Source organism: Mytilus trossulus, chromosome 7, assembly GCF_036588685.1.
Source record: "Mytilus trossulus isolate FHL-02 chromosome 7, PNRI_Mtr1.1.1.hap1, whole genome shotgun sequence".
Classification (NCBI taxonomy): Eukaryota; Metazoa; Mollusca; class Bivalvia; order Mytilida; family Mytilidae; genus Mytilus; species Mytilus trossulus.
Genome location: NC_086379.1, coordinates 62,401,362 through 62,473,243, shown reverse-complemented (window position 1 = coordinate 62,473,243; position 71,882 = coordinate 62,401,362). Strand labels below are relative to the sequence as shown.

Genomic DNA, 71,882 nt, shown 5'->3' with positions numbered 1-71,882 from the left:
AATAGTACAGGTAGGCAGTAGGCAGTAATCATAAAATTTACTGATGTGATGTCATATGACGAGTCAAATGATGGCGTTCCTTAAATGTTTCTTGACAAATATTACATTTAAGTTTATCGTCTCTTTTCTTAATAACGGTTGGACTTTCTTTTGAATGATGAGACCGCATGTGATAAACTAGGTCACTGGTCATTCGGAATGACGTATTACACTTAGCGCACCAGTTTGTAGATTGTGTCAAAGCCGGAAGTGGTTTATGCAGCATTGCCATATTACTTGTTTGTAGGATCTTTTCAACCATAGGATTTGCACTTTTGGAAAATGGTATTGAAGCAGTAAGAGTACTATTCATATTCATTAAATACTGTTTTCTAGAATTCGGAGATAAACTTTCCATGTTTCCCATGATAGAATTTTGCACAGAAAATGGATATGCGAGTCCTATACCATATGTGTCCATCACTTTAGAATGTATATCTGTTTTAATACTAGTGTTCATCATACCCATACTACGTGGCATCATAAGTGTAGACAACATATCCGGTGGAACAAAACACTCCTTACTCGAAACGGGTAGAGACACATATGGAGGAACATAGAGTCGCTCATTTTCATATTTCATGTCTGTTTTGTCTTTATGAGAAATATGAGCTTTATTTTCATCTTTTGGACTAGAAATGACTTCTTTTTCAACTTTTCTGAACGCACTCGAGCCGAGATCGGACTTTTCATGAGTATGATTTGGTACATTAGAGTTTACATCTCTATAGTCTTTAGAAAACATTATTTTATCAATACCATGGACATTGTCTTTAAGAAACTTTTTATTTGCGATGTCTTCTGAATGTTCTAGACTTCTTTTCCGGCAATAATTACTCTCCGGTTCAGGTGATATAGATAATCTTTGCTTATTGAAACGCATTTTATGTGATCCAACTTCACATTTAAACTTCATGTGTGCTTTAAGTGAGAATATGTATTCGAATGTTTCTCCACATCTTGAACAGATATATTTTTCATTTTCTACAAAAAAGAAATTGTGCAATTTGTTTAATCAACTCTTGATCTATCAATTATGATATATCTTTAATAAAACACTATAAAAGCCTTTTTAAAAGTTAATGATCTGTTGTGTAATTTTTCGGTACCATATGTCATGAAAATAAAAGTTGGATTCATTATTTTCATTTTGACAGGGCATTTGCTTTGTTATTATAGCGTGCATTCAGATAAGCGAGAGACAAAGTCAAACTGTGTTATGCCAACAAAACATTAAATGTTTAAAAGGTTTATTTCGTATGCACTATTTAATTACATAACGCTATTTTTGTTAGTTTACGCTGCATTTTTACTGGAATATGAATAGCAGTTGAAATGTATTTTCAAACTGTAAAAGTGTTTAACATTGGTGTACAGCAAATGTGACATGTAAAGCCTTTACAGATATTTTGGCTGGAGTGTTTGTTTCAAGTTAAACATTATGAGTATTGACAGATTCCATGATGAATTATTATTATAGGTATAAAAAAAAAGCAAAGTCACAGGCAACTTCAGACATAGATTCGTATTTTAAGTGTTCTTTTTTTTTTCTCGGTTTTTCTAATGTTTCGTTCTTAACTTAACTGTTTGCATATAGGTATATCTCCCTGATAAGAAAGACATCACCATGATCACCCATGAAATATTTGCCACTGGACATTAAACAACCAGAAATTAATAATTCTATCATTAATCCCGATAATATATCTGTTTAACTTTAAGAACATGCCGAACATTTAATACCAAAAAAAGTAAGTCTCAACTGTTGCTCATTCATAGTATTCATTCATATGACAGGTTATAATTTACGTGTATTACCTGAAAGGGGTATTCTTTTAACTTCCGGTACATCAATCAACTGACAGAAGTCTTTACTGTACCACACTAAGAGTTCTTCACTCGATTTTATTATACGTAACGCCCTATAAAACACTTCTTTATTCTTCACGTACGCCTCCATATTTTGTTCATCTTCATTTCTGGCTGGGTTGATGTAAGCCAGCCATTCCATTCCACGTGCCAACCCATTATTTATTGAAGGGTCAATCTGTAAACGACAAATGTTGACAATGATTTAAACTATTTAAATGGCTATTAGATAGATTACATTGAGATTTTAATTTCTAAAGGGCGGAGACGACGCCATCTTTAATGGCTGAAGCGGTCGGATTGGAAATTTAATGTCACTATTGACAGATGCATTCTGTCTATATGATGAATGACTTGTGACCAACGAGCGACGGCAAAACTTGAGATATTGTAAAGAATACTCAAGGTTTACAACATACTTCTTACTGTTTTGAGGAAGACAACTCTTCATGCTGAGACAACTTGTTCCTTTATTTCATATTGTTTATAAGCAAGCAGTCCTCTGGGTAAACCTTCACTAATAAATCAAAAATGCTAAGACCAAAATATTTACAAATGGTTTTAAAGATTTTTGGCAAATGGTATAATTCATAAGAATAAGAAGAGAATAGTCAAATATCGTACCTATCAACTATTCTTTAGAGATTTGGAATCTTGGGTTTTGAAAAACGACAAAATTTGTCAACTAAAAATTTAAAAACAAGGTAATTAAAATCAATTATAACGATACGACTGCTCTTTGAGGTGTTTTTTTTAACAATTATGGCAGCTCATAGCAGTGCACAAATAGGTTTTGAGTCTACGGTAGTTAATCAAAGTCAAATATACAAAATGGGCTCAGGTCTGAATTTATCTTCATTAGAATGCTCTGAACAATTATTTTTGAACAAAACCATCCAACATGAAGAAAAAAACAAACATTTAGGAAAATAAAAAAAATAAAAACTAACGCGGACTATGCGGTATGGGTTTTTCTCATTGTTGAAAGCATACGTGCATAAGGTGACCTTAAGTTGTTTATTTCTGTGTCATTTGGTCTTTTGTGAAGAGTTGTATCATTTGCAATCATAACACATTTTTTTTTTTATAATAACGACACTATTCTTATGATTCAAGTGCGTGTATATAGTTGATAAGGATGTCGGACTTATTTATCATCATTAAGTTAGTGTGTAATTACCTCACAATTTTCATAAAATAATATTGTTGACTATCTCTTATACCGGTACTTGGCAGAAACCAATCCCTCCCCTTGAAATGGAAGCCTTTTTTATATATCATATCCGTCCCTCTCCGTTAATTAAAAGCAGTAATTTGTTTCTGCTATATATATATCTTATAAACTTCAGAATTTCAATTTCTCGGAAAGAAATTGTTTCAAAAACAAAAAGAGAAGAAATGTCGGAATAGGATTTTATTATGATATCAGAAAAATTGGATAATAGTCAAAATAATTAAAGAAAAATCTGAATGCACAGACACACTCATATCACAATGTTACCCTGAAATATTTGCGGCTGACATAATTCAACTTGTATAAATACCTCTAACATTGGTCCCTGGTGTTGAGTGTCTTGCGTCAGCATTCCAATAGCATATGTTGGATCCATAGCCGTGCTTGAAATAGGAAAAGGACCGAAAATATGTCCGTAATCAATGTCTACTACTGTTATCACACCCATTTTGAATTTGTCTGAAACAAAAATATAAATTAACTACACATTTTTTTTCTAAAAAGTTAGGAAATGAAATAATAAAGGTGTGTAATTTTGTGATTATATCAACAGAAAAAAGTAAACTTTAGCACTGAAAAGATAATAAAAGCCAGATTTTAAAATGCAATTATTTCGTTAATTCAATTCTTCTGCGTTTAATTAATTATAGATAAATTAAAGCAATTCAATTCCCTAAAGTTCAATCATTTCGGAATTTGTCCAGACTGAGGCCTCTATTGTCTAAAACAAATGATCAATAAGTCATTCCCCCTAAGTCCAATAATTTCGGAAGCTATTTTTTAATTACAGCAATGTTCACGTTTTGTTTTCCTGTTTTCATTTGATAATAAACAGATTTTGCAACAAAAAGAAATTGAAAAAAAAATATTCAAATTGTAATAAACATATTTAATCATTTTGCCGTGAACAATAATTTCGGTAATAAAAAAGCGCTATGTTAATTTAAATTGGCCGATAGGATTGAATCTGCTTGTAATCATTGTCAGTGAATAAAATGATATCAAACGAGTTATTTAGGATCAGGTGGTCAACCTTCTAACTGAATATTGTTTTATTCACGAGAGATTAACTAGGCTTCAATAACTGCCTTAAACGATGAGAAATTAATATGATTTTACGGGATCCAAACACTCAGATCGTCACACCATATGCTGCTATGTTGAAGTAGGATTCTGGTGTGATTGTCAATGCACTATCAAGTGAACAGAATAACAGAACAGCGATTTATTTCAAATAATCATTTTGAACGAGCTTTGAAATTTCTTAGAAATCGCTGAGCACAAATACATTAGCTTCATATGTTTCATTAAAAAAAATAAAAATTTATAATAAAAAAAAATCCGACCAACAGTGAAAATAATATACCGATATATCAGCAGTTATATACGCTTGTACTCCTATTGACACCAGTGGAAAAGACATTTTCCTGATTAGTTTTAAAATGCACTTTGTATGTGCTCGTAACATAAATTATATTCTAAATGCTAGCTTAAAATCATTGAATGATTTTTCGTTAAATTCTGCTCGTTTTTTTTTTCATATAAAAAAACGACATGCACTTTAAGTAATTTGTCCAAAATATAGTCAATAGATGTAGGAAGATGTGGTATGAGTGCCAATGAGATAACTCTCCATCCAAGTCACAATTTATAAAAGTAAACCATTATAGGTCAAGGTACGGCCTTCAACACAGAGCCTAGGCTTACGACGAACCGCAAGCTACAAAGGGCCTCAACACTTTTTAGAAAGAAGAAAAACACGACTGTCACTCAAAACAGAAGCAACCTTTTCAAAGTAGACTTAATTTTCATACAAAAAAAGACAGTCATTCGATTTTCCAAACAAAATTATTTAAGAATGCATCTCAAATGATTTATTATTTTTCGATATAGTTTTAACTTGATTTTACCTAGTTTTATCGAATAGATTGTAAAGTGACTGAAGCATATTTTCTAAGGCAATTCATTTTGTTGTACAAAGAATTTAATAACATGAAGATGTTCAATGTTGAGTTTATTGTGAAAGCCTTCAATGAAAACCTGTAAAATAGAAATAAACGAGGGTTTAAAGTCGTATTAAAGAATTGCAAGATTGACAGTTATGATAGAAGAGAATAAAAGAGATTCACTTTCCAAATATAGCTATGTCACATTCTAGTTAAAGCTTGATGATCATCGTGGATAAAACATAAAGAAGAATGTCTCTTCATACGACATTTAATCTCATTGTAAACTTTTAATATTTTTATTTCATGTATGGTAACAAATACTTTCACAGTGTGAAACATTACACATACAAAACAATCAGAACGATATTTTTTAAATTGTAAGTTTATTGTGATGTCATTTTTCGAACAGACTTTCTGTGAATATGAAACTGTATAATTAAACAAATCTAAAACTGGGTAACCTTGGTGTCAAGACTGTTATAAACATACATTATAGTCAATATTTTATAACATATACATATTAGACAGCCTAAGCTTTCAGACTTAAACGATTAAAACCTGTTATTTGAAAAATAAAATCCAATTTTGACTATAGCAATTTTCTTTGGATAAGTTGGCAGAAAACAAAAATCGGATTGATTGGGAGGAAGATACAAATGTATTCTTAATCATACAAAAATCATCATTCTGACAGGAAAGGTCTGCTTCAAAGACAGATGTTATGAAATTGGATTCGAAAGAGAAGTTTCTAATTAAAACAATTTGATTGGATTTGACCGAAGAGCCGATGTTTATTTTGGTTATAATATGCTTTTAATCTATTTTCAATTACATTTTTATAGTGACTCTAGTACTGTATACTTTTTGAATTTAATAAGGATTAAAAAACTAAACCTTGTATTTTTTGTGTAGATACAAGCACCATTTATTTTTTTCCCCTATATTTATTACATACAATATGAGAATAATGTGTAAACCATGACCATGACTACCATCTTATTTAACAAATGATAAGATTTTAAATATGTTAAAAAATAAATACCAACTACATGTACAATAGCAATAATAAGTACTACATGTAGTGTGGTAAAACCAAATTTAAATATATTTTATGATCGTATACAAGGTTTTGGGATCAAATTTGAAGGATAATGAAACTGTTAAAATTGTACATATTTTTTACCATAAACTTGGTGTATGCAATAATATCTGCATCTCATTAAGGGCCACATATTACCGTACATTGATTTTCAAATTATAAATTTAACACATGAGACGACGTAAAAATATTGACTTTGGTCTTTTCTATCTGTGCAATGTTTTCCTACTAAGTGAACTTCTGATATTAAATAATGGTACATTTACACCAAATTAAACTTGTATAGACTTTCAGAACATAACAGATATTTATAATTAAGTACAAATAAGTTTACTTTTAACGACAATTATTACTTATAAAAATGTCTACACAATTTCTAAAACGTTTTGATTACTCTTGTTAGACTGTATTGTAAAAAGTGTCAAGTCAATTCCATTTAACATCTTAACCCTAGTGCATTTGTATAAGGTCTGAATGTTTCTATTTAAATCTCTAGTATAATGCTTCTTGTAGAACTGTTCCTTATTGATTCTGTACTCCGTTCACATTTTATTGAACAAATCTGAACACTCCGTGGTTATTATATTTTCCTTATATTCTTCGGATTTTTATGCGTATAGCAATTTTGTAATATCATGTACATGTAGTTTTTACATGTATGAGAACGTCACATATAAACAGTATTTTTAATGGTTATATCATGTCTAATAGATTTGATGCTCTGATCGTCATTTCAAAATTCTGAACCTTTCTTTATACAGAAAATAGTACAAATATAAAAAAAATCAGTTATACTTTTCTACCGAACAAATTCGAAATATGTAAGTTATAACATAATTTTAAACGATTCACTGCGTCAGAAAATAAACCACACAAGACTCACTACGAAACTTTCATAAATAAGACTGATTTATATATTTTTTTCAAGTTTCCTCTATTGTATATTTGCAATTTGTGCACTTTTGAAAAACAAAATATTTTTTTCCACGAACTTCTTTATAAAAAAAGATAGAGTGATAAGAACAAAAAATAATGAATTATGTATACTAGACAATAAGAATATAAAGCTTACATGCATACCAAGCGTGTAATTGTGCATATACATTTTGTAATCCAGTTAGATATGCATTAGACCTCTATATTCAAAGGATAGAGATCATCACACGATTTGACTAGGCTAACAAAAACATCAAGGACTAACCAAAATTGAAACTTCGTAAAACCTTCTTCCGAAATGTTCGTCAAAGGTATTTTTGAATGATAACTTTCTTATAAAAATATATATTGATAAAGAAAAAAAGAAAGTAATAAGTTAACTAGTATTTTCAGCTTGAGCACCTAAGATATCTCTCGTTTGGTTTGAGTTGCTCAGTCTTAAGCTTTCTATGTTGTGTTTTATATAGTGCAGCTTGCCTTATAATTGTTTTTCATTGTCTCTCTTTAAGATGAAAACAAAACTAACGCATGAATGTAGAAAGGAGATTATTTTGGGAAGATAAAAACATATGCATTGATAAAAAAATGTATAAAGAGATCATTCGGTTTGTTTCAATTTTTTTTATGAAACCTACTTTAACGTTTTGGAGTTGACTTATTCGTTGATATAATTTATATGGAAACTTCATCTTCATTTATCCTAAAATACTTTAGTTCACGTTACTTTGAAAAAGTCTAAAACTTTCAAAGTAAGTAAGTATTGAATATCAAAATTTGTATTAAACACTAAAAATATATCATATTTAAACCATAGTATAAAACTGACTTACCTGTGCAGAAGAAGCTGGAGATAAAGTCTTAATCTGTTACATACGGTGTAAACATAGTGAATATGTCATAGGCTTAAAAGGAAACATCTTTTGTATGGTTAGTGCATCCTTTACACATGCGCATTGTAATTGGTCATAATCATAATGACTGTTTTCCTTTTCTTCAGCTATTCATTGGAATTATTTATACACCTCTATTGATTTTTTAGAGACCAATAAAGAGACAACTATGTTCAAGTATTATTACAATTTTATGCATTAGCCTTCACTTTATCTACAACTATAGTGCTAAGGTAATTTCACATCCCTCAGCATTTAATTAAACGTTTAAAATTTCAATTAAATGCAGATTTTCACCTGTTCAGAATTTTTTACTTCAATGTTACAAGACTTTTTACTACCATTTTAACTAACGAGTAGTTTTTTAAAGAGCATATGTCTCGAACAATTGACTTTTAGATCATAGTGATCGCGGACAGATCGTCTTTCTTTAAAAATCATAAAACTGGGATTTAAACACAAAAGGTGCATTGTCAAGCCAGGGAGAATAACTTTGTAAATTTGAATAGCCTGTGTTTAGCAGTCGTCGTCGCCATCTGCTGTTACAATAATATCAAACAGTGGGACGGTGTCTACTCTTAAACACTCTAATAGTTTCGATAGCTCCTTATCTATAGGCAGGCGCAGCCACCGCAAAATCAAGCACCCGCAAAAGCTAATGAAATCATTCGTAAAATGCATCCACGATGCGATTTGCGTTGTTTAATATTTAATTAGGATACTTTGGACACCCCTAGATGTCTTCACTCGAAGGTTCAAGTGGCCAGAGGGTCGTAATATGAAAATGAAAATATAAAGACTACTAAATGTGCATATGTAATGAAGAAGACTGAAGTCTGAACTTAGTTGCCTTTTCTGATTTTAGTTAGATATTAACGATTTTTTTAATCGTTTTTATAACTCAACTTGAATCAATATTTTTCTAGTGTTAAGTAAAAAATAACGTACACTTAAAAAAATGCACAGTAGTAAAAGTAAAAGGTAAGTAAAAAGTACCCACTCAGATTTATTTATGTAGTTTATCAAACTTGAAAGGGCATTCTGAAACCGCAACTTTATATCGAAAATGTCTTGAGATTGAATTAAGAAAATCATTTATTAAAATAAGAAATTCATCTCCCTCATGCATAGCTCTGATTTTTAATTTTTATGTTTTTTTTAATGTTTAAATCATTTAAATGTGTGTAACATTTTTATTACATTAAAAATAAGATTTTGAATGCATGATGACGTCTCAACATTACTATTTGTTTGGCTTATCCGACTTTTGTCCCTCTCAAATTGATAAGCACACCTACGATAACCACATATATCATATCCTCTGCATGCCGGTCGGCATTATTGACCGTCACATTTCGTACACGAATTGTTAATTTACAAAAAAAGAAAGGAAAAAAAGAACGATCGAATTCCCTCATCGCTATCAATTTTGCATCAATTAATTTAAAAACCCATTGTCAACTAGACACTAATTATTATATTATTTAAAGCAGAATTACAGAAGGTTTCAACAAAGGATTAAGGTTACCAGTTTACCTAATTTTTGAATCGGTGAAGATTTTTTGTAAAATTCTAAAAATCTATGATGTTAGTTATTGAACATTTTTGGCAATATCTACGTTTATTTGAGTAAAGTTGAATACTAGTAGATAATGTGTATACGATCTATTTCTTCAATAGCCAGATGATGTTTCTTATATTTAAGGTACGCACGCTGTATTTCTCAAAAATCCAATAAACTGTTCAATTAGATTCTAGTTACTTAAATTAAATACAGTTAATTTAAAAGACAAAATGTTACTGTTTAACGCCTTGATTGTTACTGTATGCACTCAAGCAACAAATATTCGGAAAAAGAGAAAACGATTTAAATAATCCTGAATAATAGAAATCATACAATTGTATTTAAAACGCCTTTTTAATGATTGCGTTTTTTGTTTACCAGATATTTGAGACTAACAGGATCGCTAGTATAAGTTTCACGTTTCTTCCCGACGGGCATCACGAGCCAAGAAGACAGCACTTTCATGTTGACATAAAATATCATTGATGTAATATTTTGTAAATTAACTGTTTATAAATGTGGATATATTTGAATAACTAAGGTTGTTATACCCAGCCATGTTGATTGATTTAGCCGAACGTGAGTTCGTGGTCTAGTGTTTAAGACCGATTGCTACAGTGCTGAAGGTCCCGAGTTCGATTCTCACTCGGGATGCTAAAAATATCAGTACATTAGAAGGGTACTTTTCACCCTCTCACACACATCTCTGGTACCCAGACCGGATTTTAAACTACAATGGGTACGTTGGGGGCCTCGGTTGGTCAAAGTTGTCCCCTACTTTGACCTGGAGATCAATCTTCTGATATCTCTCTGGTTTGTCTGTTTCCACCGAGTGGCCCGGTGGTTCTCTCCGAGTACTTCGGCTTCCTCCACCATAATAACAGACTTCCCGGTGTCCTAGCACTCCCTCTGTGTTGGGTGGGGATTGATTGTCCTTGTAAAAATAATTGTCGTATAAATATACGTTAGTGAAACATCTCCATTAATCCTGCCAGGGAGTGTACATGGATGCCACTGTACCCTCGCAGTTTTCGAGAGGTTCTTCGGATATCGGAGGCGTTTACAAGTTCATACATACATACGTATCTGTCATAACTTTTCGTAATTTTCAATTTTATGCTCTTCATCTTAATATAAGATTAAAAAAAATATTCAATCGGCACTTATGAGTCTTATATAGACGAAACGCGTGTCCTGTGTACACAACTGTAAGGTAAGGAAATAATTGTGTTGATCGCTTTTGTATTCAGTTATCCGAAACATTCATAGTTTCAGCATGATATCTACATGTTTTATAAACGAATTATACAATCTATAATACTAAAATTACGAGGTCCAATTTGTCAGCCGTCATCACGTAAAAACGACAAATTCAAGAATTCAACTTTATATATAACTAATATCGGACAATAGTATTGATTAAAAATTACACCACTCCAGACCCTTTTGTTTTCCACATAATTAATATTGCCAATAATTATCAAGTTCCGGGTCGAATCCGATACCGATACCAATATTATAATATATATTCACCTGTTGCCTATTACCTTATCTGTACGTTCTGCATCTGACAGGCGCACCACCAAACGTAATATTTAGGATGCTACATATATAAGACGGATCATAATCACAGGGTTAACACTACTAAATTCAATCATTGTAAATTTGTTCCCTTTTGTAGTATTTTAATTAGTAAGACTTTCTAAGATGACCATACGAATACTAAAAATCTGTAAGGCGTAGTTTTCAATATGTTAGCGGGCATGACGTAAAACAGCGAATCAAAAAGTTCAACTGTATTAATTTTATAACTTATGTAGGACAATGCTGTTGAATAAAAAAATACTCCGTTGAAGGACCTTTTGATTTCCAAATAATTAATATTACCAATAATTGATAAGTTCCAGGTCGACAGGTTCAAGCAGAAAGATTTTGAAAGCAGATAAGACTGTGCACTTCGGTACTGGCACTAAAATACGGATTTTTTGTGTTATTTAAATTTACTGTTACGAAATATTAGAAATTATTATAAATTAAGGAACTTATCTCCCTCATGCAAAGCTCTGATTCCTTTCACAGATTTGGCTATACTTTTTGGACCTTTTGGATTATAGCTCTACATCATTTATATAAGTTTTGGGTTTCAAATATTTTGGCCACGAGCATCACTGTAGAGACATGTATTGTCGAAATGCGCATCTGGTGCAAGAAAATTGGTACCGTTAATTTGATTATAATCGGCATGACTTTATCTGATGACAATACCAATACTACAATAAGACTTACGCATGGTTATATATATTTTAATTCAGTCACGGACCCGCGATTTGACGGGTGTGTTCTAGTATATATAATTTTTTAAACTCCTTAAATGCAAATAAAATCAATCATTTAGGTAGATGTCTTCTGACATCTTGGACTGTTACAGAGACGGAAACAATCTTTAATGAAATATGCAAATTTGAGAGCGGCAAACTATTGAAAAATTTCTTTCGATTTAAATTAAGACCCCTCAACTACCTTTATGAGACATACTGAATTATGTTATTAACGGATTGTACTGACATGAGCAACATGACGGGTGCCACATTGTGGAGAGGGATCTGCTTACCCTCCCAGATTTCAGACATACAGATAACTGTAAAACTATCTACAAAAGAGGGACGAAAGATACCAGAGGGACAGTCAACGATGTTACAATCTATACCATCTTTTCTTGAAATTGACACCAGCTTGATAGCCTATCATTGTTATTGAATATGTACTTAATAAACAACGTATTTTTTCACTGAAATTGTTAACAAATAATACATGGTACCCTTGAAGTATAAATTCTAGGTACTGACTTTGTTTTTCATGGTAATATCCCGTTGAACTGTTCCTTTATGTGTCTTTGTAAATCATTCACCTTTATTTTTTTTTGGTAATATCATTTTGGGCGTGGCTCGGTTCACCCCGCAATTGAGTTATTGTGCTATTATCCTTTTTTTGATTCTTGTCTTCCGTTTTTTCTTATGTACTTTGTCAACATGCCATTTTGTTTTTCTTTGTTGACAATGTTTGTTCGTTTTTTAGATTATAGGTTTATAGATTATAACACAATGTTGACTTCTGTTTCCAAATTTTGAACAATTTTACCTATTATTTCTCTTTGTTTTGTTCACACATTGTTGTCAATATAATAGAACTTTATGCGAGTCAACTGAGAGGTATTGCTAGCTATAAAACCACTTTCTACCCAAGGAAAAGCTTGGACCCGGTCAAAAATATGGCGGCTGTTTTCCATACGTTTGATGTGTTTCAGCGTTTGATTTTGGAATTCCATTGTTTCCGATTTGAATTTTTCCTCGAGTCCGTTATGTTTTGTTTTCATACTTTTTTAGAAATTGTTAGAGCATAATTATAGGATGCACTTTGTAAATACAGCTGTTTCTGAAAACACGCCTCTTTTGGGGAGAAATTGAATATTTCACGTAATGAACATGGGAAGCATTCAGTGGTTATATTTCCCTACTGTAGAATATGTTTTAAAAGTTATATTTTAGATATCTCAGATGCATACAGAAAGTGGGATAACATGAAATGAGTATTTTCGCATAAACAATCACTTCAAAAAATTAACTCAATTTCATCTGGAACTGCTGGAAAAAAAACTTTACACTACAAGCTATTAAACATTTTGTGAAGTCTTAATTGGCAAAAGAGGGAAGAAAGACACAAGAGGGACAACCAAACTCATAGATTGAAAATAAACTGACAACGCAAGGGCTAAAAATAAAAAGACGAATAGACAAATAAAAGTACAGAAGACACAACATAGAAAACTTAAAACTAAGCAACACGAACCTCACCAAAACTTTGGATGATCTCAGATGCTCCGGAAGAGTAATCAGAATCTGCCCCACCTTAACATTCATCCCCATGATTATTATTGCCTGCTTTGCTTTTTCTCTTCCATCGATTAACAACTGCCATCCTAACATTCAATTTGCGTTATCAGCATACCAGATAAAACTCCAAAGGAGGCACACATTATTACAAAATGATCTATACATAATTCCTTTAAAAAAAAGAGAAGAGGCATAATACGTGAGAAAGACTTTATTCAATGAAGAATGAATCATAAATTTTTACTTTCAACTTTCTTTTATACCTATGAGAAGATTGAAAACTAACATGTCGATGTCAAAATTGCATTATCCTAAGAAAATTAATTATTAACGCATGAAACAGCTACTAGAAGCTAGTATATCACAAACAATTTCAGTCAGAGTCTTCTTCGTCTAGATTCCCACTGATATGCTCACCTAATTCTGATTGTTATGTGTATGTTTTAGTTTATGGTTGACTCCCAGATACACCAATAGGATTTTTCCGTATAAGATTTAATTACATTTGCAGTATTGAATTACTTTACTTAATTCTTTTCGTTCCTTGTGGAGCATGGGGCTGCCAAAGTCGCATTCCAAATTACTCTATTTTGGGCTATTCATTTTACTTCGCTCTAGGTATATTCAATTTCCTCTGGCTCTTTGTGTCTTGATCTTCTCCAGCTGTGAAAATGTCTTCCCGGTCTCCGATGTTCTTGGGGTTCCATTCTTATGTCTGTCTAGTAATGGTACCTACTGGTTTCCTCAAAGTGTGCCCAATCCATTGCCAAGTTCTCCTGTTTAGCGGTTTAGTTGCTGGTTCCTGATTGGTTCTTTTCCTCCCATAAGCACTTGTTACTAATGGTTCCTGGCCACCAAAATTTACAAATTTGGCGCAGGCACTTGTTTATAAAAACCTGAATTTGATGTTGTACCCCTACTGTAAGTCTTCAGGTCTCTGCACGATAACAAAAGGACTGCTTTTACATTTGTGTGTAGGTGTTTTTTTCTAAACTGGCTTCAGCATAGCTAAAGCTTGTCGAGCTTTAATTATTCTTGTCCTGATGTCTGCATCTGTCCCATTAGTTCTATCTATGATGCTTCCTAAATAAGTAAATTGGTCTACTTCTTGAATAAATTCTCCTTCAAATGAGGTACGAAAGATACCAGAGGGTCAGTCAAACTTATAAATCGAAAATGAACTGACAACGTCATGGCTAAAAATGAAAAGGACAAACAGACAAACAATAGTACACAACATATAAAAATTAAAAATAAACAGCACAAACTCCATCAAGAACAAGGGGTGATCTCAAGTGCTCCGGAAGGGTAAGCAGATCCTGCTCCACATGTGGCACCCGTCGTGTTGTTTATGAGATAACAAATCCGGTAAATAGTTTAATACGATAGGTCACATTCATGAAATGGAAGGGGGAGTAGAGTTAACGGATATTGCTTACTTCTTATCTTTCTTCCTAAGAAGTTCCTGTTTGAAGTCCGCCTCATAAAATAAAGAAACAAGTTGGCAAGAAGAGGGGCGCAATTCGTTCCCATTGGAATGTCGATAGTCTGTTGAAAATCACGTCCTCCGAACGTAACAAATATGTTGCCAATCAATAAATCAGGCATCTTAATAATGTCAGTTTCTGAGTGATCCTTTACAAAGTAGGATTAATCCCTTCCGAAGACAAGATACTTGTATCTTCGTTGGCCATACTTTTTTATGAAACAAAGTAATACCAACTCTTTATTATGGTTTTTAGTTTGGAATGTTGAATTCTTGTATAAAGTGTAGAAAATTCAAATGTATTAATACTATTACAAGATGAAAGAGAGTTAGATTGTATGTACTCTAAAAGATCTTTGGAATTTTTAACTATCTACATCTGATTCACACCACCTCTAGAATATGCAGTTTTATAATAAATTTGAAGCCCGTCAATTGACACTGTTCCTTATTTTCTGATCTTTACTTCCATAATATTTGAAAATTTGCAGTATTAAACTGAGACAAGTATCTCTTTAAAATAATCGTATCGTCTGTTTTGTTGCAATAAAAAGAGTTGTATGCAATATACAGTATTCCTTTGTAGTACATCCATTGAATATTTGTCCTAAATTTTCCTACCTCTACTTATAATCAATTGAAATACTTCCTTTAAAACACTGAATTCAGTTCTACATTGCCGGGAAATTAAAAATCTTTTCAAAATCATTTCCAAATTCTAAAAGAAAATTGATTAGCAACCATTCTTCTCGTTTAAGAAACTCATTTTCAGTAAATAAGTGCTAAAAGTGCAAAAGAAAGACTTCGTCAATGTTCACTTGAAGCTTATTTTGATCAGTCATTTTTCTTTTGATTTCTTTTCCCTAGTTTGTAGTATTCATGAAAATGATTCGGGGCGTCAGGAAAAACACAGAGAGTGCTTTCTAATACAAGTAAGGTTTGAAACATCCACATACTAAAATTATAGGCAACAGTAGTATACTGCTGTTCAATATTAATAAACCAATTATGCAAAAACAAATCATGGTCACAAACTAAAAGTGAGGGAAACACATCCACTCCTAGAGGGGAACAACATATCACTGTACTGTCATGCAAGTAATAAGTAGCCATAAAACCAAATTTAATCTACTATTTTCTACATAGGAAAATGCCAGTATCAAGTCATGAAAATTACAGTTGTATCTATGGGTTTGATCTTATGATTTTCTATTTGATTGGGGACTGCCATTTGATTGGGACTTTCCATTTTGAATTTTTACTCTAATCTCTGTATTTTTGCTTTTTTTGCTTTCCGTTGCAAAAACACTTATATACATAGAAACGGACCATTTGATAACAACTGCAGTATTCCTTACTTGGTACAGGACATTTCAATAATAAATGGTGGTTTGAACCTGGTGTAATGGATAGCCAATCCTCCCGCTTATACGATAATGTCACAACTATTATTAAATGACAACATTTTTTGACAGGAATACAGTACAACTAAACGCAAGAACACTCAATAATGAGAAATACATACATTTACATGGATAATATTATAGTGCATTACATCATTTAAACCACAGAATAGCAATACAATTATGAACTGTGCGTCACACGAATGTATCAACAAAAAGTGACGTCACAGGATATTCTTGAATATAAAATTGGGATTGAGTTTGTAATAACTTTATTTTGTGTATTGTCCAACAATTTTAAGAATATTAATAAAATTAACGGTACCAATTTTCTTGCACCAGATGCGCATTTCGATTTCAATATAGAATTGTGTTATTAATGGTGGTATTACATGTATTTTCAGACCATGTCAATTTTTCTTCTAAATCGAAACAGTAAAAACAAATAAATCGTTTGCATATAGTTGCTTTAAACTAAATATCTTATAAATTAATTAGCTGATTAGCTATATCTTATCTTTTACATACATATGGAAAAAAATTGAATTGAAACCACAAACGATAAGACCTAACTCAATATAAAACAGCCTTACAAAAGAAACATCATAACTAAATACATGAATGTTGGGTGTATAAATACCGAGACACGCCTGGAAATGTATTCACAAATTAACTGCATAACTGTCCTTGATTGTTGACTATTGACGTTGTTATAAATTCCCCCTCTGTAGTCAATATAACACTGTAGAAACAAAATTAAAGCAAAATTATTTTCTAAGTAACCAATTAAAGGCAACTCTTCTTTTACAAAGTCAGCTAAAGATTTTTTTTAGACTCTTGAAAGTTCTATAACGACGTTAAAAACTATATAAAGGTCATAAAAAAGAATAAAACAGACTTTATACTCATATACAAAAATTAAGAAGAAAAAAAATATAGACTTATTCAGTATGACACAAGACCTCTCAATACAAATTCAAGCCAGACAACAATTATTCAAATGATCGCAGGCTATTACATTCCCAAATTTTTTTCAATAACTACATGTAAAAACAAAATACTACAATATAATTAAAAGCCAAGAATAGACCTTCAAACCATTGAAATACATGTATATGCAGTTAAACTAAACAATTAATCCGGTGAACTAAGAAGTCCAGCAAAACATGCATATTTTTTAACAAAATACTCAAACTGATACATTATTATTGATCTACGAGTTTGAATGTTCCTCTGGTATCTTTCACTCCTCTTGCATTTGAAATAAATATATAAACAGCACAAAAAACACAAAAACGCAAAACACTCGTATAACGATTATAAGTCTATATCAAAATGTTAACAAATGAGTGTTATTATAAAACTGACTTATGCAATAATTTATTCATAAATTAAATACCTAATAAAAAAGTGTTTGTCTATTTCATATAGCAGGTTAGTTAAAAAAAAATGAAGTTTAGATATTGTTCTATACACAAAATAGTTTTGCAACGAAACAAAAAACAAGCAATATTATAGTGTACGTTTAACAACTATGCGATATATTTTCGCATTATTGTTAATCCCAGGCAACAATTCTGGCTAGTGAGAGACTTGTGGCATCGCCGTCTTTATTGTGTCGAAGGCCCTTTGCCACTGGACCATAAATATTAAAATATAAGTATAGAAAAATGAAAAGGACATTCTAATGAAACATCAAAAATAAAAAATAATTCATCGCTGTTCAATTGGGTGGGTTAAATATGATTTTTGACGATTCAATTCCCGGCAATATGATATATGATTATTTTGGTCCGCCTTTTATGTACAGATTTCATTCGACTAAACACACCATAAAGTTTTGTGTTCAAAATAAAGTTTCAACTTTTTCTATGGTTTATGTAAATTATGGTATCATTTAGTTAATCAGTTCGTAGGAATGCAAATGATTTATTTTATTAACTGAGGCATTTTATGTATAATCACTAAAACTAATATTCAGTGTAAATCTTTTTCATTACGTCCAAAATATTTACATAGCAATAAAAACGATGTAATTCATTGCTGAACTTTATTGAATGCAACCATTTGGATGATATGTGTAGATTCCGTTATTGAAACTGACACCCAGTCTGCCAAATTTGAAAGAAGTCAGATGCAGAAACCAATAACCATGAAATTCTGGCCATTTAAACGCACAATAATCACACAGACATTAGCATTGGAGAAACATTTAAAATATTTGCTAAATTTCTCAGGGATGAAGCTTATCAAATTACGTCTCCAGCCTATTCAGTGTTTTTTTATAAACATCATGCATTAGTTGGCATCCCATGATAGAGTCGGACATTGTACGTCGAATTTCATTTCATTCGCTATTCATATTTAAAACACTTTTAATCTCCAAAGTGCAAATTACGTTTGCGAATGACTACTCTTATAAGAAACATAGGGGGATGACGGTATAGAATATGGGTAAGGTCAAGACCTTATGTTTACTTAATTTACTTTGGAAATATTGGCTGTAACAAACATTGATTGTTGTCAGTATTAGGTTAATAAAATAGGAATTACGACAATACGAATGCACTTTTGTATAACTTGTAATCGAATATGCTACTTACGTTTATATATTCAATAAAAACAAATCCATTTTTTTTATTTTATTTTATTATAAATAATGCTTAGTTAATTCAATCTTTTAACAAAACAAAAATACTTTGTTTCAAATCATAAATATAATAGAATCGTACGTTATAAAGAAACTATCATTGTTGATTGTGACTTCTGAATGAAATTGCATAAATTCAGATTATTTCAATTGATTGGTTGTTGCTTGCTCACTCAACGTCCATTGACAAATATTTCATGCAAATTAGAACAAACCTGATAATGCGTTGCAGTATATATGAAACTATCTTGCGTTTATGATTCTGTTAATCCGATATATTCCTTGTTTAATTTGTTAGTATGGTCTTAGTTGCGTTGCGACAATCATTCCTAACCCAATACGTTAAAAGGTTTCAAAGGTATTGATTTAATAAAACTAAGTTTATTTCGTTTATTACGTTAAAATTAATACATTTGCATTTCATTTTTGTTATCTTAAAAATATGATAGATATATGCAAATGTAAAATGGAAAAATATGATACAAGAATGAGACTCTTACAAAATTCGAATGCGCTTGTGAATGTACCTTTTAGCTTGAAACGACACTTAATGAGAAAATCCGCATTTCAGTGAATATTAATATGATCATTATCCTGTTTGTACTTGTTTAGCTTCATAACTATTTCGATAGGAACGTCACTGATAAGTCTTCTGGCGTACTTAATTATGATCCTGGTACTTTTGATAACTATTTATATGAGAGAGAATTTTTTTCCATCATTAGTCCTTTCTTTTAAACAAAATAAATGGAATTAACGTTAAAAAAGGTGTGCTTTCAGGGTTATCATTGAAACGTACTAAACATTTGTTTCAACATATTATTTCGAACTGACAATAAATGAAAACTTATATATATATATAAGCAAACATGAACATGTACCAGTACTACGTGCATAACCCTTTTTGATAGATTCTACAAAGGTGACGAGTTAAAAATTTGCGTGCAATTGTATATATTGAACGAAATGTGTTTACCATTTGTCTGAAGTATTGTTTTCTTTTTCGTGGATACCTTTTACAAGTTGATCAAAATATAGATATTAAAAGTACTTCAAGTATACCTAGTATTTTGTGCGCGCGACCCGCTCCTTCTACATTGTACGTTAAAATCTGAGTATAAACTTTAATAAAAGGAAATTGCAGCACCTCCTTCTCTGAGTGCCATTGCAATGAAAGTATCAAAAGATAAGTGCTAGGATATTTCTTTGGATTGTATTTAGGTAACCAAAGGACGTGTCTGAGACATATCTTGAGCGCGAAACAAAAATATCTTAGGAACATTCTATAAAACTGTTTTAACACATTTATTTTATTAATAAAAATATGAAGGGAATCAAATAAAAATATTTTTTATGTATTATGTAACGGGGACTAGGTCGCATTTTGATAGAGGGGCAGCAAAAAGTTTTAATGTAATACAATTAAATACATAATCATACACTATATCATAAAAAAAACAATTGATTTCATACACTAAGTAAATTTTTAGCTATAATCAAAATATATATATAATATATATAATATATAATATAATGTAATTAGATAATTTATTTTTAGATGTTATAAATGGAAAATATAATACGCAATACTTTGAATTAAATTTTGTGGGTGAATGGAGAAATAATAAAATAAATTTCAAAATATCTGTTTTAAACAGTTTGATATGAGTTTTATGTATGGTACACTTATTTGTTTGTTGATATACATTCTGCATGTGGATATCGAGGTATCTCGATACATTTTTTGGTCGTTTATTGACCTTTTAATTTTCGTTTGGGTCGTTCATTGACCGCTCCTTTTATAAAATTGTCATTATTTTCTCTGTCCTAAGTGTGACTGCATTTATTTGATGTCTTGTATTCATGTCAAGTAATGTTGTCGTTTAAGCAGTATTTTTAACATTGCCATATAAGCGGGAGGTTTGGCTAGCCAAAAAAACAGTTTCAACCCACCAGTTTTTCTTTAAAATGTCTAGTGCAAAGGCAGGAATATGGCACTTGTTATCAAATAGTTCGTTTCTATGTACTAGTATGTAGCATTGGCGTTTGTTTTGTTTCACTTCAGTGTTTCTGCTGTACGTTATTTTCCTCTTGCGTTTTCCTCGGTTTAAGTTTGTAACCAGAATGTATTATCCAAACGATTTATGACTTTTGAACAGCTGTATACTTATTTTGCCTTTATTTATTCAGTATACATCTGTGATTCTTTTATTATTATATTATAAGTACTAGTAAATAATTGAATCGTTAGAAAGACAACAATAAATATATAATGTCCTCCTTTTTTTTTATTGAAAACCTACATCAGGATGACTGAATTTGATCATCAATCGAATGCAAACAATTGTATTTCCCTATTTGTGCCAAGACACTATATGGAATGTAGTTACAATGACACTTTTGATTCCAAAATATATTGGTAGTTTTACATGTAAAAGAAAATCTGTTGTCGTTTAAAATGTAGTATACGATAGACACCTATGCGTAAAATATATAGGGTTTTGACTCCTTTCAAAATCTAGGAAAATTCAGAGTTACACCTATGTAGATATAGGAAGATGTGGTGTGAGTGCCAATGAGACAACTCTCCATCCAAGTAACAATTTAAAAAAAGTATGTGTTCGTTATTTTATTTTTTGTTTGTTCTGTTTGATGTGAGCCCGATTTGCGGTTAGCTGTTTCCAAGTAATTGATCATGGTAATAAATTACTCTTATTTATCGAATTGACATTTTCATCTGAATATTAATAAATTAATCATATTTTTCTTTAATATCTTGAAATGTTCTCGTTAAGAAATATAACGATTAATGCGAAACATCTTTGACCCTTCTTCATATAATAAATGAACATACTTGTCTTTTCACTATGCAAGAGCTAAGCATCATCCAGTTCCTTCATCAATAGCGCACTAAAGAAAACTCCTAGCTCTACATAAAGGTTACATGTAATAATGTTTCTAGCAGATTTTGATTAATGATAACCATATGAATGTTTCAAAGCAATTACACATTCATTTAATTTGATTGTATAATAGTCAAAACTCCCATCAGCATTTTGAAAGATTCTCCATAGAAATCTGGGGATGATAAATATTGAATTGGCTGTATCCGCTCTATTTTACCGCATGCTAGACCATAAGGTCGGAATTGAATCATTCAATTTGCTTGTCGGTCATCTTCATTAGCACGCTTAGAATACCCAAACATGAAGTTTATAGATAACGCCGGGGAAATTTTTCCTTATTTTGTAATGAACTGTATTGATTTAGAAAATGTTCGTTAAGTAAAGACGTATGCAATATGAATTTAATTTGTAAAGATGACAAATGTTTTAGTTAATCCAGCTTGCATCTATCAAACAGACGCGATGAATGATTGCTCTAGAATGCACCTTTCTACATTTAAACCATTATTTACGGTAGCCAATACTAATCATAATGTAGAAAGAACGGTACGATGATCAATAGACGAAATGTGTTCAATGTGCCGTGTATCTGATGTATGATTACTGGCAAATTTGTGGGCTATAATTCCATCTGTAAAACATTTTCTGGTAAAGCAAGCAAACCCGTCAAATTGAACACAACATTGGCGTTTAATCTAGCATTTACTTCATCAGTAAATTGAATCTACCTTTTGCTTTATAAACAAGATGGCACAGTAATTCCATTAAATAAAAACTTTGTGGATAATATAGACCGTTTCATTAAATAATGCTACAGGCATTAAAACTATCACGATGACTAATAAGTCGGAAAATACAACATATTTAGAGCTAAAAGCAAAATTAGAGTGAATTGGAATACCCATCAAAGTATAAAACATCGTAAATATGGTTAGATACAAAAAAGACACCATAACAGAAAGGATTTCTACTCGTATTGACAAACCACTCTCAACTTAACTGTCTGTTTATCATTCGTCTTATTACTATAACAAATTTATGCTCGAAAACATCATTTCTATATCAGTTTGCCCTATAATAAATTTTAAATAGATATAATTATAGGAAAATTTAATAATATCAGTTTGAAAAATACACTAAAAAGAAAAATTGTAACGGTTATTTGAATTGTTTCCAGATAAGTAAAAGTCTTAACCATTATGATACATAAGTTGATAAAAGTCTGGGAAAATAGAAGAAGTTGTTATGCAAAAATATTTTGATTATCAATAAAAGTTTCTGCATTTCATAAAGCACCAGCATCTTTGAAATATGAATCTAGTTTTTGGTATTATACAGTCTTGAGAATAAATTCGTAATGAGAGGAATGACGACGTCTATTTCTGTTTTGTGCGATGGATAAATACTCAGTCACGTTCGTTTCGATATGAGTATTAAAGTCAAAATATCAAATATAGGTTTTATTTCAATGTAATCGGCTTATAACATACACCAAATCAAAACAATTTGAAAAAATGTTACAATGGATAAAATCAAAGCCTACATTATAGAATCTTTTAACATAGATAGATATACAATGAAATGAGATTTGGAGCCATTGGTAGGACTTTTTAACCGTCTCGAGTGTTAGAATTATCGTTCGATTTTGCGTTTACAGTATAAAAAATTATTGAAATATGTTTTTCTCAACATGCAGGTTAAAAGACTTAAGCTATGTGTCTTGTTTTTAAAAAATGGCAAATTTTTAGATAGATATATTAAGAAGATGTAATATGAGTGCCAATAACACAACTCTCCATCCATATGACAATGTGTAAAAGTGAACCATTATAGCATGAAATAATTTTCAAAAAATCTGTATTCATATCTGAACTACCAAAGTACATTAAATGATATTAGGAATATAACTTATTAACACAACTTTGTGTTAGAATCTGAGACATTATGTTTTTGTGGCACTGTAAGAGTCACCATATGATATCGATTACACACACCAGCAATAAAATGGGGATGATGAGGGAAATCTAATTATATGAGATTCAGAAAGCATAGTTTGATCATTGTTGAAGGCCATAAAGTGGCCAATGGTTGTTGATGTTATGTCATTTTGGTCACATCTGGAGAGTTGTAGTTGTCATATTGCCAATCATGCCACATCTTATTTTTATAGTGCAAATTTTCTTTGTATTCTTTAGCAACATGTATATATTTTATTTAGCTTATTATATTGATGAATCGTATCACGCTTTTAAAACTCTAACAGGTTGATTCTATTTATCCTGCCATTGCGTGTCCTACTATATAGATACAGCCCTACATATATCGCTATGCTGTATCTGTATACTATACAGATATCGCTATGCTGTATCTGTATACTATACAGATATCGCTTAAAAGCTCCACCCACTGCCGGACTGAGTAATGGTTGAACCTGTGTGACCTCAGAATGTATATTCCAGTTACATTCCAATTACAAAGAAAATTGTCGATTTCAAATGATTGTGTTACAAAATCAACCATGTCAATTTCAGCATGCATGTTCAGTGAATGTCAAGTCTGAAGCGTAGGACAACTCGTACACTCAGTCTGTTTCAAATTTGACAATGTTTTGTTATTTGTTTTTACTGTCGAAATTAGTTGTTATGTTTAAAAAAGATAATTATTCACCTTGAGCAATGTACTATTGCTGACCATTCGAAATTTTTTTTTTGCGAACCCGTCTTCAGCGTAATGTGTGATTTTTATATTACTACGCGGGCCTCAAGGGATTACAAATCGAAAACAAATGCTAAATATGTTAGTTTTTGTGTCTTTTAAAACACAAACAATGTACAGAATTAATTGCAGGATAAAGACAATAACTGTTTAGTGTCTTTAAATATCAGCTGTATTTGTACTCGGCTCGAAACAGGTGTTGTAGCTCGCTAAAAGCTCGCATACACTTTGTTTCCTAGCCTCGTACAAATACAGCTGATATTTAAAGACACTTAACAGTTATTGTCTATGTGTAGACGCAATGACAACGAAAGTTCAGTCTTCATTTGTTATAACTGGTTTGCGTTTATAATTAAATGCATTTTATGTGAACGAGTTTTTAAACATACATGATCAAGCAGCCATAGTGAATGGGATGCAGATCACACACTTTTTGAAAAATAAATATTAAATCAAAGTGTAAGCATTGAGTAATAGTTTTTAAATGTTGCTAGAGGAATTGTAAAAGGTATAAATATCTAATATTTTGGCTGTAAAGTCGGAGTTGTATGTGATACTAGTAACATTTAGAACGACAATAGTTATTGTTATCCACCGATTGATGTTGTACAACTAACTTTTGCTCTCAAGAAAGAGTTGTTTTTTATACAAGTTTAATCCCAGGAAAAGGGAAAAGAATGATAAATAGGTTCCCAGACTTGTGTCACTTGATCCTGTCAAAGAGCTAATTAAGACGATGTAAAAATATGTCCTTCTATTGAGTATTTCACTGGCTTTAATCTGACACTGCACTCGCAGATGAGATATGTCATACGAAATAAAGATTAAATGTAGCGCCATACAAAAGACAAACTTGATGAAGTAATTTCTCTTCCGTAAAGAAATGACATTTATTTTTACAAGTATAAGTAAGTTGTCTAGTTTCTTAAAAGGGGTCATGTATCTTCGTTAATTCATCACCAAACATTGACATTTAAGCATAGAATATCTAAACTAATATGTTTTTTTGCTAATACAACGCTTTACCAAATTTGCATCACAATAATTTATATCTGTGATGGCGATCTCCACCACGTATTTGCAGACGTGGCTAAGCGTTATTTATACAAATTTGTGGACGATATCTTTCGATTTTTTATGTCAATCACATTACGAATTTGTCATTAGGACATAGTACAATATATTATAGGTTAGATTTGATGTTTCTGTAACTAGCCCTTTGTTTGCTATAAGCATCAATCTAGGTACCAATAGATTATGCAATTGTGTGACAGAGCAAACTCATTTATGTTTGTTCTCAGTTACATTGGAACATTCTGCAATCAGAATAATTAATGATGTTTATAGATAAATGTACAATATTATTAAGTGTTCTGCAACATATATTTTCTTTATCTACAATGCGCATGCCGTTGGTAAAGTAAGAGTCACCATCTGATATCGATTACAAACACCAGCAATCAAATACAACAGTGGTCAAGTATTGGTTTAAACCAAATGTGTATGCGGCATTAACTATAAACAAATTAAAAGTTTCATATTTGTATTTTTTACTAGTTTTTATTTTTTTCAGTTGTTTGCCAAGTTTTGTCAATGTGTTTATGTTTGAAAAAAAAAGAAACAGTTTCAATACATTTTTTTTTTATCTTTAAAGATCAATTTTTATCTCTGAAATTTTACAATAAAGATATAACAACATATTCAGTTTCTTTATGAGTTCTCTTTTTACCATGTACAGATAAAAAAATGATTCTACAAGGATTTAAAGAGTCTACAAAATGCACATTTAAGAAGTTAACTCGGCTATTATCTTTTAAAGACTTGATACAGAGAAGCACAAAAGCTGAAACATTTAAGGTTTCCATTTGACAACTTTGAAAATTCACTGCAATCTTTATAACACGTTGGGGAAAATCAACAAAAATAATTTTTAAACATGAGTTTGATTTTTAACTAATGACTTTTAGAAAATTTAACTTCGACAAAATTAATGAGCTCCTACGGACCATCCCTGAGTACTTGCAAGAGGGATAGTGTTCCCTTCAAAACTTATCGAAGAAGGTTTTGTACAGAACCGGTTTTGTTACAACAACTCAATTTTCGGTATTGTGTCATTAATGACAGCTGTACCCATATTTTTAGTATTTTATTTATTATGTTTGTTTTGTTCACGCATCGTTGTAAATATAACAGAATTTAATGAGACTATTGTAAAAGTGAGAGGTTTAGTGCTATAAAACCAGGTTCATTCCACCTTTTTCTACATTTGAAAATGCCTCTACCAAGTCAGGAATATGACAGTTGTTGTCAATTCGTTTGATGTGTTTTGTCATTTGATTTTGCTATGTGGTTAGGGATTTTCCGATTGAATTTTCCTCGGAGTTCAGTATTTTTGTGATTTTACTTTTTTTCATATTTTTCTTTTTCTGTGTCACAGCAATCAGCAAAAAATGTTACCAGATATGGATTCATTAAAAATATTTAGCTTATTAAAATACCAAGATGTTCAAGAGGAATATTGTAGAAGGTACTTGCACGTAGGCAGGCAATTGAAAAACATGATATTAGGATAATTTTCGTTCATTTGCTCTCTTTTTACGGTTTATATGCCACAGTTCATTCGGCTTTCCTGTGTCTATAGTGATATGGGTACATCAGGGAACATTATAAATATGTGACTGATTAATAAAAGTCGTAAAATTGGGTACAGCATTAGGTTGTTTATTGTCTTGTATTTTGTTTGTGATAAGTACCGATCATTTGGGTCAATCTAGATTTTTTGGGGTGATTCTTTTTGTGTTGTGTTAATACTAGGCACTTGCAAAGATTAGGAGGACGACCGATCGCTAACAAATACATTGGATGTGCCTGTCCCATGCCTTTAGTATGTTATTCAGTGACTTTTGTCGTTTGATATCTGTCATATTAGTTTTTCGTTTGTTGTTGTTATTTGAACTGTTAAGTTTGCTCTATTGAATTGTTTAACATTTTGTCGACCCGGCGTCTAACATACATATGCTGAAATATTACAGGCTTTTTTTTCCGTGCATGCATTATGTGGAATATAAAAGTTCACAAACAATACCAACAGACCAACAACAGTCCATTAACACAGTCGGATTTCATCACCAAATTTGTGTAATCAGCCGAAATTGATTTAACTCATTATATCGGCATGAAGAATATAAACTTTCATAGATGGAACAATATAATAAATATAATGGTTATCATGTCAACAAAACATTTGGAGCTATAGTACCAATACCAGTTCAAGAACGAAGTCCGGTTGCTTATTACTAATTGCTAGAAACAGGAAACAGGATAATATCTATATCGACTGTTCCCATTTGTAATTCCCAAGTGTTCCTTTCTTTCTTTGTGTGATGAACAAATGGGACTTGGCACCAGCAAATGCAAAAAGTAGAAACTTCTACCAGTTGATCAATTGTATTCTTTTTTTTTATGTTAATTGGCTGCTAAGTGTGATTTCCGTAAATTGTCTTGTAGAGTGGATTGGGTTTTTTTTTATATGATGTGTCTGCCCGTCTTTTGTCGATCATGGTTTTCGATTGCTCCTTGATTTTAACCTGAATTGTTGACACGTCACACGTTTTTGCTTTTGGTGTGTGTAAGCTTTCATCTTTGGAGTTCTGCTTGTTTTTTTAATTCTTTTATCAGTTTTATGATATTTCGGAGGCTGCAATAAGCTATATCTCTTTGACTGAGTCGTACTAGCTTAAATGCAAACTTAATGTATACCAACTCCTCCCTAAATGTCTCATTATCACAACAAATAACGGCGAAAATAAAACAATCGCTATTGCATGAAGTGCAATGCCAGTTTCATTTTGATTAAAAGAAAAGATAATAAATTTGTCCCTAGTTAATTCATTCAAAAACATCATGCTTTACAAGAAGCTAGTAGCGACGAATATTTATCTTACCGCAAATTGTCAGTTTGTGTTACTGGAATGTTTCAAAATACAATATTGAATTACGAAATAAAAAATTTAATGTTGCCTTTCAATAAACAAGTTTATAAATTCATTGCTACGAAAACAATTGATTTAATTCAAGAAGTAACTACATATTGAGCAAGATTATTCCGACAGCTGACCGTTCACATTCCTCAATTGTGTCTCAAAAGACAGTCAGATGTCACTGCATATTGCTTGTTGATTTGTATCAGAGCAAATAATAGAATAAATTTCAATAAATGTCTACAATGTTTGGTGGCGATGTTTCCAGTCAGGTATATTAAGATATACTGACCAGCAAATTAGTGTCACAAAGTCTTGTTTTGTAAGATATCGTGGAAAATGTTGCCGGTGATTGACATTAATCTTAATACTGACCGTTCAATAGCAACGATCACATATATGTTCAGGAATAAAAGCTGGGAATGATAATTAAATATGGAACTGAATTTGTATCAATAAGGAGTGTTGTCCTTGTACGTAATTAAAATTATAGTGCTTCCATAAGCAACTCGGTATACCCGTTTATTAATAGCTTACAATAGCTAGCGTTTATGAGCATATCTATAATTATGCTGCGATCGAATCTGCACATGACACACTGCTAAAATCTTTATATCTAACTGCTTTTGACAATTCAACGAATAAAATACTCAACTGTAAGAACATGTCTGTCAATCATATTTTATCATTCATACAGCAAGTCCAAATTACCGATATGGATATCAAATAACTTATATGGTTTTAAGCAATATTACGAAAGGTTTACCTATAATTTATATAAGACTTAGTGTTCATCTTATAAATGATTATAAAAAGTCACGTCTACGAGTTTTTACAGTTATTTATAGGTTTTTTTTTCAATTTTAAACTGGAATACACTTGAATATATAAATAATTATCAAAATAACTTTTAAACGACTTTTATATGAAATACTAATTTGCATAAAACCACTAATTAAACATCAATGTGATTATTTATGTTTAATATGGATATAATGGAAAGGTATCTTGTTACAAATTGTTTGATGAATTGGTCTTTTGTTATTTGTGGTTCTCCCCAACAGTCTGTTATTGAAGGGCTTCGTACAATCATATGTGAGGACAGATGGTGTTAAATAGATAGCGTGTACACATCACCGATTCACTGCCTTTTAATCTTCCGCTCAAACAACATTTATGAAAATTGTTAGCAATGTCTTAACCTTAATCAGCATAACAAGTCGACAATGTTTGTTCATTTGTTGACGACGTGCTTTCGTTTTAGATCTCGAGCTAATAACCATATTCTTATTTTAGATAAATAAACAAGACGTTTTGATAGAAGTCGTGTGGACGTTGAAGCACTAATGAAATAGGACAATTCATTTTGAAAACCTCTACAGATGGATGACAGCAATAAACTATATTAATTATGGCAGTGATATAATAGTTGATTGAGCTTTACAAAAATATCAATGACATAGTTATTATGGACAGACTCCATGGATTATGATAAATTATTAATTCATTGAAAATGTTACTTGAAATAATCAAAAGGTACCATTATCTTTAATTTCGTAAATTGTTTTACATGTTTTTTTCAGTCGGTTTCAAATGTCGTGAAGTGAAGTAATCCAAATTGAAATTAGCTCGACTTTAGCATCTAGACTTTGTGCATTAAATAAATTAAATATTTTTCTTTAAAATGGAATGTATTAACGCTAAAAGGATAAAAGTAACAAGACATTTTTTTTTCTATATTTAACTTTCAGAATTTAGTGAATTAGGTAGTATGGTATCTTGAAATTTAATTAAAAATTAATGATTGATGAATTATGATTTATTTTTAATAAAAAAAATTATATTACCTGCCATTTTGTTAATTTTTCTATACGAAAAAAAGAGGCAGTGAATATACATATGGAATTTAGTATCTTGAGGAATAATGATATACAGTCAAACCTGTTTTAAGAGATCACTTAAGGGGAGCAAGTTTTGTTTAATGCAGTTCTTAAGCAGGTTTGACTGTAAATATAAAAAAAACTATATAAAAGGAGTATTGAAAATAAATCAACGGGTACGTCGAAGGGGTAAGCGTCGTCAATTGATATGCATGTATATTATTCCATATTAACAATGTTTGGTTACAAAAAGAATATATTTATTAATTAATGATTGTATTACACAGTTGTGATCATTTCACAGTCTGAACCTTCAATTTCCTCATCTGTACTGGCTTCGATTTTTGGTTTCCGTTTACGCACTTTCTCAGTCGACTTATGTGGACTACGTTTTGTCAGTTTGATCTTGTCGAGAGGTTCCTGAAATAAAACAAAATTGTTTTTCATGAAAATAGTTATAGGAAAATCACTCTTTGAAAATAAGAGAAATTCATGAGACATTTACGCTTTGTTAAATTAATACTTTCACATTCTCTTCTCGTAAACTATAAATAGCTCTTGTTTACAAACTTCTTGATTTATGTTTAAAGACAATTTCTTCAAATGACGAACAGTGAACTGCTTGGACACTGTATACCAACACTTTGATATACAGACATGGAACATTCTTCATAAATTATATGCATTTACAAGTGAATTTGATTACTAGTATATACCTTTAAGGGCATACGATACAGTTACAGGGGAGGTGATGACGTTGCTAACGTAAATTGTTATTTTAGCGACATCAAACTATGACTTATCGGGAAAAGATTCATTTTTTGACTGATTTTAATCATTCAAACTTATATAACTTAAAAACGAGTTCGTGGACCCCTCTTTTTTTAAATGTCATTTGGTTTGATTACGCGAGAAGATTATGTGTGCCAATTTTCATAAAAACGTAAAAACTGGATTTTGTTTTAATTTGAGAAATATACAGCAAAAAATTATGTTTTTTTTCTACCTTCATGAACATTTGATAAATATGGGTTATTTCTGAATGAAAAATGTATACATTTTTAGAATACTTATAAAAAACAGAAATTACAAATTATTTAACAAAAAACAATTTGTGTTTATCTTTTAAAATAAAAAAGTGATGTCTTTCTTTCGAAAGAGAAAATACAGTCACAAATTCGAATTTTCAGCAAATATACAAATTTCGATCTCATTTTACTCAAAAATTAGCACATGAAGGTATATTGTTTATTACATATTTGATTTAATCAGGTAAAAATAGTACATATGGAAATTTTTATCAAAATGTATATATTGGATCAAAACTGTATCGTATACCCTTACGATGTTAAACCGTTATTTCTGAACAAACACTATAGAATTTTGATTGTTTCTGTTAACCGACTTTAAAAGGTGAAATCTAATAATTATTTGTCGTTATTTCGAAATATTATGATTGTTTTGACTCGTCCAACTGCAAATAGAAAACTTATTAAAACAGCTACATAAAGAATTTAACAACCATTCAAAAAAGAACAAAATATCTTTAAATATATATAAATTAAATGAAATTGCAGTGAAAATGAATGTTAATTTGCGATTCCTATTATACTATGTACCTTTTCAATAACATTAAACGATGTTCCTGATCCCATGGATCTGTCATCTGTATCCGGACCCTGTACCAGCAACGTCTTTGTTTTCTTCGTTGATTTTAATATGATGCTGATCTATTTTAAAAACGTTATAGTTTCAAACGTTATAAAAAAGAATAAGCAACTGAAATGCATGACTGCAATATCGTGATTTTGTTGCATTTTGAATATAACTGTTATACTTATCATAGGTTTTTACATAGCCCCACTCATTATATATAGAAATTCACTGCAAATTACAATGCGCTTTTTCAAATTCATTTGAACTTAAGCGCATGAAAGTAATGTAGTATAAAGAAGTCACTATTGTACCTATTGTTTTGTTTTAATCAAAGTAAATCAATAGTTCTCGCTGATTTCGGTGCGCATTTATGTACTAACATTCGACTGATGAGTTTGAGCTTTTTGATTTTGATAAAGAGTTTTTATTCCCTGAGAATACCACCAGCCTGTAGTCATCACTTTTGTGTTGACATAAATAATCATTGATATGGTCTTAATTATAAATTAACTGTAAACAAAACTTTGATGTTTTAATAGTACTTAGGCTTTTCTTCCTCAGGAATAGATTTCTTTAGCTGTAGTTGAGTTCAGTTTTTAAACTATTTTACTTTTTTCCCCAACTGAACAATTAGAATGTAATCAGAAGGTCAGCGATGAAAAAACACCTCAACACATGATAAAATGAGTTGAGCTCATATACTGTTTAATATGGTATGTGATGACATTATACAATTACTCACCTCTTCGTGGAGAAACAGGTAAAATACTATAAAAAATGAACCCTGAAATTATGATAAACAATATAACCCAGAACAATTGAAATAGAAAAATAGGTTCTAATATACTGAATTTATATAAACAGTGAAAGATTGTGTTTAGTGTATATGGATAAAATAAACCTTTGTGAAATAAACACATATCTTGTTGAATGAATAACCCTTTGCAATGTGTTATGTATGTTTTTTTCATGCCAAAAACTAATTTGAGATATGGACCATGAAGTCAGCAGCTCAAAACAGCAACAAAAAAGACAGCTGTATATTTTTATTTGTATTTTTTCTTTATATTAGGTTTTATAATTAAAGATATTGTTTTAAATGTATATCCAGAATTAAATACAGACCTGAAGACAATTCATCAAGGCATACAGATACTTCAAAATGGCATCATGCATCTTGAGTGAAATAAATGCAAAGGACCATACAACCGTTACTAATATCAACTGTGTCCAGAGTCCTCTCATGTGGATTCTTCAAAATACAAGAAAATGGTTTAACAATATTTATTTCTGTATTCTTACATACTTTTTTTTATATTAGAGAAACATTCAGGGACAAGATTCATACGTTGGTGTCCTGTATCTTAAAATTCAAAATGGTTAATTGCTTAGTTCACATTTTTGATTTTTTTTAAGGATATTTTACTTTTTTCATAACAAAATTAACAACAGAACAACTACCTCAGCTATTTGCTTAAAAATTGAATTCGTTATACTTTTTATTTCAAAATTACAAACCCCAAATCAAAAGAATAAAAAGAAGTTATCTTGGTAGTATATTGTTTAATCATACAACATGTGCCCATCCACTACGTGCAATTTACAATGCTCCTTTTTGTTGTGATTGTAATGGCTTTATACATGGGTCTTTATGATACATGCTAGTACTCTTCGCCGTTATCATGTAGAATTTAAATCATTTTAAAATTAAATTCGAATACTACATTGTATCACAGCCAGTTCGTGTCCATATTATAAAACTATTTACTTAACCTGACCAATAACCCTTTCCATCAAATAAGAAAAATGTTTCGAATGCTTGAAATAATTTTACCTCAATTTAGTTGATCAATGATGTGTTATTATCGAGTGAAGTTTCTATTACCGTTTCGTGACAATTTAAAAGTATGTTGCTGGTATCAGTACAATAGTTATCAAAGGTATCAGGCTTATAATTTAATACGCCAGACTCGCGTTTCGTCTTCATAAGTCTCATCAGTTACGCTAAGATTAAAATACTGTAAACCAACTTATTTTCGCGACTTTCGCAAGTAGAAAATTAACGCGAATATAAATCGTCGCGAATATGTAAAACTTGAATCTTTCCTTATTAAACTATATCCAGAAATTAGAAAATCGCGAAATTAAATAGCCGCGAAATAGTTTACAAAGGTTGAAACGCGAAATAAAAATATCCGCAAAAATAAGTTGGTTTACAGTATTTATAAAGCCAAACAAGTGCATAGTTTAATAGCACTGAGTACCCAAATTGCAAAACAGCATGTCTCTAAAACATATCTTATAACTAGACTTCAGAAGTAGCATCAGCAGTTGCTAAATATTATACTTACGTGATGATTTTGTTCGTTTTCTCACTCTTTGTGTAAGAATTTTCATTCTGTTCTTTTGCTGTGAATATCATGACCATTATGTTTACCTAAATTATGTAGTTTCCAAATTTTAGAATCGTTAAAAAAAGAACTTACGGTTTAACATTCACAGATATAGTATGAAATTAAACAGCACCCGTATTTTTTGGTCAGCAAGATATAGTTAAGCTGAGCGTCAAAAGTATTGTTTTCTTTTTGACAAGAAGACCAAGGTTTAATATGACGTAGTTATTCAATCATACAGTGCATAAATCAAGCAAGTCGGACAATATCCCTAATGCGATTCGAAATGAAGAAATCACTAGTCACGTGCATACAAAACATCTCTGTGATATTGGACATGTTTCTATTTTTAAAAAATGACTGACCTTAACTATTTATGGTGGTTTGGAAAGTACAGGAACATAAAATAAATGTGTAAAAACTATGGAGCTATCAAATGTGTTCAAAGTATTAAATTTTGAAAGAACTTATTGTGTGAAAAAAGTGATTTTTTACAACTATGAGCCGCATCACGAAAGAATACACTAATTTACGTGAAAAATTATCTCACTTCGTACCGCGAAAATTTAATGGATATAGGAAGATGTAATATAACTGCCAATGAGACAACTCTCCATCCAAATAACAATTTACAGAAGTAAACCATTAACCACATTTGGAAAATGTCACAGCTTCAAAACGAGCTAGCATACATATCCAAGTTTACTGTGTGTGTTACATTTTAATGTTGTGTCGTTGTTCTTCTCTTGTATTGAATGCGTTTCCCTCAGTATTAGTTTACTACCCCGATTTTGTTTTTTGTCCATAGATTTACGAGTTTTGAACAGCGGTAAACTACTGTTTCCTTTATTTAAGATATCGACTGAGCTACAGGAAAAGATAACGTTACCATTACCGCCTATGTAAAAAAAAAATACAGATAAGTGCTGTAACTGTTATTTGAAAGAAAAAAATTAAAATGCCAGGATGTTTGATATATTTATTGATGTACTGTTTATATTGTTCCGCTGGTAACTTATTCTATCTACAACAGTAGTTAACTCACCGCAATGATTCCTACAGCTGGTCCACAGAAAAGCCATAGATTATCCCAGTCAACCCAGCACCTAAGTAAAAATAGGTACTTTCAAATAAGTCAATATACACCAATGCAACACCATTTTATAATAACAGACATAACATAGATATATAGTTTGAAGCATCAAATGGAGTAATGTGTTTCAAATGTTACATGTTATATTATAAAAGCTAAATCAAAGTTAACAATGAATGTGTCTATAGGTCACTACTACAATTCGACATTTTCTTTGATTTAAAAAGTTATTTTCAATAACGAACAAATGGATCCATTACAAAGCCTTGGCGAATAAATTAGACACCGAAAACATATATGTGTAAGTAAAAAAGTGCGTTTTCTTTTATAAACGCAACAAAAAACAATCTTGTGAAAAATATATGCCGAGTATACTCCATTGTTTTATTTTATATAAAATCATTCATATGCTGTCGTATTTTGTCACGTCTTGTTTTGTTATAATTCACTATTTAAAATGTTATCAAAGCCAGATTCTTATTATAGTTATATTGTAAAAAAAATATCTTAACTTAAAACAAATCGTGTAACTAGGTTGTCATATTGCACTCTTATTGTGTTTGTTAAAAACTACAGGACATCAGAGTATCACCAAAACGATTTTGACATATGTAATTAACAATACAGAACACTTTATTTGTATGAAAAACGTATTTCATATCAAATTTGCAGTTCATCTTATAGTTCAATGTAATAAATGAAACGTCCATCATATTTTATTTCCTGGCAATGGTGAAGCAAATCGTGTGTCGCATTGTGACATGCCATGAGTGACCTGATGTCTGGTCTTGATAAACGATATTTTCTTCTAAAGATACATTCGATGGAATCATAAAGACAGCAAAAGAAAAGACTTGACTAATCCTTAAAAGTCGTTTATGAAAATCATTTATAAGAGGTGGAAAGTATCAAGGAGGCATAAAAAAGTCGAATAAAAAATGGATCAATTCGAAAAATATCCATATGAGTTATATGAACCCTACCGAAACAGGGGTAAAACTATTCTCCAAAAAATGTCAACATTTCCTGCTCCATCTGTGATACCAGCCGTTTTATTCTTTAGACGTTGATGAATCATACCCAGTGATTAAGTAGAACATAAAAACGGATAAGTAAATGTATCTGCCATTATCCGAAGATATTTTAATCATTTATCATGGGAATTTCCTAAAGGTTGACTAATGGAAAAAGTTTGAAATGTAGACACGAGTTAAATGATAATGTATACTAAAAAAATAGACTATTGTAAGCAGAAGAAAAAATAATAAAAAAAAAATAAAAGCACGCACCACCCTTTGAAAACAAAACCCGATATTCACCAAGGTGCTCGGACAGGGCAGGTAATATTTTTTAGTAAGTCGTGATCGGTGATAGTCGGTAAAAGAGGGACGAAAGATACCAAAGGGACAGTCAAACTCGTAAATCTAAATCAAACTGACAACGCCATGGCTAAAAATGAAAAAGACAAACCGAAAAACAATAGTACACATGACACAACATAGAAAACTAAAGAATAAACAAAACGAACCCCACCAAAAACTAGGGGTGATCTCAGGTGCTCCGGAAGGGTAAGCAGATCCTGCTCCACATGCGGCACCCGTCGTGTTGCTTATGTGATTACAAATCCGGTAAATAGTCTAATTCGGTAGGTCAAATTCATGAAAGGGAAGGGGTAACAGTAACAGTATCAGTAAAGACGACATTGTGGCTACGGAAAGTCAACCATATCTGTGAAAGGTTATTCCATAACGATGAATAAAATCATTAGGGTGTCCTTAAATGTGGAAGGAATAACTTTTATCTTTGGTACTGACATTATTTAACAATCTTTACTAAAATTGACGGTTTATAATTTTGATATTATTAAGAAACTAAGGTTTCAACTCCCTCATGCAAAGTTGGCTTTAGATGGATTTGGCTATTTATTTTTGGTATTTTTTTTAACAAATAGCTCTTCAATGGTTTCGGTACTTGAACATCTTCAAATGTTTGGCTTTGAGCGATCCTGATGAAGGTAAATCCAGAAAAGCGCTTAGGACGCAAGAAATTATTAAATGTATTGTTTTCAATTTTTTATCATTTGGAATGTAGGTTTGTTAGCCTCATTGTAAGCAACAAGTATCTAACAAGAAAAAGTAAAATCACAAAAATACTTAACTCCGAGGAAAATCAAATCGGAAAGTCCAAATTCACATGACTAAATCAAATGACAAAACATATCAAATACGAATGGACAACAACTGTCATATTCCTGACTTGGTACAGGCATTATCAAATGTAAAAAATGGTGGATTAAACCTGGTTGTATAGCGCTAAACCTCTCACTCTGTTGAAAATCTCATCAAATTTCGTTATATTTACAATGATGCGTGAACTAAACAGAAATAATAGATAAACTATGGACACAGCAGTCGTCATTGTGTAACAATTTTAAAAAGAACAATTTAACAGAACACAAAAACATCTATCTATAAACACATTCTTTGATTCGCGTATTTGACGTCAGAAAATTTTCTACGTCACATATTTTTGTCGTTCAATTTTTATACAAACAATTTTGAAATAAAACATGGGTAACGTTAGCATACAGGGTTAAAAATCAAAAGTATGTAAGAATTAGAAAACATGTTATGAAATGTAAGCTCTCAAATATCTTCATCGGCTGGGAATTAAATAGTTATCAACCAATCCTTTACTTAATTACTTAATGTAAAGTCATCAAAGAAAGCAGGCTTATTGTTGTTTTGAAAGTTCGTTAATCGAATCTCAATTATCAGTTAGCCATTGTTATAATATTGTTCGTTTCTGTGTGTGTGTTGCATTTTAACGTTGAGTCGTTTCTGTTTTCTCTTATTTTTGAGATAAGACGTGGCACGGTACTTGTCTATCCCATATTCATGTATTTGGTTTTGATGTTATATTTGTTATTCTCGTGGTGTATTGTCTGTTGCTTGGTCCGTGTCTGTGTGCTGTTGCGTTTCGGTGTTGTGTCGTTGTTCTCCTCTTATATTTAATGCGTTTCCCTCGGTTTTGGTTTGTTGCCCCGATTTTGTTTTTTGTCCATGGATTTATGAGTTTTGAACAGCGGTATACTACTGTTGCCTTTATTTACCATACTAATACTTCACAAAGTCAGACGAGATGAGTGTATTTTTAAATCCACTTGGTCGATGTCACTGTTGCTGGAAGTTTGCTTCCCGGGCATATCATAAGCCCTGTAGTGCCATGAATTATCAATAATAAAATAACGGTTTACATATCTTTGAATTTAAGAAGCTTTTAATCCTTGATGGATAGATTTATATTAACCAGTAGCTATCAAATCAACTGCTAGTATGCCAAATTAATGTTAATGAATTATCTCATTGGCACTCATAACACATCTTATTTGTATTGCGGGACCAAAAATTTCAAAATGTTGAAAAAATCTTTTACATGTTTTCATGGAGGAAGAAACAGTTTTTTTTTATATTTGTGCATCCTATATTGAACTGAAGATGCAGTTTATTACCTATTTACTACTAGGAAAATTACCCTACTAATTTCAGCACGGAATTACTGCATATTGGGCCATTGATAGTTACCATAGGGGACGAATGTCGCCAGCGTGGAGTTGACCCAATAGTTGTTAAATGTCATCAAAGATACCAGGCTTAACATTTTAAGCGCCTGATTTGTGTTTCATCTACCTAAGACTCAACAGCAGTGTATTTCAATTAATCAGCCGGACTTAACTGCATGTCTAGTATTATTTGTGCTAAATTTGTTTTGTTGTTTTAGTGATCAACGAGACAATGTTAACAGTTGTACCCCAATGTTTCTACATTATGGCGTTCTGTGCGACTGGCTTACGTGTGGGAACTTTAGCTAGTTATAAAATCATATTTAGTCTACCATTTTTGACAAAAGGAATACCTGTACCAAGTAAGGAATATGAACATTTCTTTAAAGTGTTTGAGCTTTTGATTTTACCATTTGATCAAAGACTTCCTGTTTTAAATTTTCTTTGAAGTTCGATATTTTTGTCGATTCAAGAGTTTGTTTCAAATTGAATTGGATATATACTATCAACATATCCATCAATCTCTACATTAACCAATGAAGGGGCATTGTATTGAAAGCAGAACATAATAGAGGCGTCTGCAGGGTAAAATATATGAACTAATTGTTACAGCAGTTAAAAAGTAAAAAAAAGTACTTCAATATAAATGTATATGCAATATTCATTTGATAAATCCTTGGCAAAAGTAATATTCTAACATGTCTTCCTTCAAACGCTTTGAAAACACGTCCGTGGTAAAATTTGAATATACTGGTTGGGCTGTTCCGATCGTACTCTGATTTCATATGCTTTTTAATGAATGAGTTTACCTTCGCCAAAGAACCAAGACGTCAGAATATATCAGCAATTTACAGGAAAGTACACGCTTGTGAGACCAAATATCATCACAACAAGAAAACGTAAACAAACGATGCTTAAATGTGTTTTATAAGCCATTGTGTGTATACATATAACACAAATAAATAAAGTTATCATTTACAATCACTCAAACCTGTCTAAATACGTTAATGTTAATAGTTTAAGCATGACACTTATTCAGTTTGCTCCGTTCTTTTACGTCAATTTATGAGTGCGTTTATTAATGGGAACGGCAAATAATGCCTTCACCTAGAGCGCTTCGATCCGAAAGAATTGCCGTATTTGTCCTTCAGTTGTTATCCATTCGTTTTATGTGTTTGGACTTTTGATTTTGCCTTTTCTTTTTTAATTTTCCTCGGAGTTCAGTATTTTTTGTGTTTTTACTTCCGTTTTTTTCAAGAATACAAAGGGCCAACCCGTGGAAAAAATCATGATATATGCAAGCCCCATGATTTTTTTCTTAAACATTAAGTATGACATTAAACTTAAATATTAAACATGAAAAAGGCAAATAGAAAGCAACAAGATGAGTAAAAAACTTTAAATTTACAATGACAATCATGATAATGGTCTACATGTCATTCCATCTAGTAGTCTGTGATTGCCGGGTCACAAAACAAAACCCATCTCAATAGGAAACTATCTAAAGTTATTGACTTAATAATAGATTCATACAATTTGGCTAGTTCATGCAATTGAAGATATTTATAACAAAGTTCAGTGCTGTCAAATCAGCTTTTAAAACCAGTATTTTCCATATTATGCCGAGTTATTGTGGTTAATGCTTACAATATATTTTTAATATCACCAGTAAAAAAAAATATCATTTTGACACTTACATATCCTTAGCATAATAGCCATCTCCTTGGGAACCGATAAAGGCTCCCACTAAAATGCCAGGAATTACTGAAATATAATTATACAAAAAGTTATGTCAGTGCCTTTCATTTCTAATGGTCACAAACGTTTAACTGTTTTTTTAAAAGATTTGCCACTGATTATTTCAAATAAAAGTAACAGAGCGGTTGGAAATTAGGAGTAAACACGAAAGTAGTATACCGAAGATTGTTTAATGAATCTGTATTTTACAAACAAACATTAACCTTTGATATAATTCAACACAAAGACTAACAATAAAAGAAAGATAACTCTAAGTATATAGAAGGTACTTACCCCATCCTAGAAAATAATATCTAACCTGTCCACCAGATTCATTCAGCTCGCCGTGGGAATGTGCTGAGTAGGTAATTACTATGTACAAATTAAATGCTTCATTCATCAACCAGGAATATGTCGACAGAAAGAAATAATGAAGTAATACTGAGCTGATTTGGCAAACTATCTGTAAAAGAGACGATAATCAAATACAGTTGTGGACAAGTTCATTTATATACATATTATCTATTTGATAGTATTCCCAATTTTGTACTTAGTTTATATCTGTTATATCTATGTTACCCTATATTATAATGATCTTACTATATTGAACATATTTTGTATTATATGGTTCAATGAATCCAAAATACTCTATTTAGGCTCTTTGATATTTACTCACCACTGGCTATTGGACAAACTACCTTACTCAATAGTTGTTTTATCTGGTTCTATCTAGTTAAACAGTTCACCTTTTGACTATATATATTGTACTTTTTAACTATATTGTCAATGCAGAATAAGAAACACCAGAAACAACATTAAGAGCCGTAGCCAGCATTATAAGGTATTTACATTTAAGGGTTTTTCAAATTAGTTTATGGTTAAATGTTTTTGACTTCAATATTTTATTTAGTTTCATTTACTTTTCTAATTGTATTTCAAACTTTATATATTCTTTTTACCTGTAATTAACTTTCAATGTTATATGTCTCGGTTATTGTATAGAAAGGTATATACTATGAAATTTATTTTTATAGTATATACCTTTCTATACAATATCCAATTTAGCACATATTTACAACTTGAGTAATCCTGTAATTAGTCTATTGATATGTTTTGGCTGACTGGATGTAGCTCATTTACGTAGTTTTGTAAATCTTCTCACTATAATATCATTGTAAAAATGGGATTTTAAAAGGCCCTTGACTTTAGAATGTAAAGAAGGTAGCTGCTGGTGTAAGTATGTTTATTGATTTAAAGCGTTGTTTTATTATACATATACTTATTTACATGGTAAGATGACAAAATGAATTGATCAAGAGCAGGCAATTCTTAAATTGCAGTGAAAGCTTTACATTCTTAAAAACATTTTTTTTAATTTCACATAAAACCTAAAACTATCTTGAAAATGCTTTTGAATGAGTACAAACAGTTGGATCCCCCTCCCACTTCTTTTGTTGAAACACCTCTTAAAAATGCCTGAATCTGCCCCTGGTATGTACCCATAGGAAGTCTAGTGTATAGTTTATATGCATGAAATATTTGTCACTGGACATAAGACAACCAATTATCGACCAATTTATGACTAAATATATCAAATTGCTTTATTAATAGTTTCCCTTCAAAAGATTCATGGTTGACTCTTTTTGTGTACAAAGTAATTGCATGGAACATAAAGGATTACAAATTTTAAGATTTAGTTGTACTTTAACCAAGTTATAAAGCACCATAATTATTACTCTTCATTTTAATGAAAGAACCTTTTTTAATTACCAATACAAAATTCAAATCAAAAGATTGATTAGTAGGATGTTAAAAATCTGTTTGAAAACTAATCACAAACTATTTAGTTAAATTTGGAACACAGAATTTATTTTAAAATAGCCAGTAGCATTTTTTGTTCTAATATCTTGATTACAATACAATGAAATCTTACCCTTGTGGTCATTCATGCGAAGTTACTTAGTACATGGGAAAAGTATGTACTATGAAAATTAGAAGGCAAATACAAGCAATTTGATTGGACGAGAAGATGTAAGTATGTGCTAAAGTATTTTATAGAGTAGTATGGTCAACTTACTTTAGTGAACAGTTTTCATTTGCATTGATTAACAAATTGTTTACATTCAGAGTGGTCATTTGACTGCATTTTGCATTATTATTTATTTGCAATTGTGTAATTAAACATAATATACATTATTTTCTACACAATGATATATTCATATGCATTTATATGTAAAGTTGTATTTATTTGTCATTATCTGTATATTTCAGATCTGTCGTTGCCTTCTATTATATATTATATTTTTTTAAATATATGAACGTTCTGCATAATTTATCTGAGCCTTATTCCACCTGGTCACATAGTAATACTAAAACAAACTGTGGAGGAGTTTATACATTAGTTGTATGCCTAGAAAATAAAACAATAACACGATGGTTGCTACACGTTATGTTCTGCTCACCCACCCGTGCCACATGATATTTCATTATTTGGGAGTTTCGTGTTGCTCAGCTTTAATTTTTATGTAGCCATCGGTGGAATGTCTGTGTGTTCGTCATGTCTCCCTATTTGTCATGTTGTCAGTTTTCTTTGGCTTTTGATTTGCTTCTTATCTCTTCACTAACTATTTCTATTTCACCTTTATACAATTAAACAATGTCATCTCCTTTTCCGTCTGTTAGCCGATGGTTGATAATTGTTTCGTTGATAGTTAATCGTCTCTCAACTCCTACACAATACACAAATACGTCTTCTATTGATTTAAGGACTTGCACAATGATACGGTAGAAATGAGAATCGTTCATACAGTTTCTAGATTGAAATTAAAGAAATGGAGAGATATGGAATTTGTTTTACCTTATAGTCATACAGATCTATTCCACACATAAATAGTTGGCTGAATATAATTGACACGGACAGATTTTTATGAAGGGATGCTGTGCATGATGTAGTTCTGAAATAAATTAATAACATCGGTTGAATATGTTGCATCATGATTATATTTAAATATTATTTATTGTTGATTGTTTGAATGTAACTTAAAAGTTAAAAATTGAGAGCAATGTATTTAAAAATTTGTATCAATTCATATCTGAATTTTAAGTCTACTTTTAAATAAATTCTATTCAAACTACAAGATTACAAAAGACTGTTCTAAAACTCTAAGTTTTCTAAAGCATCATCTTACCAAAGTGAAGTAAACTATTATCTGTGATAATTATTGTCTTACTAGAAATGATTTTTAATGAAATATGTAGGAAATAAAATTTAAGTACAACAATATTTGTTAATCTATATACATACTTATAATAAAGATGAACAACAAGTGTGGCAAGGCACATGAGAGCCGAAGCTAGACATCCAAGGTATGAAGCAACATTCATCAATATAGGTCGTCTATAACCTTTATCCCACTAGAACAGAAGCATTCTATTAAAGTTTCATAGATCTATTAAAATTTGTTTAAGAAATGTACAAATACTAAATATTACTACCAGTACAATATCTTTTTCATGTTTTACAACTTTGTTGTTTGTATACTTTATTTCAAAGGAATGCATTGCAAAAAGCAATCCATCGTCATGAAAAGAAAAACTCAACATATCAACACAGGTTCTTCGACAATAGAATGAGTCAAATTTAAAAATGTATGTCTACAAAAGTTGTGAGATGAAAATAATTAAATGGATGTTTGTCTTGTTTTATATAAAAATTGAAGTATATGTTTTGTATTTTAAGCGCTGCGTATGTTTTACTATCGCAAATAATGTTTTAGTAATTATAATTGTTATTTTTGTTCATATTTAAAACCGAATGTTTCTCTACAAACATATCGAAACGACATGAAACGTACATTGACATTATACATATCTGTTGTTGCAGCAAACACTCCTGGACGTCGGCAATGACAGACTACAGACTTTACATCGAAGTGCTCAACTTTACAGTCATCTGACAACCAAGTCCATATGTATTTTCTGTAGAGAAAATATTGAAAGTCTTTAAATTTGATGCGACTGTCATTTTAGTGAGAGGTTTAGCTAGCTATAAAACCCGGTTCAATCCACCATTTTCTCATTAGAAAATGTCTATACCAAGTCATGAATATGACAGTTGTTATCCGTTCGTTTGATGTGTTTGGACTTTTTATTTTGGACTTTCCTTTTTGAATTTTCCTCAGAGTTCATTTTTTTTGTGTTTTTACTTTTCAATTGAAGTTTTTCTTATTTTAAAACTAAAAACTAGTATATCACTTCCATGTTATCAAATCAATAGTTCAAATAAGAACAGGAGCGTAACAACTGACATAGAAAGAGATGTGTTATGTAGATAAGCGAGACAACCATGCAATAAATGCAATATATTGTAGCACACAGTATATTTATTTCATTGAGCTGTCCCGAATTAATGAAAATAATCAAGTAAGTCAACATGTTTAACTTATTACAAGAACATACAAATTTAAAAAAGACTTATGATGCAGATTTTGTGAAACACCGTTCGTTTCCCATTTACCTCGGTAAATAATAGCAAACAATAAAAAAATTTGCACATTCATAAAAAAGAGAGACATAGCTTTTAATAACAAAATCGTGTTTTTAATATCTGTAGCCTGAGATCATTTTGACAATTAAAGTAGTCCTGTAAAATCATTTTCTGGGTGAGTCCATCTAGTTATCATGCACTTTTTTCTATATTGTTTTTTGGTACTTACTGTGTGCCATTATTCCCTTCATGTCTGACTCTTACACACTCAGGATTGGATATATTAAATGACTGAAACATTCAATAGAGAGAAAGTTAACTTATTATAAGATCAGTTAGAAAAAGGTGCGTTTTAAAACTACAGGTTTAATTATATGACAGTATCGCGGTCATAAGAACTAGTTGAAGCAGTAAACACAAAAAAAAATTGGTTCTTACCGCACTAGTAATCTCTATCACTTTGCTAAAATTACTGTATAAAGATTGCATTTGGTAAATATCTGTTTTATAAAATATGTGTGTAATAGTTTCTTGGAGTTTTATAGTATTCAAAAAATTCAATAATAAGAAATGATTCAATGGTTGAATGATTAATTAAAGTTTGCTTTTCATCTGTTGGTTTATAACTGTTATATAAGAATTATTTTTAAAATTTCAGGAATATGGCCATTGTTATATTATAGTTCGTTTCTGTGTTTGTTACATTTTAACGTTGTGTTTCTGTTGTGTCGTTTGGTTTCTCTTATATTTGAGTGTGAATTCACATTACGATAGGACGTGTCACGGTACTTTTCTATTCCGAATTCATGTATTTGGTTTTGATGGTATGCTTGTTATTCTCATCAGATTTTGCCTAATGCTTAGGTTGTTTCTGAGTGTGTTACATTTTAATGTTGTGTCGTTGTTCTTCTCCTCTTATATTTAATGCGTTTCCCTCAGTTTTAGTTTGTTACCCCGTTTTTTCCCATCGATTTACGAGTTTTGAACAGCGGTATACTACTGTTGCCTTTATATATTAAGGTATTACACTGATACACAATAAATATCATAGGTTGGTTCAGCAAAGTGGTTCGCCATGGATTATGTTGGGGTATTCTGACTGTCACTGTTGTTCGTTGATTATTTTTTTTTTCAATTTGCAGAGAGAGTCTGACATCTCGTTTAAAGTCCGAATTCCAACCTGAAGCGACTTTTATTTATTAAAATTGCACCGTCATGTGGACGCTCCTGTAAGGGATCTGCATCCTTTAGAACAGCACTGTGATCAATGTATATACTTCGCAGTATTTTGAAGGCAATCAATTGTCAAATCAGTTTAGATTTATATTTTAGATTCAAATATGTATGCATAAGTGTTTTCCCTTTTTGAATTGATCATGAAGTGTATTTATTATTGGATATTGCCTTTTAATGCATAGCAATATAATATTTCCCACAGAAAGTAACCAAAAGTTAGCGTGCAATACATTCTAATATTGCACTAGTGCAATAAATCTTCAAAATTCATGACGTCATCAATGACAAAATCTTAGTTAAAATCAATTTTTAATTTCAAACATTATATTGCGGTACAATAAAAGGGTTATTGCATGAATATTGGAGAATATTGTCCCTCGTAGAACATATATTACACTCTCAAGCTCGTGTAATATAAAATTCTACTCGGGACAATATTCCCCAATATTCATGCAATAACCCTATTATACAATTTAATACTTGTATACTTACATTCAGAATCGGAAAGTTTAAAATGATAGGCGTTGACAGGTTGTTTACAAATGGCATACCACCATTAGCATGTATGTACACTGCGATGACTGGAGTATTGACATTGTCTTCTTTATTTTTGCTGTACGTGAACATAAATATATCAATGAGTGTGTTTGTCCATGTATATATTTAGTATTGAATAGATTTGTCTTCTTTATTTTTGCTGTACGTGAACATAAATATATCAATGAGTGTGTTTGTCCATGTATATATTTAGTATCGAAAATATTTAAGTAAGGTGGTTTGATATTAAGGCGAAAGTAGTAAGCTCATTTTCAAAACTTCTTAATCGATCAAAATGTTATATTGTCTCGATTGAATCGTTCTTCATTTTTTATATTTCGGGCTTTATTTTGTTTATAACTTGCTATGCAGTATTGGTTTTACTCATTGAAACGATTGTTGATGGCCGTAATATGAACTTAAGTTGTTATATTCTACGTCTAGTCAGTTTATTTTTCATTTGGCATCACGAACTATATGAAAGTTGTTTCTCGTCATCGTCACCATTCCTTTATTTTCTTTATAATTGCCTAATTTACAATTATATAAATGTAATTTTTCCTTAATGTGAAACAATATTACCTTTTATATTCATGTGTTGGAAGATATCTAGCTAGATGTCGATAACGGAAGCTTGATGTTTCTAGGAAAACTATACCTAAAATTTAAAGTTACGTTTTCAATCTAAATCAAACAAATGATCGAACATACAAAAAAAACACACAGACCCCTTTACATACACATATAATAATATTAATGTTTCTTATAACTTGAGCATAATCACTATTGAACTTATAAATATGCATACATATTCAAATTATAAAGAACATCAGCGTTAATAAGAGCTTGCTTTACATATCGCAATGACAATTTTCTATAGAAGAAAACCTAAAGTTGACGTTGAGTTTGTTTTTGTTTGTTTTGATTGGGTTTGTTCTGTTTGGTTTGTTTAGTTGTTGTCTCATAGAGGCATAAAACCTATCAATATGTATTATTAACTGCTGTGATTCAATTTGTATTATTAAAATTAACGATACCAATTTTCTTGCACAAGATGCGCATTTCGCCAATACATGTCTCTTCAGTTATTAACTGCTGTGATAATTCTATCAAATCACAGTATTTATTCATGTTCACGTGAAAGCAACCCAAAAGTCCAATTTTATCGTTAGTATTTGATTATTTTACTGAAGAGAGTTTATCATTACTTGTTTTGTTTTGTTTAAATGATAGTTCTCATATCACTGCCCTTGTTTCATACTTTAACATTTTACTAACAATGAGCTCATACTTTTTTAGGTTAATCAGTCTGAAGAAATGATGTATCTGTTTATGAATTTAGAAGGTTAAGAATGAAGCAATGAGTTTTCTATCGAGTATAAAACAACACTGTATCAATTGGGTTGTGTGTCAACAGAAGATTAGAAACACGTCTTACAGTGCCAAGTCACAACTCACCTGGTACAGCAGATATATTTTCCGTTTCTACCACACTTTGAAGTAGCTCAATACTTCCATATTTGCTAGACATTCCATCATTAATATCCTTGCCGTCGGGGAAAGCAAATCCGTGAAATTGATTGATTCCTTGCATTGTTACTTTGAACTCTGAAATTAATGATAATGTTTTAGGTTTTTTTTTCTCAATCATGTGAACCTACTGTTATTTGTAATACTAAAAGTTGGGAACTTTAATTTGTGCTCTTGATTATTGACATTGACATACCTGGCAAGCATGTCATAACTTCGCATTTTAAAGAAGACAAATAAAACGGATAAACGAGAATATAATTTAACTTCAAAGCTTTTGTAATGCTATCATTATTATTTGCTCACCAAAATGTTCATAAGTATAAAAAAGAAAAAGAAAAGAAACATACAGTTTTAAACCTGTCTGCGAAACATAACATAGGAAACAGACTATTGACAGTAGATATCAATATATATGTGTACCTATGTTTTCTTTTGAAATGATAACATCCGCCTCTTCATAGCGTTTAACTAATCTATCTTGAAAATGGTATTCCAAACTCTTTGCGATGATATCGGCGAATCGTTTCATAACACTCAATAAGTGGTCAGCTTCGACACCAGCAGGTTTAGTTTTGTTCCAACCAATACCGTTCTTACTGCTAAGCAAGTTGTCAACTATACCAATTATCATCTAGTGAAAAAAGTAATAATTATTCAAATCTTCTTTTACTGAGGAGGTTATTAAGATGTGAAAATTGAGCGTTTGCTTAAAGTAAAAAAAATGTTTTATTCAGCAATCATACTTTCATAAGATCGAATATCATTATTGCTGTATAGGCCAGCAATATAGACGACCCGCAATGAATTTAATGTTCATTGATAGGAGAGTAAATAACTTAAAATAACAAATATGGGTCTTTAGAATTCAACAAACACACTACTGTATAGCGTGTATGTTGGATTTGTTGCAATAATCTTTTGCTCTTTTCTAGTCTTTTCTTTTTTTTCGTAGCATAAAAAAATGTGCATGTCCAAACCACTACTTTGATATATAATCCATATCACTTTTTATCCGTATCCTACTTAATGTTTTCAAATTTACCTGTGAAAAAGTATTGGTTTGGTCAACAGTAGGGTAGACAACTCCAATTCGTTCAAACTGTTTATCGCCGTCATTCAGCATCTCTTTATCTAAAACGATTGCCTTAGAAAAAGAAACACACACAATTAATAATGTTAAAACTGTGATAAGTAATAAAAGAAAAAAGTTGTCTCTTTGCTTGTTACATAATTCGGCTCCATATTTTGAGATTTTTTATATGATCAGAAATATATAGAATTAAATTTCTTGAACAATTAATGTTACTTTGCAATTATTGCTTCGTTGCTTTTTATAAATAAAGGCAACAGTGATATACCACTGTTCAAAAGTCATAAATCGATTGAGCGAGGAAAAAAAAACCGGGTTACAAACTAAAGCCGAAGGAAACAAAGGAACAACAAAAACACTGAATTGCAATAAAACAAACGCTTACATACATAGTAACGAACTATTTGATAACATATTCCTACTTGGTACAGGACTTTTTATGAAAAAATATGGTGGGTTGAATTTTTACACGTGTTTCCCTTAATTAATCTATTAAACTTTGCCATAAGAGTTGTTAAATGATTGGCGTGAGAAATTGTTCTTCAGTGCTGTTTGTTTGCATTTTTCGAAGTTGTAACGAGATTCTCGTGGAAAATATCACTAAATAAGGAAAAGTTATTGACTAATTAGAGTATTGGGAAATAACTTATCAAAACAGTACATTTCTAAAGATTTTGTTAAGATAAAGCATGTTCTGACAGAATCCACATACTATTCTGTTATAGTAAAACTGAGCTATTATAACTTTAAATTTGTATAATAAATTCATTTTATTTTTCTCAAATATGAAGTTTCATATGGCTTTCAATCAACCTTAATAAGGATGTTTGCTGCTTAGTTTCAAAATAATGAACTTTCCATAAAACTAGTATACATTGATAGGGGATTGAGGAATTAAAATGTGCTTGTTTTCGAGATATTAGCCATTGGAATCTTGGTGGGAAAATGTTCTCTCTTGATTTTTCATAGCTTAATCTTGACCAGTTAAAGTTCTCAAAAACTATTAAAAAATAAATAAAATTTTATAAGACTTTATCAAATGGCTTATAATTATGCAAGTAAAAGATTTATAAAAAGAAAAATGGGGGTTCATGGGCAAAATTTTTAAGGCATTCAAATGGATAAAACCAGAAGATTTCGAAAATCTGACAAATATTCCAAAACATAACAAGCAAACATCCTTCATAAATGACTCCTAACGAACGTGGTTTACTCATTTCAATAAAAAAAAATAACGTGCCTTATAAACCAATCGACAGCAGTAAATATGGAAGTAAACCAGAACACGACAGGCTTAGAGCTACAGTTGTCACTGAGTATTAGGAATACTTAATAAACCGTTAATCAAATACCTCTGCCTGTGTATTAGTAATGACTTCCAATAAATCAATCACTGTGGCTATATCGATTGGATTGGTGTATATGTTTTGTGCTGTATGATTGAGAAGTTCGTCGGCATATTCTAATATTGATATCTCCTCTATATATGGTCCTGACAAAGACTCTAATATCTGAAATTAAACAGCATGTAGAGAAATTGATTAATTTCACAATTTAATTTTGGCATTTAATTTATTTTAATGATTTTAACGTTTGTTGACTTCCTAACGAGAAGTTTTCTTAAGATAATCGATTTAGCGAAAAGACTAGCTATGTTGTCTGGTTTGCCGTATAATATATGTATACATATGGAAATTGTTCCAAATAGGAATGGAATATAGGAAATTGAATGTTAGAAGCCAGTATGTAGTCTTTAAAATTTGCGTTATAATCAAAATTCTCTTGCTATTAGACATTGAGAAATGTTTAAAGTTATCATTATAATAATTACATCTATCATGAAAGAACTACATAATAATAAAAAAAAAAATTAACTACATTTTTTTATTTTAATTCTGTTTTTACCTGGAACTTTAAGTCTCGCAGTTCTTCTGAAATACAATGATCAATGTACGGTTCATTCCAGATACCCTCATTCTGTTCGGTTCTGTTACATCTTCGGGTAGCGTTACCTTTGACAAATTGCACATTATTCATTTGTGTAAAACAAGTTGATACAAAAATATAGAAAAAGAATTTAAATCGTAAAACATTTGGATGTTATTTGTTATTGAGCTGATTGTTTTCGATGCGCATATGATTATGATGCATTCATTGCGACTAAACTATATTTTGACTTAAGTTTGTAAATTATACCGCATATTAAAATTCGGCACATCATGTTAGATTTCTCAACAAAATTTAAACATTTTGTCTTTTTCTCGGTCTCAAACTACTATATTTTATAAAATGTGTAGCATTTTCCTTCAATATAATTCTATATAAAATAGAAAGAGGAATTACACATTTCATCTTCGAAGATTTATTTCAAAGCAGACGTTTGAAAGGATTCTTGAATAATACCAATTATTCCAATATAATTAAGCATTTGGGTAATCATTTCCAACCTTAATTGTAAAAATAGTTATGTACATGTATGTAAATCAACGAATAAAACAAAATAGAATTATGTTGCTTTGGTGACTTCCTTAATTTTTTTACATATTATATATTTATTCAAGAGGGACAAAAGATACCAGAGGGACAGTCAAACTCATAGATTGAAAATAAACTGACATGGCTAATACAAAATGATAAACAGACCAATAATAGCACAGTAGACACAACATAGAAAACTAAAAACTAAGCAACACGAACCCCACCAACAATTCTGGGGGTGATCTCAGGTGCTCTGGAAGGGTTAGCAGATCCTGCTCCACAACTGTTTAAATATCAATCTCAATATACATTTATATGTTATTTATTAAGAGTAGCACGTGATCTTTTATAACATTTCAGAGAGAAAAACACAATAAAATACTGTTAGAGAAACTCATAAGATTTGATTGAAAAAGATCAAGATACAAGAAACAGAGAAAAAAAATTGCTTGACCCACATTTTTTTAAGCAGTTGTCCGAATAACTAGATATCACATTGGTGGTCATGAATATACTATGGCAGAGATAAGTTACCTTCCTGGAATTCAATTTTCTGATCTTCATTCCCAGGACATTGTACTGCAATAGTATTCACGGCAGGTGTTCTCTTCCATACTATATTTTCAACTATTTCTTCATTGCACTGAGCTCCTGTTAAAAATTATATTTAAAACTATTACAAAAATATAGCCAGTATCTTTATTATAAACTTACCATTAAAACAGATACAATATCAAGACATTCTTCCTTATTTAAAGAAACGTACGGAAAAAACTTAATTCTAAGCATTTTTAGTCACTGTACATTGTTGATCATTCTATCATTGAAACGTTACTAACCTATAACATCACTGCAGTGCTTGTTACAACTGGCTGCCCCTTCCTCATCAGAAAAACATTCCTTTTCTAAAATGAAAAGAAGGATCTTCAGCATTCAAACACCAATCCCCAAGTTTTCATATATGCTGCACTAAACGATGCATTTCTTTTCATTGGATTTTATTAACATTTGCCTATTGTGTTTGGAAATCATACAATAAACTCATCATATATATCAGGACTAAATTTTCTATATACGCCAGACGCGCGTTTCGTCTTCAAAAGACTCATCAGTGACGCTCGAATCCAAAAAAGTTTCAAAGGACAAATAAAGTACGAAGTTTAAGAGCATTGAGAACCAAAATTCCTAAAAGTTCTGCCAAATACAGTTAAGGTAATACATGCCTGAGATAGAAAAGCCTTAGTATTTCAAAGTAACAAAGTAGCTTTATTTAACAAATTAACTTTATTTTACATAGTAACTTTATTTAACAAATTGAATCAATGCGTTTGTCAAAACTGTGATAGTTGTATCTCATAACTACCATATGAAAAAATATTTGTTTTTCATTTTTATGTATTATATAACAAACATAGTTTGCTTAAGCCTTTTTGAATTTTATTTCGCCAATACAGTTTTCCCGTGTGACTCACCATAAATTCCTGATGGCCATCTCATCCGCATGGCTCCTCTGGTTCCAATTCTAAAATCAGCCCATTGGACGACGTTTCCACAATACATATATGTACAAGACCTATGTATTTCTTGTGCCTCAGCATGATCCTTTACATCATTCCAGATATTAAGATGACTTATGCCACCAACAAAAGCAAAGTTTGAATTAAAAGTGGAATTTTGTTGCCGAAAAGCTTGTCCCAGTACAAACTCTCCGCCACCAGGAATAGCCTTCATGAAATCATCATTTCTTCCATTTTTTACTTTGTTACCATCCTGATAGAATGTCCATGAACCATCTGTCAAAATGTAAAGATAAAACAGTTTACCAAGATTCTAACTCGGTTTCAAAGCACATACCATACCCAGTCCTTCCTCAGAAAGTATTTCCTGTTGTTTGATTTGAAAATGAATGTTTGGTTGCCCCCAAGAACTTCAATTTGTTTATGAAAAAAAATTAATGTTCAATGTGAACAACCTACTAAGTTGTTATTTTTGCTTGTTTCCTTTTTAAAGAACATTATTTGTTGAAAGAAAAAACTGATTTGCATATCTATTAAAATTCGCTTATACTTTGTATGCTCGGGGAGGGGAGGGTTTATAACTTGTAATGTAGACACTTATCAACGGTTAAAGACTTTACAGCCAGTCATGTTGACCCTGACACTGAAGTTATGCATCTGATTTCACTAACAAAGTACTACCATTTTTATTTCTGTAGCATTTGAATGGAAGGTTTGCCGTCAGCAATACCATTTCATTTTCACTGTCATGTGTACATGTATATCACAGTTCCATTATGGAAACTTCTATAACATTACAACGTCAAAATGTGAACACAGACAACTACTTATCTCATCTTTTTAGTCAACTTTAAAGTAATCAGTACTTAACAAAAGCCAGGTATATTTTGCACATTTATTCCTAAATACATCCAAGTAAAAAGAGAACTAAACATACAAACCTGACGAGTCCCATGTCCATACTATATGAGTCCAGGTATCTTCATTCAGTTTAACACCAGAATTGACCTCATTTTTCCAAAACCGAAGATAAAGACCATTGTTTTGATAGAACCTAAATATTTTATGTTGTTTTAGGTTGTTTGCATTGTTCAATTGATAAGACATGACTGTGCTGTCCTTTCTATTGTCTCCAATTTGAATCCAAAAAGCTATCGTACATCTGTCGAGTCTAGGAAAAGCTTTCCCCAGCAACAGTGTGTAGCGTATGGGTTCTCTTTCCTCAAATACAAATCTGGAATCAATCGCTGTGGCTGTATGAACAGAAAAATGAAGCCAGTTATTTCTGCTCACAAAATGATGATTCAATTTGATTATGCAATTTATGGTTACACTTTTAAAGATTATGAAATTGTACTTCATGCTGTGAGAAAGACATTTTATTTGCACAAATAACGGTTGCATAAACCTGTCTGGTAAATAATTAATGTGGAGAGTCCCACGTGGAATTAATGCATATTTATGTGAAAAATGTACGTCGGGGGAAATATACCTGTAGCTATAATAAAATAGTTGATGTTTAAAGTCCAGTGGCATTGCATTGAAATTTGTTTTTAGTTTAAATGGCATCATTTAAAAAAAATGTACATTGTGGCGGTAAACGAAGAATGATGAAGAAAACATAAACAGAACCGCTTACACTAAAGGCCTTTTAAATCTGCGAACCTCTTTAAGATTTTCTTTGTAGACCTACCAATATACCAAATAAAAAGTGCAATTTAGCACTGGTATTATATTATAATTCATTGATAATGTCTTAATATCTGTACATGATACATCATACATAATTGATGGTTCTTTCTTTTAGAACTTTTGGAGCCCTATACAACAATTTGTGTTCGGAGTGAGACAAGACTGCGTGTTGACGGTCGTTCTTTGACCAATAATGGTTTACTCTTACAAATTTTGACTTGGATTGAAAGTTGTCTTCTTGGCACTTATGCCACAGCTTCTTATATTTATTGAATGTTTATCAATAAAAACACTACATTTGTTTAAATATACATACACATGCACATCTCTGTGTTCCACCTAAATCCTGGACCACATTCACACCCATAACCGTCTGGATGGTTGATACACCGTGGGAAATTGTAGTACCGCTTTTGGCAGGATTGTTTCCCATAATCTATAAAATTCGTTGACATTTTATCATATGTGAATTCAGCTGACTATGCTTACAAGAGGATAAATTATACCAGTAAAAATCAGGTTATTAATCTGTGTAAAAGCAACAATCAATTATTATGAATACTTTGTATGAAATAAAAAATGTTTGAAGATACCAATGTACCAATCATCAATCGTAAATAAAAAGGGGTAACACCAAAAGCAAAACATGTTCCCAAACGAATAAAAAAAAATTAAAACAATCTATTATACAGTATTGTAGACTGATAAATATGTTATTACATGTAGTTAAGTTCAAAATATCCTTTCTGATATTTTTTTCAACATGAACAACATGACGGATGTCACGTGTTGAGCAGGATATGCATACCCTTTCTGAGCACCTGCTATTAAACAGGTTGCTTTGGTTGCGGTTCGTGTAACTCAGTCTTAAGGTTCATTTTGGACACTTTGATTAAAATGGCTAATTTTTCACCTCAAAACTTACTGCGAGTACAGACAAACCTGCACATCTGGAAAAGATTTTAGGCATAGCAGGCCCTAGATAAATAAATTTCAAATATTCTATGTTTTGGAAAAATGAAAGCTGTACTCAGTGCTAATTTTGAGGTGAAAACACAGTCGTTATAGCCAAAAGGTCCACATGAATCTTAAGTTTTATATGTTGACTTTTTATAGATACATCTTTTTTTAGCCATTGCATTGTTAGTTAGTTTTTTACTTATAAGTTTGAATTTCCCTTTTGTTATATATCCCTCCCTCAAAATTTTAATCTAATGTACTGTTCGAAGAAATCTTGTACATCAAATATCTGAATATATAAAAACTTACCCGACTCTGTAATGCTGATCATAAAAAATGAAGCAACTAATACGAAAATCTTCATACTGGGACAGATGCCTTTCAATTCTACAAAGATCGTTTTTTTACCACAAGCATTCCTTTCTTTTAATATCCTCTCTAAAATAATAACATAAGAATCTAAGAAACATTGTTAACTCCGGCACAACATTGATATATTGAATTCATAAAAGATTAATCTTTACCGCAAACGTGCGACAAAGCTGACTATTTCTGCGTGGTATTACAGTTGGCTGTACTGTGGCAATCGAAATGATGCCTACAACGGTTGGATAGCACTACTATCTTAAATATAAATTTAACTCTGACTTAAATAGATGATTTTTTTTTCTTTTTTTGTGTTTTGTGTACTTTACACGAAATATCGACTATTCTTTCGTATTTTTTAGAGAATGAAACTACTATACTTTATTGTGCTTGAATTAATTACTGGTTAACGCAATCAATTGAAATCTGACATTTATTATTTGAACGATTTATTTTAATTTTTACCATTTGTTAAATTTGCAGAAAACTGTCGCAAAAGTGTTCAAAGTATTATACACAGTTTGTTCTTAAAGTCATTATTATCTTTATAACACCAAGCGAATTCATCGGAACAGTGTAGTACGCCACACTGTCTCTCTCTTAACTACAGAGAGACAGAACAGCATAGAACTCCAACCTCATCCCTCGGTTGCTCTCCTTTTCTACTTGACCAGAGTAGCGTCATATTTTGGCTAAACTTATGCACTTACCTTCTTTATCTAGGAGCTAGCACTTTTTCCTTTATACTTACATTCTCCATTCAGCTCTTCGCTGGATCAGACCAGAGTAGCAGTATATCTTTGTATGCAGAACTTATGCCCTTATCTTATTCATCTAGGAGCCAGCACATGCTATCTTTCTCCTGCCCTCTTCTCACTTGACCAGATCAGAGAACCAGTGATTTTTTTGCGGAATATGTGCACTTACCTTATTCATCAGAGAGCTATCATTTTTACCATCAAACATAAATTCTCCCGCCCTCGCTACACTGGACAAGATCATAGCAGCGATGTTATTTAGCAGAACTTGTGCAAGTACCTTGTTCATCCTTGGGGTTTTCACTTTTTTTTCCCTGCATACTTAAATTCTCCCGCCCTCTCTTTACTGGACCAGATAATAGTAGAGATGTATTTTGCAGAATGTACGCACTAACCTTGTTCATCTAAGAGCTAGCACTTATTTTCCTTCATTTTTAAATTCTCTCGCGCTCTCTACACAAGACCAGATCATTATGGCGATGTTTTAAAAGGAGAACTTATGCACTTATCTTGTTCATTATGGAGCTAGCATTTATTTTCCTTCATACTTAAATGCTCTCTAACTATCTCCACTAGTACTTCTCGTCTCCCTTCATAGTTTAATCTCCCGTCATCTCTTTACTGGTCAGACCAGAGTAACGGCGTATTTTTTGTAGAACTTATGCACTTACCTTATTCATTTTTATAGAGCTATCACTTTCCCCATCATGCATAAATTCTCCCGCCTATTCTACACTCGACCAGATCATCATAGCGATGTATTTTTGCCATTACCTTGTTCATCTTGGAGCTAGCACTTCTCCTTTCCCAACATAATTTAATCTCCCGCCCTCTCTTCACTGAACCAGATCAGAGAAGCAGTGTATTTTTGCACACCTTATGCACTAACCTTATTCATCAGTAGGAGCTAGCCCCTCCTTCTCTTGGTAGTGAAATTCTCCCGCCCTCTCATCACTCGACCAGATCATAAGAGCATTGTATATTTACAGAACTCATGCACTAACCTTTTTCATCTAGGAGCTAGCACTTCTTTTCCTTCATACTAATAATCCATTGAAGGTAATTCTGAATGTGTAATCAAGTGATGACAACAATATTCTGTAAGAAATTCTCCAGTATTGGAAATACCATTGATCGATAGTCTGTGAAGCTTATAGAATACACATAACGAAGTACGCGTAGATCGATGAACGTTTTATTGTTTTGGTCAACATTGATCCTAGTATTAATCGTTAATAGATTTTGTTATTTAATATTGCTTAAATTTTATTTGTATACGATACTTTTATTTCTTTACTCTTTTGTGTTTGTTTGCCTAATTCGAGCTCAGCAGTGTGAAATTATGTTGAATTGTTAATTAGAATGTCACTCTAGTGTGCTGTTTCAATTCAATTAAAAAAAAATATTGCTCTATATTTGAAAATGTATTCAATGATAGTTCCGTATTGCATTACAAAAGATAATGGATAATAATTTTAACAGAAGTAAATATGTTTTTTATTTATTAATTGTTTTGTTAGGCTAGCCTCAAATTTGCATGCATGTTTTAATTCGATATGCAACAAATATAGCCAGGCGGCAAAAATGAAAACCACAATTCGAACTGTTAGGGTGGCATATATCATTTCATAAAACAATGACTTTATAAAAAATTACATTATCAGTTGTCCATTATTTAATATGTTGGTGTGTGGGTGGGACTGGTATTTATCCCCCTTATACAGAAAAACAGGTTTTACACACGAAGTTAGCTTGTATAATGTAATATTTAACTTCCGGTCAGAAAATGAATAGAATTGTATGCGAAATTGTAGATGTAGGTTTAAAAAAATAATAAGTATTCCCTTTCTTATGTTTTAGTAAAAAAAAAAATGGATTATATAGCTTTTTTATAACCAAAGATGAATGGTAGTCATTACATTTACAAAACACACAACTCAAGGATGACAGTGCCAACATTTAAGTTTTGTGTGAATGAAAAATTTATAATAATTGGTAAATCAAGAAAAATTTAAAAAAAACTTTAAGTGTTTGTCCATTGATATATACAATTATGTCATCAGTCGTATTGTGTCTCGATTGTCTGTGTGTTAAAAGTGTCAAAAGTGTCATAAACTGTTATCAAATTGATGGCGGTAAGCCTTTCTACAGACATATTGATGCTCGGTCTGCTTCTGGTAGTTATTTTGATGCATTACAGAAGTTGATAAAAGGTGTCATAAAATAGATGTTTTCATGCAAATTCTGTATTTCGATGACTCTCCGCTAGATCGCAGTCAATTACAACTTAGCTTGACCAAGTACTTTGTCATATTCTGAGGTCATAGTACAGGATTAATATAAAACACCTATATAATTCTTAAATTTCATAATGAAAAGGGTTAACAGAAAATTCAGAAAAAATATGAAAAACCTCATAGCTTTAATGATTAATTGTGAAAATGATTGATTGTTGTTTGCCTAACGTCAATTAGGACCAGGGAGGTTAAAAAGGATCAAAAGTGTCAATATATTGGGAAGTATATCGACTTTTTGAATTAAAAAAAAGATTAAGAATATGTTCAAAATACATGAATAAAGTGGAATTGATAAGAAATATACATCTTAAATAGTATTTAATGGATGGCTCTGATAACAAACCTTTAACATGTCAATTCAAACAAAGCCAGATGTATTTAGAAAGGAAAAAATAAAAATAGAAAGGCCGCCGCAAAATTAAAGAACAAAATTGTTTAGGAAAACAAAGTAATCTGATTTTCCATGCCTATTATGTAGTACCATTCGGTGAATTGCTGCAACTATGTATGATTTGAAAAGTACGTGACGTACGTACAACCTACACGAAACGTATAAATGTCAGTATACACATTATTGTATTGTTTAGACTTTTTGTAATATCCGTTTTTAGATTTATATCTGACTTCTTGATGACACTGTATTTTAGAAAGAATATATCATATGGTCAATCAACTAAATTAACCAGTTAGTGTGATGTCTGATCATTGAAGCTTTAATCTATTTAATTCATTAAGTGCGATCAATCATGGTAACTGTTATATCTTCACATGAGTCAACGTTATTCCTAATAATATTGAACCCGTTACAATGTTAAGACAAAAGGTCGCTCTATTGAATAATAGGTAAAATATACACGATATGAGTTTTAACTGTTATATCTTCACATGAATCAACTTTATTCCTAATAATATTGAACCCGTTACAATGTTAAGACAAAAGGTCGCTCTATTGAATAATAGGTAAAATATACACGATATGAGTTTTAACTGTTATATCTTCACATGAATCAACTTTATTCCTAATAATATTGAACCCGTTACAATGTTAAGACAAAAGGTCGCTCTATTGAATAATAGGTAAGATATACACAATATGAGTTTTAAGTACTATATATATATCTTTAAAATTACACTACATAGTTATTGCATTTATTACTTTTTTTAAATAAAGAAGATGGGACTGATGTTTACACTTTGTGTTTTTATTGCGGGGAATTTCAGGATTGTTATGCCACAAAGCATTTCACAAACAAAAAGTTTGCATTCTTTTCTGTTTACGGATTATAATAAAAATGTGAAGCCAGTGTTAGACCAATCCACTAGAGTTAATTTTCAGATGGATTTTATCTTATTGGCTATCAACGAATTTGATACAGTAGAAGGAACGTTGTCTTTGGTAGGTGTATTGAACTGTTCATGGACTGATGAATCTTTAGTGTGGACCCCATCGTCATACGGTGGTCTCTCATCAATTAACGTGCCACAATCTGATATTTGGGTACCGGATATATTTATCAGCAACCAAGCTGAAAAGTTTACTCCATTTGGAAAGTCAGTCGACATCAAATTAACAGTATCACATTCCGGATTAGTGTCTTGGTATCCTGGAGATGTCATGAAAGTAAAGTGCGCTCCAAATTTAGAAAACTTTCCTTTTGATAAACAATCATGTAGCATTCAATTTGTAGTATTTGGATCATCATCAACCGAAGTTAATATGTTTGGGATATCGCAGACGACAGTTAACACCGACTTTTTTTCAACCAATAAAGAATGGACGCTGGATTCGACATCACTTAAATTAGAGTCGACAACGCTGGTTACGGCGACTCTCAATATTAGCCGTGCTTGGTTGTATTTTACGGTTACTGTGTTAATACCAATATACGTAATTGGTTTGTTGATCCCTCTAGTGTTTCTACTTCCGGTTGATTCAGGAGAGCGTGTATCTTTTAGTACCTCCATATTCCTTTCTTTTACAGTTGTATTGACTCTGGTAAATTCAGAAATACCTTCTATGTCGGATCCGATTCCTGGTATAATGATTTTTATAGAATTATTAACGGTAATAAGCGGTTTAACTGTTGTCATCAATGTAGCGATATTAACGTACTACTTTTCTCCTGGCGAGGAAGTTAGATCTACGTGTTTTCAAAGATTTTTGTGTATTTTTTCAACCTCGAACAAAATATATGACAACGAAACTTCTAATGAAAATGCAAAACTGCATGAAAATAATAACATAAGAAAAAAAGACGTTGTCAAAAGATTTAATAATGTTTTCTTAATAGGATCCTATTTTGTCATTATAGTTTTAAGTGTTGCGTTTACAACTGGAATCCGATTTTTATGATCAATAAATGTATGTGATATTGTTGCGATGTGTTTGATAAATACTTCATTTGTTCGTTTCCATTGATACACTGTGAGTTTTAATTTTGTTTGCCAAATCTTATTGTTAGTCTTCATGTTGTATGAAGATTTATATGCGAGGACAGAAACATGTTTGCCATGGTGGAAGCTCATGTGCTTTGCAAATCTCCGGCGCAGAGCTTACATCCGTTCCGTACTTACTACGCATCACTACCCTTTATATGACCTCTGCCACACGTTGTGTGAAAATTGTCTCCAAACCGATTTACAACGCTCAAGATTACATAAAATCTAGTTCATAAAGATGGCCGACTACAAATCGCACCTTCGTGTACTGTATTGTAGTGTACTAAATATACGGAAAGGAAACGAGCGCTGTACGGAGATTGGTGCTGTGCAACATGTGGGTTTTTTTTAAATTATAATTTGTACCAACGACCTCATTTGAAAAACTATCATTAAATATATAGCTAAACCAAAACGATTCGAATCATACATGGATAACTAAATCTTTAAGTCATCTTACATTTTGTAATTAGATAAACACACAAACATAAATTCAGAAATTATTGCGTGCATTTATTATTGCGATTTTACAATGGATAGGAATTTAATTATTGCGATTTCGAAAAAAAACAGAGTTCAGACCTATGTTTCAGTTCTCAGAATGCGAGTTCTTATTGTTGCGATACCCATCCAGTCGCATCATTCAGAATGATAAAAACCTCGAAATAATTTCTGAATTTACAGTAGTGTTTGTGTGTCTAATAACATAAGTGTCCTTCAATGATTTTAGCTTTAAGTTTGCCAATCCAAACAATAATATACCTTTAGGTCGATCAAAATAACATACGCGAGATAGTGCGCGAATTTTGAAAAATGGCATTAAATTTGACGATGAACGAAACCTAACTCTGGAACGACAAACTGACAGAAAACAAAACCGAGTGGGCTTTTTCTTCCATCAATTTGCAAATTCCATTCCGACTAATATTATTGCAGTTATTTCTTTGATATTTTTCACTTCTTAGATATAAACTGTGCTTTAAAGACAAATCCCTCTATTGTTAATGCGCATATACAAGCGCAACAGGACTATGTCGTCAGTGGTTTATGACGTCGTGGTTTCCGCGAACTCGAAACGTTAATGAGAGTTATTCCTCTTTGAGCCGATGAAGAGAGTGACAAACGTTTTGATCGGTAGATTTGCCGAGAAGAAAATGAAAATTGTTTTTATATAATAGACATCTTCCAGAAATGGATATAAACATTAATTATGTGAATTAAGAATATCTGAAACAAACAACAAAACAGCAAACGATAAAATATATGAATAAAAATAGAGTCAACTATACAGCAATCTAACAACTGTCCACTGAGAAACAAAATCTGGATACGCGACAACAAGATGGAGGGGGGATATGACCTTTATCGGGACTCCGGGATCGAGTGCTTTTAAGCTCGGGGATTTCGGGATCTGTGAATCCTTTTTAACTTTACTTTATTTAAATTCAGGACCTCGGGATTTCGGGATCGTGACCCCTCCTATCCCACTCAATCTTATTATAATATAAAACTAATTTCCATAATTTGCTACGTGTATGGTTTATTTTATAGAGTCAATCTCTTTGATAGGTTTTAAATTGTATTTATATTTCCACAAATCATAAAGAAAGTACGAAAATCATCAATCATGTCATAAAAAATCAATGTATCTATAGAAATAGAAGCCTTACGTTCCTATATGTATATGGCAAATTGCACATACGTACTTTGACCAGGCAGAAGCTAGCGAACAATAGCTAGCGAACAATAAGCCAGCGAACAATAAGGCGATATATCGAGAAACAAAAAAACAGAATAAGACAACAACGGCCGTTAAATAAAAAAGTATTCAAAAAGGCAGAAAATCAGTTAAAATATAGCAATTTTAACTCAATTTTGAAATGGTTTTTATCCAATCCATTGATTTAACAAGTCGCATTACTTTTTAGGCTAATAAACAGTACCACAATAACTCTGCATCTATCAACGGATTATTTGTAGGTGTAGGGCGACCAATGCACCCACTTCAATTTAGAACGTATGTAAAAGTAGTCCTACCCTGTAAATTATACCACCTTTTATGTCATTGTTTAATTTAGAGCTCAAAATTTGAAAAAAATGTCAAAAAATTAGGGGGTCGGCCTATTCCAGGGCTTCTAGAGAAAAATAATGAGGGGTGTCACGGGGAATGACTATATAGGTCTTGTAGAGGAGAAACAGGCGCTTCTTTTGCGCTAGGTATCGAATGGCGCTATGTTCAAAAATCTGAAACTAGGGCTCAAAATTTGAAAAAAATGTCAAAAAATTAGGGGGGTCGGCCTATTCTAGGACTTCTAGAGAAAAATAATGAGGGGTGTCACGGGGTATGACTAAATAGGTCTTGAAGAGGAGAAACAGGCGCTTTTTTTGCGCTAGGTATCGAAGGGCGCTATGTTCAAAAATCTGAAACTAGAGCTCAAAATTTGAAAAAATGTCAAAAAATTAGGGGGGTCGGCCTATTCCAGGGCTTCTAGAGAACAATAATGAGGGGTGTCACGGGGAATGACTATATAGGTCTTGTAGAGGAGAAACAGGCGCTTCTTTTGCGCTAGGTATCGAAGGGCGCTATGTTCAAAAATCTGAAACTAGGGCTCAAAATTTGAAAAAAATGTCAAAAAAATGGGGGTCGGGTTGGCCTATTCCAGGAGTTCTAGAGACAAATAATGGGGAGTGTCACGGGATATGACTATATAGGTCTTGTAGAAGAGAAACAGGCGCTTCTTTTGCGCTAGGTATCGAAGGGCGCTATGTTCAAAAATCTGAAACTAGGGCTCAAAATTTGAAAAAAATGTCAAAAAATTAGGGGGGTCGGCCTATTCTAGGACTTCTAGAGAAAAATAATGAGGGGTGTCACGGGGTATGACTAAATAGGTCTTGAAGAGGAGAAACAGGCGCTTCTTTTGCGCTAGGTATCGAAGGGCGCTATGTTCAAAAATCTGAAACTAGAGCTCAAAATTTGAAAAAATGTCAAAAAATTAGGGGGGTCGGCCTATTCCAGGGCTTCTAGAGAACAATAATGAGGGGTGTCACGGGGAATGACTATATAGGTCTTGTAGAGGAGAAACAGGCGCTTCTTTTGCGCTAGGTATCGAAGGGCGCTATGTTCAAAAATCTGAAACTAGGGCTCAAAATTTGAAAAAAATGTCAAAAAAATTGGGGTAGGGTCAGCCTATTCCTGGAGTTCTAGAGAAAAATAATGAGGGGTGTCACGGAGTATGACTATAGAGGTATTGTAGAGGAGAAACAGGCGTTTCTTTTGCGCTAGGTATTGAAGGGCGCTATGTTCAAAAATCTGAAACTAGAGCTCAAAATTTGAAAAAGATGTCAAAAATTAGGGGGTCAGCCAGCAGCGGCATAACGCAAAAAAACTCATCATAAATACCAGACGGGCGTTTCATCTACAAAAGACTCATTATCAAAATAATGGTCGAAAGGCCAAAATAAAGGACGAATTTGAAGAGCATTGAGAACATAACATTCCTAGGAGTTTTGCCAAATACAGGTAAGGCAGTCTATTCCTGGTGTAGAAAAACCTTATTTTTTTCAAAAAATTCAAAGCGGTGTTAATTTATAAGATTATATCAATGATTAGCCAAGTCAACACAAGTGCTGACTACTGGGCTGGTGATACCCTCGGGGAAATAAATCTCTACCAGCAGTGGCATGGACTCAGTGATTGCATTTCAAGTTTTAACTCATCATATATAGATACCAGTATTTTAATTTTATATTTATGCCAGACGCGCATTTCGTCTACAATATATCAGTGAATGTCCTGTGAAGGGAAAACAGGCGAACCGTTTGCGTAAGTCTTCAAATGGTGCTATGTTCAATTTTGTCGAAAGGAACTTAAAAAATTTAATGAAAAACTCAACTGTCAGACAAGAACGCGAAAACCAAAAAAAACAACATATGATAGTCAGCAAAGACTAATTTTCAATTTCTTGTCATAAAAAGTCATAATTTCCCCATCCGAATAACATGATAGAAGAGTTTGTAAAATGTGTTATGTAAATACTGATAAAAAATGCTGATCTGGCTGTGAAGGTTATGTCGAAAAGAAAACAACGAATGCCAGATGGTATATAACCAAATTGGAATTGAAATTAAAAAAACACTCTTTATTTTTTTCTGATATAATTTGTTAAAATTGAACTAGTTAAACACTATTTAAATATCACCGGAGTTTGGTCAATAATTATCCATTCGATAAGTTCTTATCTGCACATGCAGCTACTGTACCCGTACACATCAAAACATGTGTTTCATCCTCATTGTTTTCAACACTTTGAATAACCAAGTTTATAAAGTTGTGTGATTGACACCTTGAAATTGGTCCTCCACAACTCTTAACCGCAGCAAGATGGCAGATTATCAGCATGAGAGAGGCAGGAATGTCGCTGTGACAATTGCACGTATTGTCGGTCATAACTTTTCCACTATAAGTCGTTTAGATAAAAAAAAAAAAAAGAGGCAATACACGATATACAGTGGAGATCAGTTCTAACCTCTCATTAAATCTGTCAGAATCTGTCAGGAGAACTGTTCTAGAACAGTACGTAGAACTGTCAGCCTGACACCTTTTAGTCAGTTCTAGGTTAGAACTGTTCTAGCTAGAACTGACTTGGTCAGTTCTAGCTAGAACTGATTTGGACAGTTCTACCTAGAACTGATCCTGACAGTTCTACCCTAGAACTGATCCTGACAGCTCTACCTAGAACTGACCAAATATTTGGTCAGTTCTACTTCTAGAACAGTTCTGCCGTTAGAATTGATTACAAATTCTACGGCTAGAATTGATTTATAAATTCTACGGCTAGAATTGATTTATAAATTCTACGGCTAGAATTGATTTATAAATCCTACTGCTAAAATTGATTTATAAATTCTACGGCTAGAATTGATTTTTAATTTTAAGAAATCTTTGACTAAATATAAAGGCTTCGACAAAATAGCGATTAATATTATAAAGAGTTTTGCTATTTTGCCGGTTTTATTTCAAATTTTTCGTCGGCAAGAGAACATGTTTAACCCCGCCATATTCTGCATGTATGTGACTGTTCCAAGTCAGGAGCCTGTTATTCAGTGATTTTCTTTTGTTGATGTATGCATAAATTATTTGTTTTTCTTTCATTTTTTGAACATAAATTAGGCCGTTAATATTGGGGAGGGGGCATTATTATTCAGTCAATTGTTTTACATTTGTCATTCCGGGAGTCAGGATGCCTTGTTTTAAATAACAAAATTATCTTACCATCTATAATGTAATACGTTGTTCCGGCGGATCCAGCAGTTTTAAAAGGGGGTGGGGGTTGGGGGGGGGTCCCAACCCAGGAAAAAAAGGGGGGGTCCAACTATATGTCCCCATTCAAATGCATTCATCGTCCAAAAAAGGGGTCACCCCCTCTGGATCTGCCATCGATCCACTATAAACTTAAACTGACCATATTTGATTTCTTCATATAAATCTATAATACTTTTAGCTGCACATTACAGGAATCCAGTTTATTTTAAGGTAAGGATACCAATTATATTGGCAAACATTAATGATTTCAAAATTTTATTTGCAATCAATTTATAATACTAGCATGTCCTCTTTTTATTTAAAATATTGAATCTTAAACAAATGTGATATCTGTTTACGAGCAGTTTTCTTACCTCGGATGGACCTGTTATACAAAAATCTTTTGACCGCATCAATCTGAACTGACCTTATTTGCTCTATAAGCTGCACAGTAATTCAGTTATAATTTTAGGTCAAGAGGGACTGTAATATACAAGTTACAGCAATATCAGAAAAATAATGACTTCAAATTTTTGTTCGCATAAATTTAAAGTGCCAGCATGTCCTCTTTTTATTCAAAGTGTTGAATCTTAAACAATTATCAGTAGTTTTCATAATTCAGACTGAGTCGTGAAATAAAATCTTTTGACCGCATCAATCTAAACTGACCTTATTTGTTTTTCTTCCTGCAAATCTATATCATTGTATATAGCTGCACAGTAATTGTATATAATTCAGTTATAATTTTAGGTCAAGAGGGACTGTAATATACATGTACAAGTTACAGCAATATTGGAAAACAATGACCTCAAAATTTTGTTCGCATGAATTTAAAGTGCCAGCATGTCCTCTTTTTATTCTAAGTATTGAATCGTTAACAAATATCAGTAGTTTTCATACTTCAGACTGAGTCGGGTTATAAAATCTTTTGACCGCATCAATCTAAGCTGACTATGCGGTATGGGCTCTGCTCATTGTTTAAGGCCGTACAGTGACCTATAGTTGTTAATGTTTGTGTCATTTTGGTCTTTTGTGGATAGTTGTCTCATTGGCAATCATACCACATCTTCTTTTTTATATATAAACTGACCTTATTTGCTCTTTCTTTCTGCAAAGCTATATAGCTGCACAGTAATTCAGTTATAATTTTAGGTCAAGAGGGACTGTAATATACAAGTTACAGCAATATTGGAAAACAATGACCTAAAAATTTTGTTCGCATGAATTTAAAGTGCCAGCATGTCCTCTTTTTATTCAAAGTATTGAACATGTTGAATCGTAAACAAATATCAGTAGTTTTCATACTTCAGACTGAGTCATGTAATAAAATGTTTTGACCACATCAATCTAAACTGACCTTATTTGCTCTTTTTTTCTGCAAATCTATATAGCTGCACAGTAATTCAGATATAATTTTAGGTCAAGAGGGACTAGAATATACAAGTTACAGCAATATTGGAAAACAATGACCAATGATGACCTCAAAACTTTGTTCGCATGAATTTATAGTGCCAGCATGTCCTCTTTTTATTCAAAGTATTTAATCGTAAACAAATATCAGTAGTTTTCATACTTTAGACTGAGTTGTGTAATAAAATCTACTGACCGCATCAACTAAAACTGACCATATCTGCTTTTTTTATGCAAGTCTATATAGCTGCACAGTCATGACAGTACTTCAGTTATAATTTTAGGTCAAGAGGGACTGTAGTATATAAACAACTGCAATATTGGATATTAAAGACCCCAAAAAAAAAAATTCATTGATTGAGAGTGCATTTCCTACTTTTATTCAAAATATCGCATCAGAAACACACATCGTTAGATTTCATATCTGAAATTATTTGTCTGCATCAATCAAACCTGACCATATTTGACAGCATCAACCAAAACTCACCATATATGACTACATCAGCCAAAACTGACCATATTCATGATATTTGCTCTTTTTTATGTACCGTTAACTCTTTTAGTTGTATAGTAAATCTGTTACATGTATATTGTTATGTAAGAATTGATTGTATAATACAAATGATAGAAATATTGGAACACCTAATTTCTTTTGCATCAATTAACAGTGTCAGCGTGTCCTCTTTTTAATCAAAATATTGCATCATAAACAAATTTCAGTAGTTTTCATACCGAAGACAGACTGGTATAACAAAATTGTGTGTCTGCAGCAACCAAAACTGACCATATTTACACTTTATTAGATAATTATATAGCTGCATAGTAAATCACTTATAAAATTGAGAAAGGAAATGGCGAAAGGTGTCAAAGCGACAACAACCCGACCAAAGAGCAGACAACAACCGATCACGATGGATAGTATAATTCAAATGACAGCATGTCCTCTTTATATTCAAAATATTAAATTGCTAACAAATTTCAGTAGTTTCGATATATCAGACTGACTTGTTTTAATAACAACATTATTTGACCACATCAAACAAAACTGAACATATATACTTCATCATGTAAATAAATACATGTATGGCCTCATTGTAAACCAATAATATTTCTATGTCAGGATAGATACTGCATGATAAAGACAATACCAAATTTCAAAATCGATTTAGCGAGCCCTTATTTCCTCTCTGTCATGTCTGTATCGATAATATTATTATTTATTAAGAAATGACTGTAATATTTTTTCTGTCTATGAAGAAATAACATAAAAAATTTGGTGCACACTGAATAACGCGGGTAGCAGGTTTTTTTAACAGTGTGCATGCACCACATTTTTTATGTTATTTCAAATAGACAGAAAAAAATATTAGTCATTTCTTATAATTTAATTTTAACTTCCAATTAAAACCTTGGCAAACAATGAAAAAACGTTGATGGCGATACGGTCACATGACTAACTTTTATCTATGGGCTGATAACAAAATAACGTCAGCCAATCAGTGACCCGTTACATCCAAAATTAAATTATTAAATAATGAATCGTCACAAAAGTGACTTTTTAAGTCAGTGTAGTTTATGATGTTTTTTTTTTAAACAAAACTATATAACGGCATCATCCAACACTACATGACTGATTCATATACTTTATTTTAAAATGAAAAGTACATGTATGAGAAGTTCTCTTCTTGGAATAATTTGAAGGAAGAAAATGATTGGTTTTGGTTGTAACCTAAAGTCCAGTGGCAAATGTTTCATTCATGTTCACATTGAGTATATTTTTCTGACGTTCCAACTTCCACACTCCCAGATTATTTACAAGATAATGCAAATGTAGCCTACATAGTTTTTTTACGTTTAACAACACTTTTTTCGTTAAAATATCCCATAATTCATCCACTGTACAATCATGACAATTTTCGTTTGAACATTTGTCAAAACAGAATCTTTGAATCATGAATGTAAATCCAAGGTAAACAAGGTAAATTAAGATTAAACTTCCATGAATCAAATGCAGAGTTTTATGAAGAGACTGTTAAAGACGGGGAACGAAGAAACGTAAACAATGATGTTTTCTATGCAATCTTATAAAAATGTTTCTCCGATGAGTTGGATAACCTTCAATTCACTTCGATATGTGTACATGTAACGTTTGATTAGTAAAAAATATAGAAAATCTGCTATTAAATAGCAAAGTAATTGGAAGTGATTTATTTCTTCTAAATTCTAAATTTAGTGCCCTTACTGTAGTGACGTCATTTAGAACTGTTCTACAGTCCTGACTGATTTAGTCAATTCTGCTGACAGTTCTACGGTTAGAACTGATTTGGACAGTTCTACCTAGAACTGATTTGGACAGTTCTACCCTAGAACTGATCCTGACAGTTCTACCTAGAACTGATTTAGTCAGTTCTACCTAGAACTGATCCTGACAGTTCTACCTAGAACAGTTCTAGGGTAGAACAGTTCTAGCTAGAACTGTTCTAGGACAGGTTAGAACAGTTCTATGACAGATTATTCTGACAGTTCTAATGAGAGGTTAGAAGTGATCTCCACTGTAAAAGACTATCCGAGATCAAAAAGACCCCCTATGCCACCTGCTAGGGAAAATCAAGCATGATAAAGCTTAGTCAGAAAGAAACCCATTGCATACAATACAATCCTAAAAAGAGAGGACTGGGCATACAGGAGCCTTTTAACAATAATTTTTCGAGATTGAATCATCCCGTCTGGTTATTGTGCGACCATTTCAGGGACGTTTGCTTACGAACAGACACACAGTTATCCGTATCCAATGTAGTGCAGAGCTCGCCAAAATTGGAAATTAGCATCGTGGAGGAAAATCCATTGTTC

General features: G+C 31.7%; 3 protein-coding genes across 3 annotated transcripts in view; 1 reads left to right on the top strand and 2 right to left on the bottom strand.

The window, feature by feature from the left end:
- The window catches only part of LOC134726587 (PR domain zinc finger protein 8-like), a 3,648-nt gene extending 58 nt beyond the window's left edge, over positions 1–3,590 (bottom strand). Inside the window, exons 1-3 of the mRNA XM_063590996.1 lie at positions 3,453–3,590; positions 1,858–2,086; positions 1–1,023 (exon numbers count right to left, since the gene is read on the bottom strand). The exon at positions 1–1,023 is cut by the window's left edge and continues 58 nt beyond it. Of these exons, the coding sequence (XP_063447066.1) occupies positions 38–1,023; positions 1,858–2,086; positions 3,453–3,590 (1,353 nt within the window). The 3' untranslated portion in view covers positions 1–37. The remainder of the gene's footprint in view (positions 1,024–1,857; positions 2,087–3,452) is intronic.
- Positions 3,591–30,734: 27,144 nt separating this feature from the next.
- LOC134725500 (adhesion G protein-coupled receptor L2-like) lies at positions 30,735–58,720 on the bottom strand. Its single transcript, XM_063589370.1, has 26 exons — positions 58,589–58,720; positions 56,770–56,896; positions 55,817–55,936; positions 54,750–55,061; positions 53,764–54,084; positions 53,131–53,196; positions 52,826–52,942; positions 51,719–51,825; positions 51,166–51,324; positions 49,766–49,867; positions 49,144–49,354; positions 48,649–48,798; positions 47,773–47,848; positions 47,146–47,266; positions 45,647–45,708; positions 44,786–44,909; positions 44,236–44,345; positions 43,789–43,885; positions 41,226–41,394; positions 40,892–40,958; positions 35,585–35,645; positions 34,498–34,583; positions 33,272–33,398; positions 32,889–32,930; positions 32,110–32,220; positions 30,735–30,910 (listed from the first exon to the last, which is right to left on the bottom strand). The coding sequence occupies exons 1-26, from the start codon at positions 58,595–58,597 to the stop codon at positions 30,770–30,772; spliced, it is 3,195 nt and encodes a 1,064-aa protein (XP_063445440.1). The 5' UTR covers positions 58,598–58,720; the 3' UTR covers positions 30,735–30,769.
- Positions 58,721–61,109: 2,389 nt separating this feature from the next.
- On the top strand, positions 61,110–62,234 carry LOC134726586 (neuronal acetylcholine receptor subunit beta-3-like). The gene has a single exon (XM_063590995.1). It carries the CDS (start codon positions 61,110–61,112, stop codon positions 62,232–62,234), a length of 1,125 nt encoding a protein of 374 aa, XP_063447065.1.
- Positions 62,235–71,882: the final 9,648 nt, after the last annotated feature.

What these genes read in the sequence shown, in the direction of transcription:
- LOC134726586 (XM_063590995.1), top strand. Translation starts at nt 61,110, where the DNA reads ATGCCACAAAGCATTTCACAAACAAAAAGTTTGCATTCTTTTCTGTTT.
- LOC134725500 (XM_063589370.1), bottom strand. An exon ending in TAGATCTGTATGACTATAAG is followed by an intron (nt 41,395 to 43,788) that starts GTAAAACAAATT and finishes TCTCTTTTACAG; the next exon opens with ATAGTTTGCCAAATCAGCTC. An exon ending in ACCTGTTTCTCCACGAAGAG is followed by an intron (nt 32,221 to 32,888) that starts GTGAGTAATTGT and finishes TTTTTAAAATAG; the next exon opens with ATCAGCATCATATTAAAATC.